Here is a 72,089-nt window from a genome sequence, read left to right as displayed (position 1 = left end):
GGGGGCTACGTACCGGGGACCCGCGAGATCGTCCGGCTTTGTAACTTGTCCGGCCTCTTTCTTATTTCAGGTATTGACACTAACAGAATAGGGAGTCTCGACCAGCGAGCTTCTCCCTGGAGGTAAGAAGAGAAGGGTTTCGACACAGTTTATATACAGTTCAGATAATCTCAAAGCGGTAAAATACAACATTTAGCACGTTATGCAAAAACATGTAATAAAGATCAGATAATAAAGCCAAATATAATAATTATTCTAAGCTCGAATTCTTGAACCTTGAACCAGTGGTTTTGGGAACTCAATCCCCAGCAAAGTCGCCAGAGCTGGCACGCCCAGCAGAGTCAGCATTAGGGTTTTAAACCCTAAACTGAACTTTTTTCCTTTAGTCAGCATTAGGGTTTTAAACCCTAAACTGAACTTTTTCCTTTAGTCAGCATTAGGGTTTTAAACCCTAGACTGAACTCTTTCCTTTAGTCAGCATTAGGGTTTTAAACCCTAAACTGAACTTTTCCTTTAGTCAGCATTAGGGTTTTAAACCCTAAACTGAACTTTTCCTTTAGACAGCATTAGGGTTTTAAACCCTAAACTGAACTTTTCCTTTAGTCAGCATTAGGTTTTTAAACCCTAAACTAAACTTTTCCTTTAGTCAGCATTAGGGTTTTAAACCCTAAACTGAACTCTTTCATTTAGTCAGCATTAGGGTTTTAAACCCTAAACTGAACTCTTTCCTTCAGTCAGCATTAGGGTTTTAAACCCTAAACCGAACTCTTTTTCCTTTAGTCAGCATTAGGGTTTTAAACCATAAACTGAACTCTTTTCCTTCAGTCAGCATTAGGGTTTTAAACCCTAAACTGAACTTTTTTTTCTTCCTTTAGTCAGCATTAGGGTTTTAAACCCTAAACTGAACTTTTTTCCCTTTAGTCAGCATTAGGGTTTTAAACCCTAAACTGAACTTTTTCCCTTTAGTCAGCATTAGGTTTTTAAACCCTAAACTGAACTCTTTCCTTTAATCAGCATTAGGGTTTTTAAACCCTAAACTGAACTTTTTCTTTAATCAGCATTAGGGTTTTAAACCCTAAACTGAACTTTTCCTTTAGTCAGCATTAGGGTTTTAAAACCCTAAACTGAACTTCTGTCCATTCAGTCAGAATTAGGGCCCCAACCCTAAACTGAACTTTTCCCCAGTTGGTCAGCATTAGAGTTTCTCCCCAGCTAGTCAGCATTAGGGCTCCAACCCTGAACTGAACTATTTCCATTCCGCCAGCCTTAGGGCTCTAACCCTAAACTGAGTATTCTTACCTTGTAGCAACATCGTTGATCCAATCCCGGAGTTGGCATTTCGGAAACTGAAATTTTCCAATTTCTTCATCAATTCTATGAACTTCCTGGCAAATAACTCACGAAATTTTCCTAGTGAAACTGGGGCAGAAAATTTCGTTCGTTTGTTTTTTCCCCGCAGGTCTGACCTCGAGACACACGGATCAAAACGACCCACGAGATGAGTCTCAACTCAGAATAAAAGAAGAAAAAGGCAAAAGAAGATGTGCCGAGACATTCGAAAGGCGAGGGGCGGATCGTTTAAAGGTTTGATCAAGGTCTCGAATTCTACCAACCCTGTCTTACCCAGTGCCGGAAATAAACAGGCACCTACAACTTGCAAACATCAAGATTCAGATCGGAGTCTACAAGCAGAATCAGCTAAGACCCAGGATCAAGTCGCAAAAGAATCATAAATAGGAATCTTGTAACTAGCGGTTGACATGCACACGTAGTAGGTTCAGTTTCAATTTTCCTTTGTTTGTAATAAGGGAGTCAGTAAGCAGGAACAGCAGCAGCAACAGCAGTAACAGCAAGCATTGCAGTCCCATGGTAGTCCCAGCTACCCAAAGTTTCCCAAACTACATTGACCTGATTCCTGTTTAGCCCAGGATATGTAGGAAATCTTTGAAGCGAAGATTCGGTCAAATCTTTCAAAAAAAAGTGCTTCACACGGAGTTTTCCGATAGGCAAAAATCGCTCATATCCGCTCACTTTATCTTTGCACGAAAACCCTTCGTGTTTCCGAACAAAGAGGGGCAGCTGTGAGCACGTGATTTTTGTTTTGCGCGACAATCACTCCAAAAGAAACAAAAATAATAGCAATTGGTCTTGCTGTACAATTTTTGGATTTTTACGTGGCATTTCGTTAGTTATTTGTGATTTTGTCCATTTTTATTTTTTATCAAACAAAATACAAAAAATGTGTGTGTCATGTGTAGTTGAACCATAGTCCGGTTATTAAAAGGAAAATCACGAAATATGCATGTTTTGTCCTATTTGTCGCCTTGTTGATTTTACCTATTTTTAATATTTTTGATACGTGTGTAAATAATTGTATTAAGTGTCTAATTAATGGGGTTTAATTTTGTTTAATTAGGTTTTTGTTTTAAAATGAAAAAATAAAAGAAAAAGAGTGCAAAATTGGCCTAAAATCAAGTTTGGGCATGTTCCCATTTAAAATCTGAGGCCCAAATCGAGCCCAAAATGCGTGATTGCCCCGGTCCAGACCAGCTGACCTCAGGAGCGTCCAAACGACGTAGTTCTGATCTGGTCTGATCTGGGCCGTTGATCTCAGAATGATCAACGGCCAAAATCACATCCCCCGTACCTACGTATAGATCCGACCCGTTCAACCTTGGTCCAACCCAGCCTCGTGCACTTGAAACGACACCGTTTCCCTTTAGTAGATAGATCACAGCCATTGATCATCAGCAATCCAACGGCTGAGATCAATCCACCCATCCCATATACAAACTTTCCTATCATACCCTGCCCCCTATCCAAGACCCCCTGCCTTCGTCCTCATCCCCTTCCCAGACCCCAAACCCCAGAACCCTAGCCGCCCCCTTTCCCTTCACCATTAATCCCGGTGGCATGGACGCCGGTCACCCCCACCTTAACACCATAGATGCACCTCACCATCCTGAACCCAAATCCACCAACCACTTAGCTTGAATCCCCTCCCACTTTCTCGAATATTCATTTGAAGATTCGAGTCGGACCTCGACTTACACCGATCTACCCCAGCTTCACACCAGACAGTCCACGGACCTCCCTCGTGACCAAACCATGCTTGGTTTGGTCCGAATCTAACCAAGGAAACCCAAAACCCAAATCTGCCCTCTAGGAACCCTAGGAATCCTCATGCCCGGTCTGTGTCCGTTTGAGCCGAGTGATTAGGGTCTAATGGACCTTAATCGAAGTGTTCTCAGTTGAGAACACTTCGATTAAAGTCCGTTCAACCCCAAGAAAGATCTATTCAAATCCAAGCTAAGGTTTTCCGATTTTTCGAAGTTTTAAGGTAATTTTTGTTTTCTTTACCAGTTCGTTTTGTCTGTTTTATTTGAATGTCTATTTATGTGTCCAAATGTTTTGTTTAAATTATGTTTTGAATGTTTATCAACTATTGTTGTCCACTTTGCCCGGACCTCTGTATTTGGTCAAGTTTTTCTTTCATTTACTGATAATGTGTGTATGTGTAAGCTGTACAACCAACCGAATTTGAAGTTGGTCGATTAATTAATTCCCAAGGTCATATTTGTTTTGACAGTACAATCTGAACCCCTGCTCAATACTGTTTAATTCCAATCCTTGGCTATTGATTGTATATGTTGTAATTAGTATAGTCGAGTCGACATACGTCGTCGATTAGTTTCAGCTGTTGAATGGTAACAATTTGTTTCATGCTGTTTGTTTTCTGCTAAAGCTTTGTTTGAATGCAACTAGGAACTAAGTATAGCTGTTGGTGTTTGTTCAAATTGAATCCGAAACATTATATGGTTTAGTTTATAGTTACAGTTCAGACTTTGGTTTAAAATTGATGGCATGTGCATTCTTGGGCATCATGTGCACTGTGCTTCTTTGATATTTAGAGAAAATAGGACAGCATGTGCTGTCAGAACACACCCCTACTGCCCATATCCTGCTTTAGTTTAGAAATAATAAACCTCACTTAAAAGGTAGATATGCTAGGGGAATATCATGGGAGTTTGTTTATATTTAAATAGTGAGTGGAAACTGGAAAGAGAGGAGGCCACATGGGAAGGTTTCTTATGTTTTTAACAGGCTGTGAATAGCCTGATATTAGGTTATAAAAGGGGAGCAGAACTTCCATTAGAAAGAGGGGAATTTGAAGAGAAGAGAGATATAGAGAGAGACCACAGAATAGGCATATACAGACTGATTTTAGAGAGCATAGATACATAAAAGGGGGAACAAGAAATAAAAACAGTCAGAACAATCAGAAACTGTTTCTTCCTATTGTGGTTTGGGCTTCATTTGTTTTCAACCTTTTCAAACAATTCTGATTCTTTGAAGTTCCAATTGAGTCTACTGGTTGAGTGTTTTCATTGGTTTATTACTGGTTCTGGTCTGCCTGGAGTTCTGATTCTACTCCATTGTGGGCTGCTTCATTTGGCTACCTTTTCTATCAGCTATAGTTGCATTCTTGCACTCAAGCCTGTTCTGCTGTGTTGTTTTGTTTGCCGCTGCTACTTTGTCTGCTGCTGTTACTTTGTTTCCTGCTGCTGCTGATTTTCCCTATCTCTTTCTTCCTCTCCTCTGCATTTTCAACATTCCAGGTACACATTTCGAGTCCGCTATTGGTGTAACTGAAACAGTTTGAAAGCATGAAATGAAAGATGTTGAAGAAGTTTAAGTATTTGTTGTAATACTCATGGTATATTGATGGGCTCGTATAATTGATTAGTTTGTAATTCAATAGCATGAAAGGATAGTTAATTGATACTTAACTGAGTTTTAGTCTCTTGTGTTTTAGTTTATAGTTGTTTGTTGGTACGAGGTATGTAATTGTACAGTACACAGAATGCACGGATAATTGACATAGTGACTGACCAGATTCCTTTTTAGCTATAATGATATGCATAGGATAGAATACTTCAACTTTACACAATGCTGTTCTGTTTTATTTTAGTTCTTTTATCGGGTCCCGTTAGGCAGTATATAAGATCACGTTTGAATCCCTATTAGTAACAATGGCTAGTAGTTAATTTCCTTAATCTAGCCTAAATAAGTTTAGCTAAATTCAATTCAAGAAATGTTTGGATGTAAGTGTAGCGTTTCATCAGCTTGTATGTAATTTTTATCAAATTAAAAGCAGGTTCCACGAGGTATGGCATTCTTCATCTTGTAAGCAACTAATCAGATGATTAACAGGAAATCTGGATTTGGCTAAAAGCATGCAATTAAATTAGCACGTACCTTTTCCTTTCTATTTTTAGAGACAAACATAATAGAAATGTAGCCACTTTAGGATATCCCTTTTAAAATAATGAGATGAGCCTCGTTCAAATAAAGATATACATTGCGGGGCCCTCAATAATTAACCATAATAAATATTTAGAATTTGGGATGGGCTGTCTAGTGAATTTCCCCGCCTTCTCCAAAGACAATAACACGTTAGAATCTTTAGGCGCGGTTTAATTAAATTACATTCTTAAATTCGGGTGCACATTGATGTGACCCAGATCCCAATCTCAACGGAGTCGAGATGTGTTGACAACTACGGGTGCATTGATTGTGACGTGGTTCGAGATGCATTTTCACGACGTTGCAATTCTATAAAAAATAAATGATAATTATAAAAGCGGTTTAAACTTAATAAAAGCACGTAAGTCATAACATGTATTTAAATCTGATATTTAGCCTTTATAACAATTTAAGCGACCGTGCTAGAACCACGAGATTCGAGGGTGCCTAACACCTTCCTCGGGTCAACAGAATTCCTTACTTAGAATTTCTGGTTCGCAGACTTCATTTAGAAAAGTCGAAAATTTCCTCGATTTGGGATTCAAGATAAACCGGTGACTTGGGACACCAAAAACCAAACCTTTCCCAAGTGGCGACTCTGAATTAAATAAATAATCCCATTTCAAATATTGTCACTTAAATTGGAAAAACTCCCTCGCGCATTTTACCCTTCGGGGCGGGGCATGCAAAAAGGAGGTGTGACAGCTGCTGGCCCATTATTACTCGATCTCTCTGGTGCCTGCTCGACTCGAGGAGCCATTTTCGGTGCTACTGTGCTTGGAGTTTTTTGTTGACTTTATAGCTGAGCAATAGCCACTTGTTGTGCTTGTAACATCTCAAAATTGACTTGAAGGCTAACTTCTCTTTCCTTATGAGCTGGAGTCCTCTGTGCTTCTTGTTGGTTTTTCCCGTGCACACTTCCTTTGGTATGAGAGCTCACATCGACATGCACAATGTTGCGTGAGCCCATGTCGACGGGGATTTGTGCTGGTGCCACCCCAGGGTTTTGTGGTGGTACACCGACATCTGCACCATTCTCTCCATGAAGCCTAATACCATTGTTTTCATGTGCATTTGCTGAGTTAGACATTTTTTGACCTAAAATCAAAGATTCTTGGACAAGAAAAAGTGTGAACAATAACTTGTGTTTTCAGAAAACTAGCACCAAAACACTATTATTTTTAGCCCCACAGTGGGCGCCAAACTGTTTACCTTGAAAATAGTATTAACAATTATATTTGATTTTGTGGTTCTAAAAATATGTAATTTATTTTAATACTAGTTCTTAGGCAATAGATGCTAAGTGTAAGTAAAGAGAATAAGATATGCAAACCAATGATGTCGCAAGACTGGGCCTCGAGCTGGCTGGAACAGGGGTCCTCGAGGTCTAGTTAGGGCAGTTAGCAATGAAAAATTGATGAAGAAACAATGATATCGAAGGCCTCGAAGTTAGCCTTTTGCGGTTAATAATGGACAATAAATTAAGAACAATAAGTGAACAATAAATGAACAAGCATTAGATCTGTAGAGTAATTGTTGAGCACATTTAGGCAAGAAACGCAGAGAATATTTTATTGTATTGATTCATGTCTCTTACAAAATGACAAGGGTCCTATTTATATAGGAGGGAGGAATCCCAACATAGTACATGTCTAATAATGATGAGGAAATGCTATTGGTACAACTGCATAATGGCTTAGTACGGATTTGTACTATTCTTGCAGACCTGGTCAGCTCTAACCACGTGTCCTTGGGAGCTTTCCTGCCTTTCCATGACGATCAACGATTTGTACTACTCCGAGATTGACCATAGTGAACCTTCAATATGCTCCCTTGAGGGCCGTATCTCGAGGTCACACTTCAAATTCTGCTTCGAGTTTCTCGAGGTCGGGCATGAAGTGCTACAATATCCCCAAAGTCGAACTCCCCGATTTTGGCCGTATACACACATGTGTTTTGATTCTAACTCTTTATGGTTTCTAATTTCACTCCTTGTACCTTTGAACATCAGTCTACCTAATTATTTCTAGGTAAGTGTTACTCATATAAGGAGTATTTCCATTCTACCGGGTCATGTTTTAACCAATGTACTTCATGTTCCAGATTTCAAGTACAATTTATTGTTAATTCATAAGTTCTGTATTCAATTCAAATATGATGTCCTATTTACATCTAGTGGGTATCTATTGCATGGCCTTTCAATGAAGAGTCCTCAAGCATTTTATGAAGTTAGAGAAGGATGCTACCTATTTGAACCACTAGTATTAAGTCTAGGAGTTTATTTACTAAATGATGTAATTTTATTTCCAAAAGGAAGAGATTCTAGTTCAAAGTCTGTTTTAGTTCCTAATCCAATACATGTTAATGTTGTTCCTGATGTTAAGCTTTAGCATGTAAGGTTGGGTCACCTACCATTTTCAGCAATGGAATATTTACATTTCCTTCATTGTGCTTCTAATTCTGATTTCATTTGTGATATGTTTCCTAAGGCTAAACAGACTAGAAAACATTTTCCTATCATTACTATAAAGTCCAAGCATGTTTTTGATCTTATACATGTTGACACTTGGGGACCTTACAAATCTAGTACTTATAGCGGTTTCAAGTATTTTCTCGCTATAGTTGATGACTACAATAGATGGACCTGGACATTTTTATTGAGTGCCAAAAATAATATTTTTTCTATGCTTATAACTTTTGTATCTATGGTCGAAAGACAATTCAATGTGAAGGTTACGAAGATAAGGTCTGACAATGCTTTGGAATTGTAACAACCCGACCAGTCGTTTTGAGAATTTGCATCTCGTTCAATGGATTAAGGTTTCGAGCAGCTTCGTGTTATGTTTTATGAGTTGCGTACGTGATCGAGTTCGATTTTCGGAAGATTCGGGATCAATTTAGAAGGAGGATTCTTGTTCTAGAAGCTTAAGCAATAAGAGATGACCAGAGTTTGATTTTTGTGTGGACCACTCCGAAATAGTAGTTTGATGATTACAGTATCTTATTATGGTAATTTTGGACTTAGGCGTGCATCCGTATTTGGATTTGGAGGTCCGTAGGATAATTTAATGCATTTTGGCGAAAATTAAAAAGTTAAATTTTTGGAAGGTTGAGAGGTTTGACTAGGAGTTGACTTTGTTGATATTCAGCTTAGATTGCAATTCCGAGAGTTGGATTAGCTCCATTATGTTATTTGAGACTTGCATGCAAAATTTGACGTCATTCCGGGTTGATTTGATGTGTTTCAGCACGAGTTTTGGAAGTTGGAAGATTTGAAAATTCATAAGTTCGATTCGAGGTGCGATTCGTAGTTTCGACATTGTTTGATGTGATGTAGGCCTCGAGTAGGTTCGCGTTATGTCATGGAACTTGTTGGTATATTTCAACGGGATCCCGGGGGCCTCTGGTGTGTTTCAGATGAACTACGGGCCATTTCTTCATGCTTTTGTGTTGTTGGTTTCTAGTATTGTTGTTGCTTTTCGCGATCGCGAAGATGAAGCTATGGTCGCGAAGTGATTCTGGGAAACTCAATATTTTTGCTCATCGCGGACGTGTCCGTAGGCATGCATTCGCGAAGGTTCAACTGGTTGTTGTTCCCGTTCGTTTAGGGTGTTCCGCGTTTGCATAAGGGAATATGAGACTGGTGGAATGTTACTCATCGCGTTCGCAAGATTTAGTATGTGTTCGTGAAGGTTGGCCAATTTGTTCATCGCGTTCGTGAGGTGTTTTCCGCGAACGCGTAGCTTATTTCCTTGAGCAGTAATTTTTGTGTTCCGTGATCGCGAGGTGTGTTCTATGATGGCGTAAGAGGAATGCCTGGGCAGAGTTATAAGAACTCTATTTCGAGGGTTTGGTCATTTTTATCTTATCTTGAGTTGTAGGCCTCGGATTTGAGCAATTTTGAGGGGTTCTTCACGTGTTGGTTTGGAGCAAGTGTTTTCTACATGAATTAGATTTTATTTCATGATATCTTTATTTTTATCATTAAAGTAGTGGTTTGAATTGGGGAAAATGGAAATTTTTGGAAAATCTTTCAAAATGTAAAATGAGGATTTGAAGGGCGATTTGATATCGGAACTTGGTAATTCTTGTATGGTTGGACTCATTATCGAATGAGTGTTTGGATTTTATGAATTTTGTCAGGTTTCGAGGTACGGGCCCAAGGTTGACTTTTTAGTTTTAATTAAATATCGAAGCTTTATCACCCGAAATTGTTTTCTATGAGTTTTATTTATTATTTGAAGTTATTTTGGCTAAATTTGAGTCGTGCGGAGGTTGTTTCACTCGAGAAGGTCATTTTAGAGTATCGTTCTAGCTTCTTTTAGTTAAGTATCTTGCCTAACCTTGTGTGGGGGAACTACCCATTAGAATTTGAGTCATTTGTACTAATTAGGTCATGTGAAGGTCGTGTACACAAGGTAACGAGTACGTACTCGGGCAAAACAGGTGACAACTGACTTGGGGATAACATTGGACGTGACCCCAACGGGCATAGGGAGTTTCTGAAGAGTGCAGCCGGGGCCGGCAGAATCTGTCAGGCTAGTCTGAAGCTAGTCTGAGCCTGCATCATGAAGTTAGCCAGCTGTCCCATCCCGATTTCTTTATCATTAATGTATTTTGTACTATGTTGGAGTCTTCCCTCCTATATAAGGGGGATTCTTGACACTTTGTAACTCTCTGTTACTCCAGCTGCTTCATAAGAAATCTAAAAAAACTCTCTCTTTGTTCTCTCACATACTCTCTTGATATTATTGCTTTTATTTCCTATCTTCTTATTTGTTCATCATTTATTGCTTATCATTGGCCATGAAGAGCCCTCTTTAATTACCTCATAACTATTAGCCCTACCCTGATTACCCTCAACAGCTCATGGCCGAGCCCCGGGATCGACCTCGAGGTCCCAAGTAACTGGCCTATCGGTTTGGTTATAGCTCCCTCCTTAACTTTATTTCGTCTCTAAATCTCATATACTTAGCATCAACTTCTTAACAAACTAGCATAAAAATAGATCACGTATTTTTATAGTCCCATCAACAAATTTAATTTTTATTACCATTTTCACGGTAAACAGTTTGGCGCCCACCGTGGGGTTAAAAATACAGGTGATTATTTTCTTGCTGGTTTCGTCACTCAACGCAAGTTATCTTTCACGCTTTTATTGTCCAAGATCTTCGATTTTAGGTCAATATGTCTAACTCGATGAATGGAGGCAAAAACAACAATCTCGAGGACCACGGGGAGAACGTTGTGGATGTTGCGGGTGTTGGTGTGCTACCACAAAACCCTAGGAATTTGCCTGAACCAATCCCCGTGGAAGCTGTCTCGTGCGACTCCCAATGCATCAACATAAGCTTGCATACCGACAGGAGCGTGCGTCAGGGAGATCCACAAGAAGCTCAAAAAACCCCGACCAAAGAAGAACGTGAGGTTAGCCTTCACGTTATTTTTGAAATGTTTCAGGCACAACAACTAGCTATTGCTCAGCTGCAAATTCACCAGAAAACTCCCAGCACGGTAGCACCGGGGACAGCTCCCCCAGCTGAACAGGTACCGGAGAGATCAAGCAATAACGGGTCGATGAACGATCCCGTCATCATAAAAATGCTCGAGGACCTCACTATGAGGATCAGGTCGGGAGAAAAGATGATAGAAGCCAATGACAAAAAGGTCGAAACTTACAACTCCAGGGTCCACCAAATTTCGGTTGCACCCCCGATCCTGAAAGGCATGGATTCGAAGAAGTTCATACAAAGGTCGTTCCCCGAGGAAGCGGCCCCGAAACCCATCCCAAAGAAGTTCAGAATGCCAGAACTACCGAAGTACAATGAGACCTCAGACCCCAACGAACACGTTATTGCCTACACTTGTGCGGTGAAAGGCAACGACATAAAGGATGACAGAATCGAGTCCGTCTTGTTAAAGAAGTTTGGGGAAACACTCTCGAAGGGGGACATGATGTGGTATCACAACTTAGATCCTAACTCCATAGACGCATTCGCCATGCTAGCAGACTCCTTTATAAACGAACATGTCGGTGCCATCAAAGTAGCAACGAGGAAATCCGACGTTTTCAAGATTAAGCAAAGAGAGAACGAAATGCTGCGAGAGTTCGTATCTCGCTTCCAAATGGAATGGATGGACCTATCGCCAGTCTCCGACGATGGGGCAGTGTAGGCTTTCACTCAAGGTCTGAACAAACGAAGCTCGGCGGCTTCAAAATAGTTGAAACAGAATTTGATCGAATATCCCGCTGTGACCTGGTCGGACGTCCACAACCGATACCAGTTGAAGATCACGGCCGAAGAAGACTAGATGGGAGCCCCCTCGGGCTCAATATATCCAAGCAGGTTTCCGATGAAGGAACCAAAGCCGAACAAAGAAAGGTACCAGCCATACACCGAAGACAGGAGGAAAGCCCCGAGGCGCAGTCCACCTCGCAATGATCGAAGGATAGACCGAGGATAGGATCCTCGGGGACTCACCAACAGAGCTAGATTCTATAGGAACGCGGGGCCAATGGGGGCACCTCACTTGTCAGAATACAACTTCAACATCGATGTATCAGACATCATGTTCGCCATCAGTAAGATCAGAGATGTCAGATGGCCCAGGCCTGTACAATCGGATCCTTCATAAAGGAATCATAACTTAGTGTGCGAGTTTCACAACACGCATGGCCACAGGACCGAGGATTGCCACCAACTCTGAGAAGAGGTAGCTCAACTACTTAACAAAGGTCATCTCTGGGAATTCCTTAGCGACCAAGCCAAAAATCAGTTTCGGGAAACAGAGATAGCCAAGAAGAACGAAGAAAACGAGCCACAACATGTCATCCACATGGTCTTGGCAGGCGTTGATGCCCCGCATGAACCCATAATGAGAAGGACAAAAATATCCATCACCAGAGAAAAGAGGACCCGGGGATATATTCCTGAGGACTCCCTCAATTTCAGCGAAGAGGACACCGAGACCTTGTCTCAGCCTCAGAATGACGCACTGGTAATATATTTCCTTGTAAATTCTTTTCAAATAAAATGTGTACTCGTGGATCCAGGTAGCTCGGCCAACATTATCAGGTTGAGGGTGATAGAGCAGCTCGGACTGCTTGACCAAATCGTGCCCGCCACTCGAGTCCTTAATGGATTCAACATGGCAAGTAAAACAACAAAAGGAGAAATCACACTCCTAGTCACCGTGGCTGGCACGACCCAAAACGCCAAATTCCATGTCATCGAAGGAGACACGAGGTATAACGCCTTGTTCGGACGGCCGTGGATACACTGCATGAGAGCAGTACTATCCACTCTCCACCAAATGATAAAATTCCCAACAAAGGACGAAATTAAAACTGTCTACAGGGAACAACATGCAGCAAGGGAAATGTTTACGGTGCAGGACGTGGCACCGACGCTCACACCTCCTCTCGCAAAAGAGCCAAAGGGTAATCAAGACACACCCCCGATCAAGCCCGATTAAATGAAATAAAGGATCATACTGCGTCCTCATCTCGAATAATTGGAACATCTCGATCCTCAAAACATCATCGACGCGTCTCACACTATGGTACAACCATCTCCCTTTTCATTTCATATTTCAGACTAAACCTTATGTAGGCACCCGATCGAAGCAGTCAGAACGTTAACCCAACTTGAAGACCTTGAGGTTTTAAAGCATCTATTGCACTCTTTTCCTTCAACCGAGTTTTTGTCCCAAAAAGGATTTTACCGACAAGGTTTTTAACGAGACAATATCTGCATGCTGCCTAAGGAAGATTCAACAAGTGTCCGAGGCTTCTTTTGCAATCAACCTCGAACACAGAGGGGCATCCCCCCCAAAGGTCATCCACTTGGAAAAGCCAAGAGACACCGAACGGGCCTCTATAGGAAAATGATGTACCGGGCCAAACGGTCGAACGAACCGTGTCCGTATAAACGGGACCCCGACGGCTAAAACGTGTACACTTGTACAAAATAGTTGAAGAATATTTTTTATCAAAGCATCTTACGCTCCAAAAGAGGCTCAGCACCTTCGCAAAAATAACTTCTCCGCCAAAAACGTCCTAAACACTCGGGGACTGGCGTCAACAATTCAACACCTAAACGACCTCCGGGTTGGGACTCCAAAATCGTAAGCCCTCAGATAAGGCAATGCGGAAATCGCTAAACATCTCCAACGCCAAAAGTACCTCGAATACTCGGGGACTGGCATCAAAATCTCAAAAGAAAAACACACGACCTCCGGGTCGGGATCTCCAAAATCGTAAGCCCTCGACGAGGCAATGCAAAGTTTGCAAAAAATGGCTCCCGAGTCAAGAAACTCTCGACGACTTGGGGACTACCATAAAGCGCCACCTCCATCAACTTATTAAAACCCGAGGCCATAAGACCTCGAGCGGGCAGACTCGGTATCGTAAGACCAACATAAGGCAACAATCATATCTGTAAGACCTCAAGCAAGGAATGAACAATATTTGTACCAACTATCCAAACCTGTAAGACCTCAACAACATGTAAAACTGTAAGACCTCAACGGCATGTAAAAATTGTAAGACCTCACTAAAGGCATAGACCCGATCCCAAGGTTTCAGATATATATCGAACTTGTAAGACTCCTAAAAGGGCATACCCTTGATATAGATGCCGAAACTACTTCACTCGGAACTCAAAGGCTCCGGCCAAACATAAGTGACTCTGGTCACACGGTTGTACCAGCCGAACTAACGCGACTCGGGGATGCCCGACCGTCGCTACATGGCATAAGAGCCATTGTCGCCAGCCCATACAGGCCTTCAAATTACTCTAAATCTACTTCAGAAAGAACCGGTTAAACAGGCTACCCACGACATAGGAAAAAGAGCTTCGACCATGTCAGCTCCAAATCATAGGCTTCGAGCTACTCTACCTCCAAGACAAACCTCCCGTGGTGCTCGAATATCGCCGCAAGTTACTCAAAATCGAGGTTCTTCCCGAACCGACGACGAGTCAGGCAAAAATTACTTCAAAAGTCCTTAACGAGAGGAAAATAAAGCCTACATAAATGGTGACATCGACCAAGCACGTAAGAGCCATTTTTGCCAGCCTAATGAGCCTTAGGGCCATACACACAAATGGCCGCATTGGCCCAAGGCGTAAGAGCCACTATCGCTAGCCCACTTATATTGAAGCCGCATCGGCCCGAGGTGTAAGAGCCATCGTCGCCAACCTGCATACACTAAAAGGCCGCATCTACCAAAAGCGTAAGAGCCATTGTCGCCAGCCTAAAATTCGGCTATTCGAAGGTCAAAAAAGCTCGAGTCGATGCCCGACTCGGGGACTGAGCCCAAAATATGTGGCCTAAGTATGCCTAAGAGAGAAAGTATGTAAGAGCCTACGGGCCAGTCCAATGAGCCCCGGGGCGACATCACTACTCTGAGGATTCCTACCAACGCAAAAACCAGCTCACCTGGTCAAAATCGAGACAGAAAAGGATACAAAAGGAGTAAAGCTGCAGGGTTTTCTTTCATACACATGTGCGAAAAAGCGCAATCTCTGTCTACAAACGTGCTTCGAAAATGCTACATACAGTTGGAAAAATCTATGCCCCCCGGGGGTATGGCTTGCTGGCCTCATCTTTGCTTTCTTCGGCATCAGACAAAAGCAACCGAGCATCATGCTCGTCTGCCCTTACTAGCATCAATTCCTCCGAGAGGGCGAAAACCCTAGCAAATATCTCTTCAAGGGTCTTTCTTCAAGATTTGAAGTGAGCATATTCTTCAACCCTCCCTTCGCGTTCACGGATCCTTCTTATCTCATCTTGAGCATCGGCAGCGTCCTTTGAATGGATTGCCATCTCCTGATCAGCCTTAGTCGGCTCATCGCAGCTTCTGCCCGAGCATCGACGATCTCAGCCCTAATTTTTGAAAGCTCAGACTCGAGCTTTGCAATCATTTCTATCTGAACTAAAGCATTGTCACGAGCTATGCGAAGTTGAGCTTCAAAAGTAGGAACTTTAGCCAGAGCATCCTTCCCCTCTAAAGCCTGAGCCTCCGCCCGAGCTTTCAATTCATCATGCTCACACATGGACCAGCCAACTTCATCTCAAAGGCTCCCCAAGGCCTCTATCTTTTTTTGCAACTAAAATAAACTAAGTATTAGCCCCGGGAACTAGGAAGGGGAATGCACACTCACCCGGGACAGAAAACTACCTGCTTCTTCAGGTGGTTCTCGTAATTCAGGCTCCGGCCCACCTCATACTACAAGTGTACCAGCTCGACTTTCTTTTCATTACAAAGGAGCCTCGGGAATCTCTCCTCATCTAGAGCTTTCCATAGCCTGGCTTCACAACGAAGCAGCCCGTACTTAAGCTTGTCGAATGCCTGCAAAAGAAAGCTCGATAAGGAAGGGAATGTGCAAAGCTCGAAAAACCTGTGCCAAAACTCACCACAAAGTGAAGCCGTTGGGCTTCCTCGAAGGCCAAATGCACACCTACCAATCCAATCCCTTCGGCCCTGAAAGAACCTACTCCGGTCGAAGCACGGTGGCTCGGTGTATGCGATCCTAGGTTTATAGTATCTCCCGAAATGCTATCGACGAAAAAAGGAGGTAACATCAACGAAGAAACCCTCTTTCCAGAACCAGGATCCGCGGACACGACGGTCTCGGATGATGCTTCCGCTCCAAAGCCCTGCTCTGCCTAACTTTGAGCGCCATCGCCCTATGAAATCACCTCTCGTTCATTGTTACCATTCTTTAGCCTAGAAGTTGGCAACCCTTCACCCTCTCCGAGGGAGCACGGTCTCACCTCAAAAGGCTCTCCAATGCCTATAACAGTAAGATTAATACGCGTAAAAGGGATATGCTTCTCCACACAAAAGAAGGGAAAGGAAAGAATAGCATAGCACTTACCATGATGTTTCGCTTCCTATATACCCCGGGACGCAGCTCGCCACTTGCGCTCATCGCAAGTCGAGTGGGTCGCCAACTTTCGGACCCAATCAGGCAAATCAGGAATGTTGCTCGATGCCCATGAAACCGCTACGGGAAAAGAAAATAAGGCATGGTTACAAAACCAGCCTTTCGTCATAAACAGAACTGAGAAAGCGCGAGGTGCACCACTTACGAGTATAGTTCCATTCCTCAGGGAATGGCATGAGCTCCACGGGTATAATGTCAGCGGTTCGCACCCGGACGAAGCGACTCATCCACCCCCGATCTCCGTCTTCCTCATTGTCAACAACAAAGGGCATGGTCGATCGGCATCACAAGGTCAGCAGGCCTCGATGGTGGAAGGGTCGGTATAGCCTGATAAGGTGACTAAGAGTAAAGTCAAGCCCCACCTTCTCCACAAAACATGTCATCATCAGCATTATTCGCCAAAATGACAGATGGATCTGTGCCAAGGTAACCCGATATTCTAGGCAGAAGTCGAGCACAACCCTGTCAAGGGGACCCAAGTGTTAAAGGATATGTGTACACATTCAAGAATCCATCGGCACGATCGGTGATGCCCTCACCCGGGGAAAGTATCAGTAACACTACCTTTTCCCCCATCCGTAGTCTTTTCTCACTAACCCAAGATGTTCTTCTCCTATCGAAGAAGCAACCTTCAAGGCATACTCTCGTTGGTCCTGAATGTTAGAGGTGGGGATCTACCCTCCCTATCGAACGGACCCCGACATAGCATCCATGGCTATGACAAAGTTAGAAAATGAAAGCGGGAATATGTGTAAGTGCGTTAGTGTTGGATTAGCGAAAGGCTAGCCCAGAAAAAGAAGGGCAACTGCTTCAAGTGGTAGGATCCCCTAAAAAGCAAAAACGTCCATGTATATATATGAAAAAAATGGCGACGATCCACTTGCCCCAAAACTGGCTAAAACCACCATCGCTAGTCCCGAGGTGGTACCCGACCCCGAAGACTTCCATCAGAACAAGGTTAGGCTCCAAGAAGCCAATAATACCTTCTTCGGTCCCGAGGTGGTACTCGACCTCGAGGACCTCTATCAGAACAAGGTTAGGCTCCAAGAAGCCAATAACACCTTCTCCAGTCCCGAGGTGGTACCCGACTTGAGGACCTTCATCAAAACAAGGTTAGGCTCCAAGAAGCCAATAACACCTTCTCCAGTCCCGAGGTGGTACCCGACCTCGAGGACCTCCATCAAAACAAGGTTAGGCTCCAAGAAGCCAATAATACCTTCTCCAGTCCTGAGGTGGTACCCGACCTCGAGGACCTCCATCAGAACAAGATTAGGCTCCAAGAAGCCAATAACACCTTTTCCAGTCCCAAGGTGGTGCCCGATCTTGAGGACCTCCATCAGAACAAGGTTAGTGGCTCTAGGAAGATAATAACGCCTTCTCTAATCTCGAGGTAGTATTTGACCTTGAGGACCTCCATCAAAAGGGAGCTAGGCTTTAAAAGGCCAACGACGTCGTCTCCAAACCCCGAGGCAATATCCAACCTCGAGGATCTCCATTTGAAAATGTCAGGCTCCAAGAAGCCTTAAACAACATTATAGATATCATCCTGAACCGGGCAGTCCCTCATTAGGGACCTATCTATAATGTCTTAAGATTGCGTGTATTAAGTTCAAGACAAGTCTCCGAATGCCCCGGATCAACCCTCACTCGGGGACTATTCTTGAAGGTCTAAAGGCTGAGTTTCAGTTTAGGGATTCAAAGCCCTGCTTCTTCTCGACTCAAAGTAAGGGTCCCGACGTCCCGAGTTTATCGAATCAACCCAGGTTTAGCCCGAGGAATGACAAAAGATCCCGCGGGAAGCCGTTTTTATCAACCAAAGGCCCGAGGGAATACTCGCACCCGGGTTCGGTATTATCAACAACAGACAGGGTCGTGTATGCAGAATCTCCTCAAATGCAATAGAATATAGCAAACATCTAAGATAATAATTGAGGAAATATCTCTGTATTCATGAATATTCAGTTACAAAAGCCCGCGAGGGGTCCTTGTGAGCACATGATTTTTGCCCTACAAGAACTACTCCCACAAAAATTCAAAATAAAATAGTTGTGTGTTGCTTGTGATTTATTTGTATTTGTATGTGCATGTTTATTCTATTTTTACTACTGAAAAATACAAAAATACATGTGTTGCATTTGCATTTACAATTTAGGATTAATTACCCACTGATTTGTTTTACAAAAATGAAAATCATAAAAAATAATGTACTTTGCATTTTTTAGCATTTAATGTTGAATTGTGTTATTTTATTGTTAATTGGAATTTAATTATATGTGATAAATGTTATTAGAAGATAATTAGTATTTTTAATAAGTTAACTTGGTTTATAATTTTAGAAAATAATTTAGAAAGCAAAATGAATGAAAAGAACAAAAACTAGGATGGAAAATCGGATTGGGCTCAAATCCCTGGCCCAATGGCATGTCCAAACCCGGTCCAGGCAGCTCATCTCACAGGATGGTGAAACGACGTAGTATAGGGACCAAACTATGTCGTTTCAATGGAAAAAATCTCAGCCATTCAACCAAGCCACATCCAACGGTCACAGATCAATACCTGTATCCAAGAACCGAACCCGACCCATTTACCCCGAACCAAACCCGCCTCAGTACTTAACCAAAACGACCCCGTTTGACCCCCTAACCTAATCTGGACCGTCGATCTTCACTGATCCAACGGATCATATTAATCCCCTCAATCTAATATACCAAAATACCCCAGACCCATTACCCCCTCTCATTTCCAAACACCCCCTTGTTCAGTCGTCTCTTTCAGAGAGACCAAACGACCGAAAACCCTAATAGTCGCCACCATACTCCATCGCCTGAAACCTGGCGGACAGTGCTCCGTTCACCCCCAATTTCACACCATAGCTTCCCCTCAGCCTCCCCACCCCAACCCCTTAAAACACTACCTTCGAATCATCCCCGATCTTCTCGAATCTTCAATCAAAGAATCAGCCAAAAACCTCACCTTCTTCGATGACCGCCAAAATCACACCCCACAACCACCTTGACCTCCTCATACGCCATCCATCATTGTTTTCCCTCGAATATTACTATGTTCTTTCGAATCTCAAATCTGAGTCTGAGCCTTAAAGTTTCAAAATCGGTTCTCGATGAGTTGTTGGCATACGTCGACTCAGGACTGTGTTCCCGTAACAAGAAGATTCGACTCACTGCAGGAACTGATGCTGGTCATTTGTTCTTAACAAGAACAAATGATTAGCCTCAGTTCCCTGCGAGTCAAGATGCCAAGTGAGTTCAAAGTTGAATCGGTGAGCCCCTGTGGCACTTTCTTCCTGTTTTACTCGATTCACCTATGCTTCTCCCTCTTTTCTTCTGCATGTATTTGATTGGTTCATTTTTCTGGTTAAAGTTGTAATTTACTTCGAACCACATTTCTTTGCTTTAGATTAGCTTAGCCGTTCGTATTTTTGTTAATTTTAGTTTTCCTGTCCAATTTAGTTGTTTCTGCTAGTTCTTATTTTCTGATTTTGGATTTTTTAATCAACCCCTATATTTAATTACTAATGTTTGCACCTGCCATATGAATCATTAGATTTCTAGTTTTTCATTTTCACGGTTTATACAAATCAGTTAACTTGTGTTTTAATCAGCATGTTCGTGTCTCGTGGTGTTCTGATTCCTCGTTTGAAATAATTATATTAATTGTTTCGGAAGTCGAATATCAAATAGGTTTGTTTATTTAATGTTTCTTGCTAATGTCATGACAAGTATGTTTTAAAGAATCGTTTGTCCTGGTTATAATAATTCAAAGCTTTATGGGGCTTTAGGGGGTTTTAATGAAGAATTGAAAAGGCAGTAGAGCTGACACCCTGTCTAGCACCTTTAAAGAGTGTAAATCAGAGAATAACATGGGATTTTGATTAAAAAACTGAAAAGGAAATACAACTGAACCATGCCTAGTGCCTTTAAGGGTGGAAAATCAGAATAGCAAGAGGATAATGATAAAAATTGAGGGATACATGTGCAAGAGTAGGTGCAACTTGGAAAGGTGAAGGATAGATCTAAAAGGGACTAAAATATACTTCAAAAGAGGATCCGCAACATGATAAATAGGACCTTAAGGAGAGAATTTAAAAAGAAAAAAAAGAACAACATTTGGGAGCTTTGAAAGTGATCAGTTTCTTTTAAAGAGTGCTGGAGAGTTTAAGAACAGAAATCAAAAGAAAGATACTGTTTCATTGCATCCGTAGATGTAATCCAAATTCTGGACAGTGATTCTCATTCTTTTTGATTGCTTAAGTGGTTCAATGGTCTATTGGTTCAGTTTTGGGTTTAATACAAGCTTGGTTGAGTCTGTTTGTCTTGGTATTTGCTGTTGCTGTTAGTTTACAACCTTTCTGGTTTTTTTTGGAGTATTGATTGAGTTGCTACTGCTGGTGTATTGCTGTTGTATTGACTGCTGCTAGCCTGCTGCTGACTATTCTTTCTCCTCTTCCTATGTTGCATTTCTCCAGGTACACATTTGAACCTGTTTTGATGTAGTTTCTTCAGTGGAATGGAAAGACAATTGATGTTTGACATCCATTAAAGCTTTACTGTTTTTTTAGTTTATTATGATACAGTTAACTTTAAGATTTGTATGATAAATTTGTGCATTAATGCGCCTGTAAGGGACTAGTTGGATTATTAACATGCTATGTACTGTTTTATAACTTGTGGACAATTGGCACTTGTATAATTAAGATTGTTGTTTAACCGATTTGAGTTGTTTTGAATTGTGATGGACTATTAACTCTAATATGTAGTTCATTTCTGTTGAAATCAAGTCCATAGTGTCAAATAGTTTCATTGTTCGGGTTAATTGCTCGCCACACTAAAAATCAAAGGCAAATCACAGCAAATAGGTGCATATTCACGTTAGTCCAGGTCACGTATGTTTAGTTTCGAATTTGAAATTATCCATGACTCCATGTGTGATTTAAATCATTATTGGATAAGTGATTCGTTAGAGTAAGTTATAGGTAATACCATTTCTACTCTAATAGGGATGAGCAACAATTGTGAGTTATGTGCTAAACAAAAATGAGAATTGAGCTGTATGTTAAAATCAGTGCTACAATAGCTTAAAAATGATGTCAAGCTCGAGTGCAAAAATTAGAAATTATGAGTTTGATGCAAGTATGATTAATTCTGCAAATTAGCTTCACCCTACAACCATTGATCAAGTTGGATTGTCATGATCCCTGAGGCCTAAATAATTCCTGCCCTGACTATGGAAGTTCCATTGATAGGATACTAGGTGTATGAGTCGTTGTGGGCTCAGGTGGCCCATTTTCTGTGAAATGAAGCTTTAGTCATGTACTGGAAATGTCCCGCTCTCTTCGTTCAACTTTGGGGCTTAACTGTTTGAAATCGAGTTATGTAATTTCGGATCTTTCACGCACATTAATTAACTAGGACTGCTTTAATTTTAGAGACGAATTAAATAGAAAATTATAGATTGTTTTAGGATGGACCTTTAAAATAATAAAATAAGGCGAGCCTCGCCTAAATGCATAAATTGTGGGGCCCTAGATAGATGTATATATTTAAATCCTTAGATTTCAGGAACGGGTCATTTAGTGAATTTTATGGTCTTCCCCAAAATAATAACGCGTTAGTCTCTTTATGCGCGTATTTTAATAACGTTACCTCCCTAAAATCGGGTGCACATTTATGTGACCCAAATCCAAATCTTAACAAAGTCGGAATGTGTCAAAAACGACGGGTGCATTTATGTGGCGCAGTTCGAGACGCATTTTCATGACGTTGCAATTCTCCTTTAAAATAAAAATGAATAAAAGCGGTTAAGGTTAAAATTTGCACATAGATTCATAATTGTTAAAATCAGATAATTTAAGCCAAATATAACAGTTGAGCGACCGTGCTAGAGCCAGGGAACTCGGGAATGCCTAACACCTTCTCCCGGGTTAACAGAATTCCTTACTCAGATTTCGGGTTCATGGACTGTAATACAGAGTCAATCTTTTCCTCGATTCGGGATTCAACCGGTGACTTGGGACACCATAAATCTCTCAAGTGGCGACTCTGAATTAAATAAATAAATCCCGTTTCGATTGTCCTTTAATTGGAAAAGCTCCCCTACGCCCATGCAGACGCAGGTGAAAAGGGAGGTGTGACAGCTTTGGCGACTCTGCTGGGGACCAGAACCCAGAATCTCTGGTTTAGGGTTCAGAATTCGAGCTTTAAATAATTGTTATAATTGGCTTGTTTTATCCTATTTTTTTACATGTTTGGGCCTAATGTGCTAAGCGATGCTTTTTACCGTTTTGATATTATCTGAACTGCATATAAACTGCTACGAAGCCCTTCTCTTCTCATCTTCGGGGATGTGCTCGTTGGTCGAGACTCTCTATTCTGTTAGTGTCATACCTTGAAATAAGAAAGAGGCTCGGACAAGTCACTAAGCCGGATGGCCTTTTGGTTCCCGGTACGTAGCCCCCTCCTCGGCTCGATTTGTCCGCTCGGGTACACAGTCTAGAACAAATACCCAGGTTATAAACCTAGAATAACTTAGCTTCCTGCCGGATCCCTAGTAGGAACGTTTGTTTGCATCACGTGCATTTAACTTTGGAGGCTCAACACAGGGGTTGGGTCTGTCTAGGACAGGTGTGCCAAAAATGAAACAGACCATCCTAATGCATCTTACTTGCTACTTGTGCATTTATTTGCTTCGGACTTGCATGCTGACCGACTTTTGAATATTTTGAGGAAAGAGAAATAGTAGTAAGAGGGTTAAAGAGAGTTAATCGCCTGTTCTGAAAAAATATCGAAACTCTGCCGAATTTTTGAGAAAATGAAAAAAAAAAGAAAAAAAAGAAAAAAAATAGTTTTATTTGCCAATGAAAAGAGTCTTGTTTTCAAAAGAAGTTTGTTTCATCGGACCGAACTACGCCAGTTTGATTCTCACAGGGTGTGAGATACGTAGGCAACCCACATCGGGTCCAACTTCACTTTTGCGAAATTAGCCAAGAGAACAAAATTTTATTTGAAAATAATTAGAGTGATGCCATTCTTGCTAGAAGTAGCCGAATGTCCCTAAAAGGGCGCCGGAAGGCTATTTTTGCAAGAACAGCCGCCTGTGGTCATTTTTTTAGGCTTGCACCGATTAGCCGACACAGCCTTAAAATCTTCAACCCCGAGATGCTGAAAGGTCGTATTGGCAAAACCGGGTTTTATTTTAAATGAAAAAAAAAGTGTCCATGTTATCTTTGAGTCAATTGAATCGTGATTTTTGCTTAACCACCCTAATAAATGTGCAGAATGAGCACAAGTCAGAATTTATACGTGACAATTGTGAACAAGATACCTTTGGAGTTGCACATGTGGTGGGATGACTTGGGCGAATCAGGGCGCGACATAGTCAATCTATACCTGGGAGGCCTCACTGGGTTGCTGAAGATCAAACCTAGGGGGGATGTCATAAAGGCCTTGGTCGCATTCTGGGACCCGGCTCACAACGTATTTCACTTCTCGGATTTTAAACTTACCCCAACATTGGAAGAAATAGCTGGATACATCGGGAGTTCCAAAGTTCCTCTGAGACACCAGTACCTGATTGCTCCGAGGGCCGTAGCCGTACACAGGTTCCTAGACTCTTTGAAAATAAGCAGAGGGGTCCACAATCCAGACTTGGCAGCTAGTTTTTGTACTTTGCGGTTTATATACAACAGATATGGCCACATAGGGGGGTTCAACAAACCGGAAAACAAAATCTGTAGCAAGGGAAACCGCCTTAAGTGGGAAGAACACATGCGTTTTGCATTCATGGTAGCCTTTTTGGGACTCCTGGTGTTTCCTAGAAAAGACAGGAACGTTGACATACGAGTATTTGGGGTTGTCAGCGCTTTACTTACTCAGGCCAACAACACCCTCGCACCCATGATAATAGCTGAAATCTTCCTCGCTCTCACAGCCTGCAAAGCCGGGGGAAACTTTTTTGAAGGGTGCAACACGTTGCTGCAGATGTGGATGATCGAGCACCTATATCGTTGTCCTCAATTTATGAGTTATGGGTCGACGAAGAAAACATGCATAGAAGAATTTCCTACGAGGGTTGATGGAATCAGCTTACCAGAAGGGGCCACAGAGTGGACATCGCACTTCCGTTCTGTCACTGCAAGTCAAATAGAATGGACATTTGGATGGTTGCCTGTGGATGAAATCATATATATGCCAGCCACTGGACCCCATTTCCTTTTGATGGGACTCAGGAGTATTCAGCCCTATGCCCCGTATCGAGTATTGAGACAGTTGGGGAGATGCCAAATAGTTCCGAAAGATAAAGATCTTAGTGGCCAAGTAGTCGAGATCGGGCCCAACAGACAGTTTTCTGAAGCAGCAGTCCGACAAATTTTGAGCGAGTGTCAATACTTAACATCAAATACATGTGTGCGTGATCGGTCCAAGGGTGAAGTTTCGCCGAGATACCTTGCTTGGTTTAGGAAAGAAATCGAGTTTGGGAGATCGGCCAAAAGACCCCATCTCCAGGAGTTCGTCAAGGCGTCGCAAGAATAGTGGGATTGGTTGGCTAAAGAACAGAGTTACAGGGCAGAAATAGGCAAGCTGAAGCAACAGATTAAAACCTGGGATTTGAAAATAGTCTGCAAGTTGACACCGATCAAGGACAAAGAACAAATTGGCCCAAGAAAATGAGGCGCTGAAAGCCCAAATCCGACAAATGAGGATAGATGCTGACAACCAACAAAGGAGTCGATCGGATGAGCGATTAATAAAAGGGTTGAAAAAAGAAATCAGTGAGTGCCGGAATGATTTGAAGCAATCTGAGGGTACCATAGCATCACTCCAGGCACAATGGGCAAAAAGAACAAAAAAGCGCATACAGTACTTACAGCAGGCAAGGAAATATTATGAAAAACCATTGTCAGTCTAAAAAGGAAGGTGACCACCTTAGAGAGAAAGGCGGCTAAACAAGCCAAGGCTTTTGAATCCGAAAGTAAACACTGCTATAATCTAATGGCCTCGATGGAAGATGAAATACAACAGTTACGGAAACAACATCTACATGATTCTCGGGTTTTGAAGGCTAGAGGGGATCAGATAGAACACATACTCCTAGAGAAAGACCGAACTAGGAACAAGATTCTGACTATTGCTCATGCTATTACCGGGAAATGTCAGGTGTGTGAAAATATGACCCGCACTACTTTCTTCTCGGCGGTGATGATATTTGTGAAGCAAATCATGTATGAATTGGAACAGCTGGAAAAGGACCTTACCCCTAAACCCGCGGCGAGGCCGAATGATGCCCCGCGGGCACCCAAATTTAAAACTTTAATGTGTTCATAGTTCGAATCTACATTTTTCTTGTTCCTTAAAGTCTGTTGTCTATTAGAGTCTGTTTTTCTTTCGCATCAGAGTCTGTCAGAAGTTATTGAGTTCGTACTTGGTTTGGTTTCGAGTCTATTATTTTCCTTTACGAAAGCGTCTGGTTTGTAATAGAATGTTTATTAATGAAAAATCGAAAAATTCCAAAAATTGTCTCTTCGCACTTATAAGGCAGAACTACACACGGTCTGATTCATGCGGGGACATGATATGTAGGCAATCTCTATAGGATTCGATCACCACTAAAAAAGAAAAAAAAGGAAAATGAAAAATAAATAAAGAAGGATAGAATAAAGGAAGCTTAAAAAAGGGGCACAATTATGAGAGGTCGGAATGACGCACGCAACCGAAGCAATGCATGATAGAAATGGTTATTTGCCTAGGTGCATTGCATCCCAACGTGTAATTGCATATGTGTTAAACTCTAAAAACTAACAAGTTTGTTGATTTCCAGAGAATTCAAGTAGTTAGTTTATTTAGAGGATACTGGCACATTACCATTACCAAACCGGATCAAAGGGACCAATACCGGAAATCATGTCTAGCCCAGATGTCGACACTAGTGTTGAGGTAGAGGAGTTGGACGTCTATAAAATGAAAGAGGAGATGCTCAAGCTTAAGCAACAGATGGTCGAAATGTACCAGGCCTTGTCCAAAGGGCAATCACCGCCAGCTTACCCAGCCAACCCGGCTTTTACCCCACCATTAGCTCAGTCTCAGGATCATCCCGCCACCGATCCAGGTTTTCCCATTTATCAACACTACCATGGCACTACTTCTCATATGCCACAAGCTCCACCACCAAAATCAATTCCATATCCTCCTCCGCCAATTACCCCTGTCTTTGTGGCATCTCCACCAACTGCATTCCATAAATCCCCGAGTGAACCTGTGTTCCAAGCTTAGGACAACCAGTATTATCCCCCGGATCTTACCTTCAAAGCGCCTAAAGCCTATCCACATGATCCCCATTCTGACCTACCAGGGAAAGCAGAAAAACCGGACAGAAATCCTGCACAGGAAGAGATGTTCAGAAAAATGAAAAGCATAGAACAATCCTTCAGGGATATAAGAGGGCTAGGAGGTCAGGTAAGCATGGCTTACAAAGATCTGTGTTTATTCCCAAATGTACAACTACCGGCAGGGTTCAAAATGCCCAAATTCGACTTGTACAATGGACACGGTGATCCGGTGGCTCATTTGAGAGGTTTTTGCAGTAAGATGAGGGGAGCCGGAGGAAATGATGAATTGCTAATGGCTTACTTCAGTCAGAGTTTGAGTAGAGCAGCATTGGAGTGGTACACCCGCCAAGATCACGGAAGATGGTATACATGGGATGATCTGGCACAAGCATTCGCTTGTCACTTTCAGTATAATCTTAAGATCATTCCAGACCGACTATCTTTGACCAAACTAGAGAAAAAGCACAGTGAAAGCTTTAGAGAATATGGTTTCCGGTGGAGGGAGCAAGCAGCAAGGGTAGATCCCCCAATGAAAGAAAGCGAGATGGTTGATTACTTTTTGCAGGCTTTGGAGCCGACCTACTTTGGTCATCTTGTGTCCGCAATTGACAAATTTTTTAATGAGGTTGTAAAAATGGGAAGCATGGTCGAGGAGGGGCTTAAGTCCAACAAGATCATGAGTTATTCAGCGATCAAGGAAACCACCCAGGCCATTCAAAGCGGCACTGGGGGTGTGCTCGGGAAAAAGAAGAAAGAAGATGTCACGATTGTTGAGTCCGGAGCCTGGTTCGGATCCAGAGGCCCATCACCCTACTTTAGCCAACCACGACCCTACCACCAAAATTACCCCATACTCCATATAGCCTTCCACAACATTACTACCCACCGCCAGATTCCCATTTTTCCATCCATCATGCAGAAACCTATACCCAAACTCCGGCACACGCGCCATGGCGTGCGCCGGCTCCACAAAATCCATACCCAGCTCCAAAAAAACACATATCCACCCCCAAGGGCCTACAGAAATCCCCCCGGACAGGTTTCCGACCAAACCCAGCCCTCAAGAATGAGAGGTCACAGAAGCAAAAGACTTTCACTCCACTGGGGGAATCATATACCAGTCTTTTCCACAGATTGAGGCAGTTGGGCATGTTGAATCCAATTGAGCCTAAAATGCCAAATCCTCCCCCTAGAAATATTGACCACTCGGTGAGTTGTGAGTACTGTTCAGGGGTCCCTGGGCATGATACAAAGAAGTGTTGGAAACTAAAAATAGTTGTACAAGAGCTTATCGATACTCATCGGATCGAGGTTCAATCCCCAGAAGCACCAAATATTAATCAGAATCCACTACCAGCTCACTATGAGACACACATGATTGAATTGATACACAAAGAGGGGAAGCCCAGGAAGCCCTCACAGACGGTAATGATGATCCGTTCCAGCGAAACCAGCTCAAAGGGAAAAGTAACCAGTGGGAAATCAGTGGTCCAGTTGAGAGGGGTAGATGATGAGCTAGTTGTGGTAGCCGAGAGAGGGTCGTCGAGCCATGTTGCAGTGAAACCCGAGAAAGCTAAAGTGGTAGTGCCAGGGGTTGCAAGTAAACCTGTTGTGGTCGTGAAGGGCGCTCGCATAGAGCCTATTATTATAAAACCGGTAACTCAACTTCCAGTGATCAACAACAAGGCTATTCCTTGGAATTATGAATGGGTGACGATGATTTACAAAGGGAAAGAAGTCAAAAGGGGAAGTGTGTGAAGCCCAAGGTCTAACTCATTCGGGAAGGTGTTTTGCTCCCGCAGAGTTAAGAAGGTCCAATCCAGTAGCAACAAAGAATCAAGTTACCGAGGAAGAGGCGGAAGAATTTTTAAAGAAAATGAAGGCGCAAGATTACTCCATTGTGGAGCAGTTAAGGAAGACCTCGGCACAGATCTCATTGTTATCCTTGTTGATCCATTCAGATGAGCACCGCCGGGTATTGATGAAAATTCTGTACGAAGCCCATGTTCCGGATAAGATCTCTGTGAACCATCTGGAGAAAATAGCAAACGAGATTTTCGAGGTCAATAGGGTCACTTTTTCAAACGATGAGTTACCCGTGGAGGGTACAAAACATAATAGAGCTCTTTATTTGACCGTGAAATGTGAAGACTCGGTAGTCACTCGAGTACTAATTGATAATGGGTCCAGTGCCAATATCTATCCTTTGACCACGTTGAACAAACTGAAGGTCGATGGTGACAGAATTCACAAGAACAACATCTATGTTCGAGGGTTTGATGGAGGTGGTACAAACACAGTGGGTGACATCGTACTTGAATTAACAATTGGTCCGGTCGAGTTCACCATAGAGTTTCAAGTGTTGGATGTGGCAGTGTCATATAGTCTTCTGTTGGGGCTACCCTAGATCCATGCTGCCAAAGCAGTGCCTTTTACATTTCATCAGATGGTCAAATTCGAGTGGGATAGGCAAGAGATCGTAGTACATGGGGAAGACAATGCAATCGCCGTAAGTGATACCATCGTACCCTTCATAGAGGCTGACGATGACAAGGGGCCCTGGGTTTACCAGGTCTTCGATACGGTTTCAGTAGACAAAGTTCCTAAGGGCGAAAGTATCCCACTTCCCAAAATAGCAACTGCAACTGTCATGGTAGCCACAGAAATGTTGAAAAACGGGTTTGTGCCAGGCAAAGGTTTAGGGGCTGATCTTCAGGGTATTGTTCAACCGGTTTCTTTGCCCAAAAATCTGGATACCTTTGGGCTGGGGTTCAAGCCTACAGTGGCGGATGTGAGACGGGCCCACAAGTTGAAGAAAAGAGTTTGGGTCCTTCCCAAGCCAATCCCGCGCATGTCCAGATCTTTTGTCAGGCCGAGCATCAAAAAGCAATTGTTGTCCAAGGTTACAGGGCCATTGATTGGTGCAGATGAAGACTTAAATGAAGGCTTTGAAAGATTATTCACCGAAATCAACATGGTAGAAATTGGGGAGGGATCCAGCAAGGCAGATGTGCAGTTTGTGGGGCCAAAGGCAAAAATCAACAATTGGATGGCTACTCCTTTTCCTATTCGGAGGGAGTCTTGGTAGTTGGCTCTGATTTTCCTTCCTGTTTTTTGGATTATTCCAGGGTTGTAGTCCAGATTTCTTTTATTTTTGTTGTGTTCATCAAAGTGTGAAACCTTGTTATCCCGTAATTCAATAAAATAAAAAAGTTTCTTCTTCATTCCTTATTTTGTTTTAATTTTGTTTTCTTCTTTTCTTTTTCTGTACAGTTCTCTTTATACTGGTCTTAATGACATGGCGTGCATAAGGAATCCTAAGCCCAGTCTTAAAAATCAATCTGATTCCGAAATGATAGTTCAAGAAGTAGAATGTGATTACGAATCAGAATATGATGATGAGGATGAAGCCTTCGAAGAAATTAGTAAGGAGTTAATTCACTTCGAAGAAAAACCCAAACCTAATTTGAATGACACAGAAGCTGTCAATTTAGGGGACACAGACAATGTCCGAGAGACTAAAATAAGTGTCCATCTCGAGCCAAAAATCCGGGAGAAGTTAATTAAAGCACTCATTGAGTACAAAGATGCTTTTGCGTGGTCATATGACGACATGCCAGGTTTGAGCACTGATTTAGTGGTCCACAAATTGCCCACTGATCCAGCGTTCCCACTCGTCAAGCAAAAGTTGAGGAAATTCAAAACTGATATGAGTGTGAAGATTAAAGAAGAAGTTACCAAGTAGTTGGATGCAAAGGTTATTCGGGTCACTCGATATCCTGTCTGGTTGGCTAATGTCGTTCCTGTACCGAAGAAGGACGGCAAGATCAGAGTATGCGTCGATTACCGCAATCTCAACAAAGCAAGTCCGAAGGATAACTTCCCACTACCCAATATCCACATTTTGATCGATAATTGTGCCAAGCATGAGATCAGATTTTTTGTGGATTGCTATGCCGGGCATCATCAGATTCTAATGGATGAAGAAGATGCAGAAAAGACGGCATTCATCACACCCTGGGGAACTTATTGCTACCGGGTAATGCCATTTGGTTTGAAGAATGCTGGGGCAACTTATATGAGGGCAATGACTATTGTGTTTCATGATATGATACACAAGGAGATTGAGGTATATGTAGATGATGTGATCATAAAATCAAAGCATCAGGCCGACCACGTCAGGGATTTGAGGAAATTCTTCCAAAGGCTTCGCAGGTACAACCTCAAGCTTAACCCCGCCAAGTGTGCATTTGGTGTTCCATCCGGAAAATTGTTGGGATTCATAGTCAGCCGGCGAGGCATCGAGTTGGACCCATCAAAGATCAAAGCCATACAAGAATTGCCACCTCCGAGGAACAAGACTGAAGTGATGAGTCTGTTAGGAAGGTTGAACTATATCAGCAGGTTTATCGCTCAGCTCACGACGACTTGCGAGCCTATTTTCAAGTTGCTGAAGAAGGACGTTGCGGTCAAGTGGACTGATAAGTGTCAGGAAGCATTCGACGAGATAAAGGGATACTTGTCTAACCCGCCTGTGCTGGTACCACCAGAACTAGGGAGACCTTTGATTCTTTACTTGACTGTCCTGGAAAATTCATTTGGCTGTGTACTGGGGCAGCATGACGCCACCGGCAGAAAAGAAAAGGCCATCTACTATCTTATCAAGAAGTTCACAGCTTATGAGGTTAAGTACACTCACTTGGAAAAGACATGTTGCGCCCTAACTTGGGTGGCACAGAAGTTGAAACATTATTTGTCATCCTACACTACTTACCTCATTTCACACTTGGATCCATTGAAGTATATCTTTCAAAAGCCTATGCCGACAGGAAGACTTGCAAAATGGCAGATTTTGCTCACAGAGTTTGACATAATCTATGTGACTTGGACTACGATGAAGGCCCAAACATTGGCCGATCATTTGGCCGAGAATCCGGTCGATGAAAAGTATGAGCCACTGAGGACTTATTTTCCTGATGAAGAGGTGATGCATATTGATGAACTAGAACAGACCGAAAAACCAAGTTGGAAACTTTTCTTTGATAGGGCTGCTAACATGAAAAGGAGTCAGAATAGGAGCTGTGCTTATTTCTGAAACAGGGCATCACTATCCTGTTACGGCTCAGCTTCGTTTTTATTGTACCAACAATATGGCTGAGTACGAAGCATGCATTTTGGGTTTAAGGTTAGCTGCAGACATGGATGTCCAGGAAGTCTTGGGAGACTCGGATCTTCTGGTGCACCAAATTCAAGGAGAATGGAAACTCGAGATCTGAAGCTCATACCGTACCGACAATGCTTGCATGATCTTTGTCAACAGTTTAGATTAGTGGAGTTCAGGCATATTCCAAGGGTCCATAATGAGGTCGCCGATGCTTTGGCTACCCTAGCATCAATGCTTCACCATCCAGACAAAGCTTATGTCGATCCTTTGCATATTCAAGTCCGAGATTAGCATGCTTATTGTAACATGATTGAAGAAGAACTGGATGGCGAACCATGGTTCCACGATATTAAGGAATACATCAGAATGGGGATATACCCAGTGCAAGCCACGGGAGATCAAAAGAGAACAATTCGACGGTTGGCAAGTGGATTTTTCTTGAGTGGAGGAGTTCTGTATAAAAGAACACCAGACCTGGGATTGTTAAGATGCATAGATGCTAGACAGGCTATGGTTGTCATGTCCGAAGTACATTCAGAAGTCTGTGGACCACATATGAGCGGATATGTGCTGGCGAAGAAAATTCTCCAAGCAGGTTATTATTAGCTCACCATGGACCGAGATTGTATTAGTTTTGTGCGCAAATGTCATCAGTGCCAGATACACGGAGATTTGATTCATTCTCTGCCATCGGAATTACACACAATGTCAGCGCCATGGCCCTTCGTCGCTTGGGGCATGGATATCATTGGACCAATTGATCCAGCAGCATCCAACGGGCATAGGTTCATTCTGGTAGCCATTGATTATTTCACCAAATGGGTTGAGGCCAAAATTTTCAAATCTGTGACCAAGAAAGTAGTGGTCGATTTTGTTCACTCAAATATCATCTGTCGATTTGGAATCCCGAAGGTGATCATCACAGATAACGGTGCTAATCTTAACAGTAAATTGATGGAAGAGGTATGCTAACAGTTTAAGATTACACACCGCAATTCTACCCCATATCGTCCCAAGGCGAATGGAGCAGTTGAGGCAGCCAACAAAAACATAAAGAAGATACTTCGGAAAATGGTAGAAGGTTCGAGGCAATGGCATGAAAAATTACCATTTGCATTGTTGGGTTATCGCACCACTGTCTGTACTTCAGTAGGTGCAACTCCTTATTTATTGGTATATGGAACTGAAGCCGTAATACCTGCGGAAGTTGAAATCCCGTCACTTCGGATTGTCGCTGAAGCTGAGATTGATGATGATGAGTGGGTCAAAACTCGTCTGGAGCAGTTGAACTTGATTGATGAAAAAAGATTGGCAGCTGTGTGTCATGGTCAGTTATATCAAAAGAGAATGGCAAGAGCATACAACAAAAAGGTGCGTCCCCGGAAGTTTGAAGTAGGCCAGCAAGTGCTGAAACGCATCCTTCCACATCAGGCTGAGGCAAAAGGCAAGTTCGCCTCGAATTGGCAAGGGTCATTCATTGTGACCAGAGTGTTGTCCAATGGTGCTTTATGTTTAACCAATATTGAAGGAAAATGCATCGACATGGCCATCAATTTTGATGCAGTTAAGAGATATTATGTATGATTTCTTTTAATTGTAATTGTTGTTTGTTTGCATTTGGCATGATATCGGAGAATGAAATGACAGAGGCAATTTGTTCTTCCATCCAAACACTTCAACCTTTACTTACCCTTTTGAGCCTTATTTATTCTTTCATACCCCTCTTTTGGAATCAGTAATGAAAATGAAAAAAGGGAGAAAAGGAAAATAATGATAATAAAGACAAAAGAAAAGTCACAAGAAAAACAAAGGAATTGGGAACTACGTTTGACCTGATTCCTCAAAAAGGATACGTAGGCGCCTCACGGCTCGGTCATAGTGTAATAAGAATCGAAAATCCCCAAGCAAGAAAAACTGGGGCAGAAGTTGTGTTTATAATTTTGGGGAAAGAAAGTTGATTCCAAGAGTTGTAATGTTTTACCCATCAAAATTATTTTAAATTTTTCTTTAGCCACACACCAGAAACCCATATTGATATCCAAAAGACCTCCCGATCAGTATCCGAGAAGTGCCAAGTCGGGCAAACGGAAGTCTGGAGTAACACTCTGGCCCTCAGCAGAAAGGAAATGAAATGAGAGAATCCTATCAGTAACACCCCAATCCCTAGCTGAAAAGAAATAAAATGAGAGAGTCTTATTGGTGAAAACCTTTACAGGCACCATAGGGCGACGGAAGTTGAGAGAAATAAATGAGAGAGTCTTATTGGTCAAAACCTTCACAGACACCATAGGGCGACGGGAGTTGATAGAAACGAGAGAGTCTTATTAGTGAAAACCTCTCGAAGGGCACTATAAGGCGACAAGGAATTAAAAGGGGGCAAACGAGATAAGCTTGATAGAAAGGATCCGTCTAGACATCAAGCAGAATAAAGATGTTGTTTCGGCAAAAGAAGATGGGTTGCGGGACCTTTGAAATGCAAAGTAGGGACAGAAAGATTGATTGATGTAAACAGACTGGGTTGATTAATCCAAAATGCGCGACATGGCCATTGGGAGTGGTTATACCATTCAGATGAGTTATTTTCTCTTCAAACAATTGTGCAGAAATAATTTTCTTTTTTTTGGAAGTCATCATCTTTTATTTCTTCTGGTTAAAGATTTTTCAATAGTAGTTTGTTTTTAAGAAGGATTTTTCAAAGCCGACTACCAGTTGCCAACATGGGGCAAGGTAAATGGGGATAAGACAGGCCGAAGATAATGTGACGGGACAAGAAAGACGTCATTATAAGACCAAATGATAGATTGCTCTAAGATTTCGTGGAAAGTATGGAGTAAAAGTGGAAAACAACGGTTGAGAAGTTGGCAACTAACAGAAGCATCAAGAAGGTTGAAAGTTATCGGCCAAGTTTCAAGATGGTCGAACAACGCAGAGCATGGGAAAAAGAAAAGGGGAAAACCATCCCCAACAGGAACGTCCCCCACATTTTAAACTAACAAATTTTCTTTGATTTGAAGCAGGGACAGGAAATGTTATTGATGACGGGAAGACATGCCACAAGAAAGATTGTAAAACTGGGGCAGAAAATTTTCTCTCATTTCGAAAATTTTCTGGAAGTCTAAACACAAGTTTTGAGGGAAGCGGTATCCCCAGCAGTTTTCGGGAGAAGGCAAAACAAGTTTAAAGAAAGCAATTTCAGGAGGAAGATAACACAAGTCGTAAGGGAAGTAGTTTCAGAGGAAGGAAAACACCAGCTTTAAGGGAAGTAATCTTTGAAGGAGGAGAATAACATATTCTTGAAACACCGGTGTTATCCCCAGCAGTTTTTAGAGGAATGAAACACCAGTTTTGAGGGACGCACTTTTGAAAGAAGATGATTCAAGTTAGAAGGAAAATGGTTCAAGAGGCAGGAAGGAACCACGGCGATAGAACACATTTTAAGAAGTTGTTGAAATCTGGAGCCCGCCTGGAGAATGGAGGTGTTATATCTTTAAGTTGTAGTTGAATTCAGGAGCCCGCTTGGAGAATGGAGGTGTTATATCTTTAAGTTGTAGTTGAAATCAGGAGCCCGCCTGGAGAATGGAAGTATTATATCTTTACGTCGTAGTTGAAGTCAGGAGCCCGCCTGGAGAATGGAGGTGTTATATTTTATTGAAGTCAGGAGCCCGCCTAGAGAATGGAGGTATTATATCTTTAAATGGTAGTTGAAGTCAGGAGCCTGCCTGGAGAATGAAGGTATTATATTTTAAGAAATAGTCAAAGTTAGGAGCCCGCCTGGAGAATTGAGGTGTTATATTTTAAGGTTTATTGAAGTCAGGAGCCCGCCTGGAGAATGGAGGTATTATCTTGTTAAGTCATAGAAGAAGTCAGGAGCCCGCCCAGAGAGCGGAAGGTTGCAACAAAGATCCCCAGCATAAATTAAAGTTCAGAAGTCGGAAGGAAGGCAACACTAGTCAGAAGAAGGCAGTTCAAGCTTCGAAGGAAAAATAATTCGAAGCTCACAAGAAGGAAATAAGCATTTCAAATTCGGCAATCAAGAGAGAATACGAGTCAAGTCAGAAGCAAAGAAACATCAGAGGAAACCCAAGACAGCAAGACAGCAAGGCAACAAGGCAACAACAGTCACATGACCAAGTTTGAGAATAAATCTTTGTAATTCATAGACCATAGCTTAGTATAACTTCTTTATTTTTATCAAGGTGTAACAAGGAGGTAAATAAGTAGCGGTAGCAGCAGCAACAACAGTAACAGTAAATCCACAGCTCCAGGGTAGTCCCAGCTACCAAAACATCCCGAACTACATTGACCTAATTCCCTTTTAGCCAGGGATATGTAGGAAACCTTCGAAGCAGAGGTTCGGTCAAATCTTTAAAAAAATGCTTCACACGGAGTAGCCGAACGGGCAAAAATCGCTCGTATCCGCTCACTTTATCTTTGCACGAAAACTCTTCGTGTTTCCGGACAAAGAGGGGCAGATGTGAGCACGTGATTTTTTCCCTACAAGAACTACTCCCACAAAAATTCAAAATAAAATAGTTGTGTGTTGCTTGTGATTTATTTGTATTTGTCTGTGCATGTTTATTCTATTTTTACTACTGAAAAATACAAAAATACATGTGTTGCATTTGCATTTACAATTTAGGATTAATTAACCACTGATTTGTTTTACGAAAATGAAAATCATAAAAAATAATGTACTTTGCATTTTTTAGCATTTACTGTTGAATTGTGTGATTTTATTGTTAATTGGCATTTAATTATATGTGATAAATGTTATTAGAAGATAATTAGTATTTTTAATAAGTTAACTTGGTTTATAATTTTAGAAAATAATTTAGAAAGCAAAATGAATGAAAAGAACAAAAACTAGGAAGGAAAATCGGATTGGGCTCAAATCCCTGGCCCAATGGCATGTCCCAAACCCGGTCCAGGCAGCTCCTCTCACAGGATGGTGAAACGACGTAGTATAGGGACCAAACTACGTCGTTTCAATGGCAAAAATCTCATCCATTCAACCAAGCCACATCCAACGGTCACAGATCAATACCCGTATCCAAGAACTGAACCCGACCCGTTTACCCCGAACCAAACCCGCCTCAGTATATAACCAAAACGACCCCGTTTGACCCCCTAACCTAATCTGGACCGTCGATCTTCACTGATCCAACAGACCACATTAATCACCCCATTTTAATATACCAAACCCCAAATCAGAGACCCGCCCATTACCCCCTCTCATTTCCAAACACCCTCCCTGCTCAGTCGCCTCCTTCAGAGAGACCAAACGACCAAAAACCCTAATAGCCGCCACCATACTCCATCGCCTGAAACCCGGCGGACAGTGCTCCAATGACCCCCAATTTCACACCATAGCTTCCCTTCAGCCTCCCCACCCCAACCCATCAAAACACTACCTTCGAATCATCCCCTATCTTCTCGAATCTTCAATCAAAGAATCAGCCAAAAACCTCACCTTCTTCGATGACCGCCAAAATCACACCCCACAACCACCTTGACCTCCTCATATGCCATCCATCATTGTTTTCCCTTGAATATTACTATGTTCTTTCGAATCTCAAATTTGATTTTGAGCCTTAAAGTTTCAAAATCGGTTATCGATGAGTTGTTGGCATACGTCGACTCAGGACTGTGTTCCCATAACAAGAAGACTCGACTCACTGCAGGAACTGATGCTGGTCATTTGTTCTTAACAAGAACAAATGATTAGCCTCAGTTCCCTGTGAGTCAAGACGCCAAGTGAGTTCAAAGTTGAATCGGTGAGCCCCTGTGGCACTTTCTTCCTGTTTTACTCGATTCACCTCTGCTTCTCCCTCTTTTCTTCTGCATGTATTTGATTGGTTCATTTTTCTGGTTAAAATTTCAATTTACTTCGAGCCACATTTCTTTGCTTTAGATTAGCTTTGCCGTTCGTATTTTTGTTAATTTTAGTTTTCCTGTCCAATTTAGTTGTTTCTGCTAGTTCTTATTTTCTGATTTTGGATATTTTAATCAACCCCTGTATTTAATTGTTGATGTTTGCACCTGCCATATGAATCATTAGATTTCTAGTTTTTCATTTTCACGGTTTATACAAATCAGTTAACTTGTGTTTTAATCAGCATGTTCTTGTCTCGTGGTGATCTGATTCGTCATTTGAAATAATTATATTAATTGTTTCGGAAGTCGAATATCAAATAGGTTTGTTTATTGAATGTTTCTTGCTAATGTCATGACAAGTATGTTTTAAAGAATCATTTGTCCTGGTTATAATAATTCAAAGCTTTATGGGGCTTTAGGGGTTTTTAATTAAGAATTAAAAAGGCAGTAGAGCTAACACCCTGTCTAGCACCTTTAGAGAGTGGAAATCAGTGAATAACATGGGATTTTGATTAAAACTGAAAAGGAAATACAACTGAACCACGCCTAGTGCCTTTAAGGGTGGAAAATCAGAATAGCATGAGGATAATGATAAAAATTGAGGGATACATATGCAAGAGTAGGTACAACTTGGAAAGGTGAAGGATAGATCTAAAAGGGACTAAAATATACTTCAAAAGAGGATCCGCAACAAGATAAATAGGACCTTAAGGAGAGAATTTAAAAAGAAAAAAAAGAACAACATTTGGGAGCTTTGAAAGTGATCAGTTTCTTTTAAAGAGTGCTGGAGAGTTTAAGAACAGAAATCAAAAGAAAGATACTGTTTCATTGCATCCGTAGATGTAATTCAAATTCTGGACAGTGATTCTCATTCCTTTTGATTGCTTAAGTGGTTCAGTGGTCTATTGGTTCAGTTTTGGGTTTAATACAAGCTTGGTTGAGTCTGTTTGTCTTGGTATTTGCTGTTGCTATTAGTTTACAACCTTTCTGGTTTTTTTTTGTGTATTGATTGAGTTGTTGTTGCTGGTGTATTCATGTTGTATTGACTGCTGCTAGCCTGCTGCTGACTATTCTTTCTCCTCTTCATGTGTTGCATTTCTCCAGGTACACATTTGAACCTGTTTTGATGTAGTTTCTTCAGTGGAATGGAAAGGCAATTGATGTTTGACATCCATTAAAGCTTTACTGTTTTTTTAGTTTATTATGATACAGTTAGCTTTAAGATTTGTAAGATAAATTTGTGCATTAATACGCCTGTAAGGGACTAGTTGGATTATTAACATGCTATGTACTATTTTATAACTTGTGGACAATAGGCACCTGTATAATTAAGATTGTTGTTTAACCGATTTGAGTTGTTTTGAATTGTGATGGACTTTTAACTCTAATATGTAGCTCATTTCTGTTGAAATCAAGTCCATAGTGTCAAATAGTTTCATTGTTCGGGTTAATTGCTCGCCACACTAAAAATCAAAGGCAAATCATAGCAAATAGGTGCATATTCACGTTAGTCCAGGTCACGTATGTTTAGTTTCAAATTTGAAATTATCCATGACTCCATGTGTGATTTAAATCATTATTGGATAAGTGATTCGTTAGAGTAAGTTATAGGTAATACCATTTCTACTCTAATAGGGATGAGCAAACAATTGTGAGTTATGTGCTAAACAAAAATTAGAATTGAGCTGTGTGTTAAAATCAGTGCTACAATAGCTTAAAAATGATGTCAAGCTCGAGTGCAAAAATTAGAAATTATGAGTTTGATGCAAGTATGATTAATTCTGCAAATTAGCTCCCCCTACAACCATTGATCAAGTTGGATTGTCATGATCCCTGAGGCCTAAATAATTCCTACCCTGGCTATGGAAGTTCCATTGATAGGATACTAGGTGTATGAGCCGTTGTGGGCTCAGGTGGCCCATTTTCTGTGAAATGAAGCTTTAGTCGTGTACTGGAAATGTCCCGCTCTCTTCGTTCAACTTTGGGGCATAACTGTTTGAAATCGAGTTATGTAATTTCGGATCTTTCACGCACATTAATTAACTAGGACTGCTTTCATTTTAAAGACGAATTAAATAGAAAATTATAGATTGTTTTAGGATGGACCTTTAAAATAATAAAATAAGGCGAGCCTCGCCTAAATGCATAAATTGTGGGGCCCTCGATAGATGTATATATTTAAATCCTTAGATTTTAGGAACGGGTCGTTTAGTGAATTTCACAGTCTTCCCCAAAATAATAACGCGTTAGTCTCTTTAGGCGCATATTTTAATAACGTTACCTCCCTAAACTCGGGTGCACATTTATGTGACCCAAATCCAAATCTCAACAAAGTCGGAATGTGTCAAAAACGACGGGTGCATTTATGTGGCGCAGTTCGAGACGCATTTTCATGACGTTGCAATTCTCTTTTAAAATAAAAATGAATAAAAGCGATTAAGGTTAAAATTTGCACGTAGATTCATAATTGTTAAAATCAGATAATTTAAGCCAAATATAACAGTTGAGCGACCGTGCTAGAGCCACAGAACTCGGGAATGCCTAACACCTTCTCCCGGGTTAACAGAATTCCTTACTCAGATTTCGGGTTCATGGACTGTAATACAGAGTCAATCTTTTCCTCGATTCGAGATTCAACCGGTGACTTGGGACACCATAAATCTCCCAAGTGATGACTCTGAATTAAATAAATAAATCCCGTTTCGATTGTCCTTTAATTGGAAAAACTCCCCTACGCCCCTGCGGGCGCAGGTGAAAAAGGAGGTGTGACAGTCCTTACATATGATTACAAAAGCCCATGAGCGGTTACACAGAAATAAAGAAGCAGGAAGGTGTACATATAATAAAAGCCTAAGGGCCTAGCCTATTCTCAAAGGTGCGTCCTCAATAGCAATATTTTCGGGTACCGTCTCCTCAGGCACGCATCCTCAACAATATCTTCCAAGCACAATCCCCTCAGGAGTCTTATATCGATTCCTCAGAATGGCATCTTTAAAAGGGGAGACGACGAAGAGGAAGGCGATAGAGAAGAGCAAAGTGACGTGAAAGAGGCGGGAAGGAACAAAGAAGTGGCTGAGTGGAAAATCTGGCTAGTATGTATTTCGCCAGGTTATTATTGTAAAGCCACTTCTTAAGATGTTGCCCCGGTGCAGGATGAAACAGTTAGTAGATAGTACCACCTCACTCCATGGAAAGCAAAGGGAGCGAGGTGCCACACCGGATAATCAGGGGAGGTGAGCAGCAGTGTATAGTTCAAACCCCCTATTGAGCAGCGGTGTATAATCCGAATATTTCATCGGGTCGGAGGAAATCAGCCCTCTGCTTCGTCAACCTGAGCCAACGATGATAGCAACAACAACAACAAAAAAATAGCGTAGTCTCCCTCGACCAGAGAAGGGCCGGGAGATAGGCTGTGACATGCCTGATAGAAGTACCACCATTCAATCCTGAGGCCATAGGCCTCAAGCATGGTGAACGACACAGAACAAAGATAGCTAGAAAGGAAGAATGGATAGGTAAGGAAAGATACTTGGATAAAAGGATTACCCCAGGAGGCCCCCATTTATAGAGAGGGGGAAACGTAACCGACAACGCCATTATCGCCCTCGAAAAATGTAATGACAGGCACATTATAATGCATCCTTGGGAGCTTAATCGACAGTGACATTATGACTTTGGAAAATGAGAAACCGCAATACATTGAATTATCTTAGAGAAGCGAAATGACGGAATGTTTCGGTAGTCATGGGGGCTTGCATCATCAGTATGATGTCATCACGGAAAGTCCGAAGAGTTGGATGTCAAGATCGTTTCTTGTCACTCCTCTCTAAGAAACACGGGGACTATCTATATACGGCAAAATTGGAGGAACCAATTTCTCGTTAATAAGGCGTCTTGGAAGATCACCTCGAAGTCTCGAGACCACAGACCTAGTACCATTAACTTTATTTCGTCTCTAAATCTCATATACTTAGCATCAACTAGTAACAAACTAGCATAAAAATAGATCACGTATTTTTAGAGTCCCATCAAAAAATTTAATTGTCATTACCATTTTCACAGTAAACAAATTGCTTAACCTTAATTGAAGTATGTTATCTTTTTGTAATTGCTTAACCTTAATTGAAGTTTTTTTATCCCTTTCATCGATGACGTATCCTTATTCAGAATCATTGAATCATGCAATATTTCTTATCGTCGAGTTGTACCTATGTGGAATCATTGTTGCATAGTATCTCTCTCCCTTGTTTAACTATTCTTGTTTAGACCATTATTCCCTATTGCCTTTCTTTGTGAGCTCGTTCTTCTGTTTCTTTATATTCTAAAGTTCTTGTATTGAGTTACTTGGCCTACTCTTATGTTATTATTGTTGTTGCCATTATACTCAGTATTATTGAGCTGAGGGCTATGTGTGGTTGTGGTATTGAAATTTGTTTTGAGGAAAAGTTACTGTATATGGGCACACGTGGTGAAAGACCTTATATTGTGTTGTTATATTTGTCACACGTGATATTATTGAGATAATTGTTGGGATGTTTGCACGAGAGTTATCTGTGATATTTTTATTATTGATATTTGCACATAAGGAGTGACAAGGCGGGCTATATATATGTGGATTTGCGCATATGGCGAGAAAAGATGGGAATATTATTATGCGCATGCGACGAGAAAAAGTGGGCATTACTGTATTGTTACGTACGTGGCGAGACAAGGTGGGCTATGTCGGGGAATGATTTGTGATGACTTATAATGGCATGGGGCATTGTTATTGTTGATATTTATGTAGTGGTGTTCCTACCTTGTGTGAGTTATATCTTGTACATTTTGTGGTGATCGTTTCTTATGTGTCATTCATTATCTCTACTCTTACTTATTGACTTAAATTGCGATAGAACACTTGCACAAGCATACACATAATTAATCACCCATATCGGTTTAAGAAGATGAATCCTGATGTTATTGACCATTTAAATGTATTCTCGTTTACTTGCTCTTCTGTGTAAGAGTTGTTCTATTGGCATGTGAGTTATCCGTGTGGTCATGAGTCAATAAAACTATTGGAACGTGAGTTGTCCATGCGGATAATTGATATTCTCACTCCCTAGGCACGTGAGCCGTCCGTGCTGTTATAAATGGTAATATGGGCACGAGATGCCAAGTGATTAGGGTTCACGAATTAGGACCCATGAAATGTGACCATAAGGTAACGTACCTCGAGGAAATCCTTGAGCAAATCTTATGTGAAAGTGGTGGCTCTTATTGAATTGTTAGTTGTTCCTTCTACTCAGTTTCAGCGAACTTAAATTGTGTTCAACTTACTCTATGGCATTATTACTTGTTTGTCCCTTGTTCCTAATTGTTGTTTCTAGTGCTTTACTGCGAGTATTGTTTTGTTATTTTTGCCATGCTTAGCTTATATTGACATTGTTTTCCTGTTAGTTTGACGTTCATACTTTTACAAGTTATTTATTCTAGTAGGTGTCTTGACTGTCCCTCGTTACTACTTCACCAAAGTTAGTCTTAATACTTACTGAGTACCGCTGTGGTTGATGTCGCTCAAACTCACACCACAAATATAGGAGTGAGGCGGTCAATGAAATAATAAAACCCAATGGAAGTCGGGTCTAATTCACATGGAGTTAGAATTGGTATTAGGTATATATTTAGTGTAATTGTATGATGGGCCTCAAATTACACTTTCACATTCTTGTTTGTTGTTTCTACTTCTACTTTAAACTATTGATTGCAATTATAAAACTAGAAGATAATATTTTTGGTTTTGATTGTTTTTCAAATGATAAAAGATCTAGGGTCATGACTTCCACCTAGGTGGGTACTTAACGGGTTGTAAATTCTAGGGCAAGTTTGATTGGTCGGGGTTGTGATATAGCAATCATATGCAATTACCCACTCTATACCTCTTGGTAGTTTGAATGATTTTGTCCAATTTAGCTTTCTCAAGTCCAAATGGGTATTGCACAAAACAAGTGATATATGCTCAAGTTAGGTCTTACTATCTCTAGATTCAACCCTTTAATTGGGGTTATCAATTTCTTGAGTTCACCCCAATTTCTTGTTAGCCAAGTTTTCATAGACTTAGTCTCTCTTTCTCAAGTAGAGACTAAGTCAATTAGGCATGAATTAATATTTGCAACCATTAGTTCTTGAATTCAATCAAAAACTAGGCTAAAAATCATTAACCCAATCACAAACAAGCCCTAAATCAAACACCTATTAAGTACTCACACTAGGGTTGGGCTACAACCCTAGCTAGAAATTTAGCTACTCACGAAAATGAAGAAATTTCAAAAGAAATTAAGATAGAATGCATAATAATTGATTAGGGAAAGAAAATCTAATGATTAGAATCTAATCTAGTACAATATTACTCAAAACAGTAAAGAAAAATGGCTCAGGTGCTCTACACTGATACAACTTAACCTAAAAATGACAAAAAGTTCTATTTATACTAAGCTGGAAATATCTTATCAAAAAGGCCCCTGCGGAGGTTGTGCGGCCGCATAATTCTGTGTGTGGTCCGCACTCTGAGCTTGACTGGTCAACCGGGCCGCACAATTCTGAGTGCGGCTGCATACTTGAACTGGAACATGGCTCTCTGATTCTTCTCTTCTGCGGACCGTACAATTATGAGTGCGGCTGCACTTGACATCTTGCGGCCGCACAATAATGGTGCGGTCTGCACTTCTTCATGGCCCAAAATACAATTCTCTGAACTTCATCTTCTGCGGCAGCACTAGAATTGTGCGGTTCGCATTTTGCCTTGAAATTCTATCAGAGGTTGCCCTTAGGTTCTGCGGCCGCACTCACTTTTGTGCGATCCGCATTGTGCCCCTTTTAGCCTTGTTTTGGTCCTTGTCAAAATTTACTCCTTCTTGAGTTGATTTTCATTTCTTTGGCTCATATTTCAACACTCCTACAAGCAAGCACATTTCATTAGTTTTCGGGAATACCTTTAAGCAATTTTGGTCTAAAACGAAAGTAAAAGAGCGCAAATAAGTAGTCAAAATCCCTACTTATCAACTCCCCCAAACTTAAGCTTTTGCTTGTCCTCAAGCAAATAAGGTAATTCCCACCTCCACAAAGCAAGAACTATTTAGAACTATTTTGCCTAGAAAAACGTTCGAGGCGGATTCTAGACTATTAGCATGGGTACCTAAACTTGCAATTCAACACCTCACCTCTCACGCTACTGGATTACTAAAGAGAATAGAGTCAAGGGACCACAACAACCCTAGTTAAGATTGAGAATTACAAATGGCTCAACTGAACTACTCGATGACTGTTTAAGCCAACACAAGAGTCCAAAGGTCACAACTAGAGCTATTTTATGCCAACAACTTTGTTTTTAACCATAAGGTCGTAGGTAAATGTGTTGATACCAAGTGAAGCATGCTTGAGACCCTTTTATTCATTACTAATATATTTGCCTAAACATAAAAGAAAATGGACTCAATCCCTTAAGAAGGTTGTCACTCCATCCATCATTGGGGAGAGCCACCCGGTTCACACAAAATCCACCTTTGGAAAGAACCGCGGTATTAAGAAAACCAAAGGCTTATTGATCACTCAAATGTAAAAAGAAGCTAACAAATCCAAAAGAAACTACTAAAATAAATAAGAAGTTATACTACTAATAAAGACAAACTAAAGAAGGTATGAAATAAGCTACGGATTTGTTTTATACAAACCAAAGGAAAATGAATATATACATCAAATCAAAGGGAAGAATATATACATACCCAAAGAGAAAATAAAGATAAAAGAAAAAGAGTATAAGAGTTATTACAAACCAAATGTCAATGTCAATAAATCAAAATAGACCACCCCCAATGAAAATAAGCATTGTCCCCAATGCTTAACAAAAATAAGAACAGGGAAGGGTAGAGAGTTAAAAGAACTCCCTACGTGGTCTTAGTTTGCATGGCATCCACAACACCCTCAGTCCCCTCTAACTGTATCTCATCATCACATGGCTGAGGGACAACATGGTTGTTGAGCATCTAGATTATCTCCTCAGCGGTGTGGGCAGTCATAACCAGCTCCTTAGACTGGTCGGTTGCTGCCTATGGTACTGTTGGTGCTGCATGTGTTGTTGGGGCTGCTGGCTCTATAAGCAGGTCCAATGGTAGATCTCCGGTAGATGTAATATTGGCAATCTCTTTTATCAACCTCTCCACTGACTTCTTCGACGCCTGAGACTTCCCCATCTTCTTTGTTTGCTTTCCCAACTCTTCAATGACCTCCCCATGCGCCACTAGAGACTTCATAATAGTCTTCTGGTTGTCCAAACTCCTTTTCAATGTTTCCTCCACCGACAGAGGTACCTGTGGTGCTGCTGGGGCAGAAGACTGTGTTGCAACAACATTGGATATGTCAGACAACTTTGAAGCAGCTGCTTGCATCCAGTTGTTGAGACTCGTCAATGTTTGGGAAACTCGTAGTGCAGTCTTTGGATAAGTGGATGAAGCTGGCACTGATAATAGAGTTGATGGTCTAGTAGAAGAAGATGGTGGCATGGCTATTGTTCCAGTGGAAGGACCGACTATTGTAGAAGGCATAACATCTATGGAAGGCTCAGCAATTGAATCAGTAACTACTACCGTTGGCTCCTCAGACTGGCCAACAGAGGTAGTTGCCTTACCCTTGAACTTTGGATTGTCAGCACCCTATAGGTGGTACCATGAGAAAGGCTTCTTGGTCTTTACTTATGTATCATATTGCCTCGGCTCCACCTCTTGATCTTTGAAGTATTCTGTGAGGAAGTTCGAGTACAGGTAGGGTCTTTCACCTTTTTGGACAGCAAGAGTGATGTTGGTGGACATGATAGCACCCACATTGATCGGGTACCCATACATAATTGAGGCCACCAAGACTGCTCGGGGAAATGGGAGGTTGTTCTCATTTAGGCACGGATCAATACGGTTGCATACGAAGGTCTGCCACCTTTTTTCTTCAATGTTTAGGGTGGCCCGGACTATGGGAACCCATGTTGTGAGCCACAGAGGTAGTGGTCCTCGAGCAGCCAAAATCTTAGCTAACCACGAGTGAGCTGCATCACCCATAGCCAGCTTTTCCAAGTATTGGACTGCCTCCACTTCTTCAAATCCCACATATGCGTTCAAAGCACAAGAGTCGAATTTGACTTTCAGGTTTTTCACTTTTGTAACCTTGGTACCCTTCTTAATGTGAGCTACATTGGCATAAAATTCTTTAACCAGGTGCTCATTTGCATCGATGACACTGTGGGTGAACCATTTCCAGCCCTTTCGCTCCCAGAATTGTCTGAGGACATTAGGGTTGTGAATGTCCAAATCCTTTATCAAGAATTGTCGCTCAAGTGAGAGCGATCTCTACGGCCACCACTCTCTGAATCTATTGAAGGCAATCAAGCTGACGAATCTGTCTTCCCACAGCTCTCTTCTCTTTGACCTTTCTAAACCTCCCAGTGCAGTATCACCCCCTCTACTATCGTCTGGGACATCATCATCATCATAATCATCTACATTGATTGGTGTAGCCGGGGCATGTGATGAAGAGGGCTCATAATCTTGACTACCTACCTCGGAACTCTCAGAAGAACTAGTTGAGGTTGAGGATTCGTCGCGGAGTTGGTATCTCCCTTGAACTTGTTGTGATTGGGCTTCCGGCTATGCTTGCATAGAGTTACCCTCAGAAGCTTCCCCAGATGGAAGATACTCACTGGTCTCGAAGGGTTCATGAACTCTGTTGGTGGTAGCTTTCTTGCTCATGGCTCTTTGGATTGCTAGTGGTAGGTTACTTTTGCCTCGACCGCAGCCTCAGGAGAGTTCGACCCTCCCTTTTGATGTATCTCCTCTACCATGTGATCTAACAATTGTCTGCAATGCATAATGATAGGAATCAGTTAGAGTTGGAAGTCACATATGCATACATAACAATTGTAAGAAATCAAACTCAGAAGAATCAGTGCGGCCATAGACAGCCAAGTGCAGACTGCACAATTTCACAGTGCAGCCGCGCAACCAAAAGTACAAACCGCACAATTTTGAGTGTGGCCGCATAGCCCAGATTTAGACTATTGGGTCCTCTGATCATTCAAAAGTGCGAATCGCATAATTTTGCTGCGGACCGCATAATTTCAATACGGACCACATAATTTTGAGTGTGGTCTGCACAATCCATGCACACATATGCCTTAACATAGATAACTATGGCCGCACAAAAATGTGTGCGACCGCACAATTTGAATTTACGCAACACTGCCTTATGTTACATACAATTTTCTCACATATTAGACAAGTTTTGAGCAATTAAACATGATTAGATACTTACTCATACCCCAATTAACATTTAAGATACTACCCACATGATTCTAAGCAAAAATGACTAACTATTGACATTCTTAGGCATGAAAATAACCCTAGACAAAAGAACAAAACTAAGAAAAGATGAAAAATCTAAAGATGTAGAACATACGAGTAATGAAGGATGCAGGTGAGAAGCTATACAGATGAAATGCTTGAAGTTTGAGAACTAATGGGTTATGCACTGTGTTTTCGTAGGGCTTGAGAGTTAAAAGAGTGTAAAGTGTGAATAGTGGTGAAAAGCCCTATTTATAGGTTGACCCGTCGGGCTCAGAACTTACCTGAGTGCGGCCGCACAAATTTGAGTGCGGTCCGCACTCCTTACTTGTACCTTTGAAGAAGTTTTGCGAGTCCGCACAAAAGTGAACACGACCGCAGAATTTGTGTGGACCACACAATTTTGTGTATGACCGCAATTTGTTAATAAAATTTGACAGGCCAAACTTCAAAGAGCATGAATTTTTGATATTCTAGTTATGCGACCGCACAGTTAGAGTGATTGTACGATCCGCATAATTTTGGTGCGGTCCGCACTTTTGTAACACTTAGCCAATTTCTCTGGCACAGTCCTGAAATGCACACCCATTCCTAAATACACTTCAAAACTAGTTAGCACAAAACAAAGCATATCTAATCTAAAGAAGAAAACCAAGAAAAAGAAAAAGAACACATGGGTTGCCTCCCAAGAAGTGCCTGTTTTAACGTCGTGACATGGAGCAAATTACCAATCATTTGAAATGAAGAACTGCCACAATGTGGCCATCATCAAACTTGCCAAGATAATATTTAACCCAGTGCCCATTGACTCTAAACACCTCATCATTCTTATTTTTCAAATCTAGAGCACCAAAGAGGGTTACATTCACCACTTCAAAGGGGCCACTCCATTTTGACTTCAACTTGCCCAGAAACATCCGTAACCAGGAATTGAACAATAGTACTAGATCACCTTCTTTAAACTCCTTGTTGTGAATGTACTTGTCATGAAGGTACTTCATCTTCTCCTTGTAAAGGGATGAACTTGTGTAGGCATGATACCGGAATTCATCAAGCTCATTCAAATGTGCCACTCTTAGGTTTGCAGCGACATCCCACTCAAGGTTCAACTTCTTCAAAGCCCACATGGCCTTTTGCTCAAGTTCTAACGGAAGATAACACACTTTCCCAATCACAATCGATATGGAGACATCCCAATCAGCGTCTTGTAGGCTGTCTTATAAGCCCAAAGAGCATCATCAAGTTTTCTTCACCAATCCATCCGGTTGGCATTCACAGTCTTTGAAAAAATGCTCTTTATCTCCCGGTTGGAGACTTCAACTTATCCGCTTGCTTGAGGATGGTAGGGGTCGAGACTTTGTGAGTAATGCCATACTTTGTGAGTAAGGTATCAAAAGCCTTGTTGCAAAAATGTGAACCCCCATCACTAATAATGGTCTTTGGGGTTCCAAACCTCGTGAAGATGTTCTTTTTCAAGAATGTCACCATACTTCGAGCTTCATTGTTGCGTAAAGCCACGGCTTCAACCCATTTTGACACATATAGTCCACAGCTACCAAAATGTATGTGTTCCCACAAGAGCTCACGAATAGTCCCATAAAATCAATACCCCAAACATCAAAGATATCAATTTCCACGATGGTGGTGAGGGGAACCACATTCTTCTTAGAAATCCCACCGGCCCTTTGACATTCATCACAATGCTTGACTAGATCACTAGCGTCCTTGTAAAGAGTAGGCCAATAGAATCCACAACTCAACAGTTTTGTAGCCGTTCTCGCTCCACCATGGTGACCACCATGCGGTAAAGAGTGGCAAGCCTCAAGAATTCCCATTTGTTCTTCCTCCGGCACACATCGTCGGATCACCCTATCGGTACATATCTGAAAAAGATACGTGTCATCCTAATAATAGTCAAGGCAACCCCGTTTGAGCCTCTTCCTTTGGTTTGAAGAGAACTCATTCGGTACAATGCCGCTCATAACATAATTGGCTAAATCAGCAAACCACGGCATTCCGGTCATTGAAATAGCTAGAAATTGCTCGTCGGGGAAGGAATCATTGATCTCAAGGCCTTCATGTGGCTTCCCCTCCTACTCCAATCGGGACAAGTGGACTACCACTTGATTTTCACTACCCTTGCGATCTTGAATCTCTAGATCAAACTATTGCAATAAAAGCACCCACCACATCAACCTTGCATTAGAATCTTTCTTGCTTATCAAATATCGAAGCACCGCATGGTCGGTGTGAACAATCACCTTTGTACCCATCAAATACGGGCAGAACTTCTACATAGCAAAAATAATAGTAAGTAGCTCCTTTTCAGTCACTGTGTAGCTGACTTGGGCATCATTCATGGTCTTGCTAGTATAGTAGACCAGATGGAAGATCTTGTTGATGCGTTGCCCCAAAACCGCTCCAACTTCCATATCACTAGCATCACATATGAGCTCAAAAGGTAATCTCCAATTCGGTGCGGTAATAATAGTAGTACTAGTAGCCAACTTGAACTTGAGCAATTTGAATGCCTTCATACAATCTTCATTGAAATAGAACTTGGCATCATTCTCCAAAGGTTTACATAGATGGTTTACCACCTTGGAAAAGTCCTTGATGAATCGGTGATAGAAACTCACATGACCCAAAAAGCTCCTCACTCCCTTCACGGATTCAGGGGCGGGAGTTTGGAGATCACCTCAATTTTGTCCTTGTTAACCTCAATACCATGCTTTGAAATTTTGTGGTCGAGTATAATGCCTTCCTCGACCATGAAGTGACACTTTTCCCAATTCAACACCAAATTTGTCTCCTCACATCTAGCCAATACCCTATCCAAATTGTTCGATCAATCCTCAAAAGAATTCCCAAACACGAAAAAATCATCCATGAAGACCTCAAGAATATCCTCCATCATATCGGTGAAAATATCGATCATACATCGTTGATAAGTCGTCGGTGCATTACACAAACCAAATGGCATCCGCGAGAATATGAAAGTACCGTAGGGACAAGTGAAAGTGGTCTTCTCTTAGTCCTCAGGAGCAATAAGAATCTGATTGTAGCCGGAGTATCCATCCAAGAAAGTAATAAAAAACACGTCCAGCCAACCTATCAAGCATTTGATCAAGAAATAGAAGGTAGAAATGATCTTTCCGAGTGACTTTATTGAGCTTCCTATAGTCTATGCACACTCTCCACCGGTAATGGTTCTTGTAGGGATCAATCCATTCTTGTCATTTGTTACCACAGTCATGCCCCCTTTCTTTGGGACACATTGCACCGGAGAGGTCCACGAGCTATTGGAAATGGGGTAAACAAACCCCGGCATCCAACCACTTGATTATCTCCTTCTTCGCCACCTCTTGCATTACTTCATTTATGCTCCTTTGATGTTCAACGGAGGGTTTTTCACCCTCCTCCAAAATAATCTTGTGCATGCAAAAGGCGGGACTTATGCCCCAATATCCGCCAATGTCCATCTGATTGCTCTTTTCCTCCTTTGTAGCACCTCCAATGTGGACTCTACTTGAGAAGAAGGGCCAAGGAATTCATACCTGAGATGTGGCGGAAATGGCTTTAACTCCAAAGTGGGAGGCTCCTCGATTGAGGGCTTTGTTGGACGAGTCTTCTGATTTTCAAGATCCAAAGATAGCTTGCAGGGCTCATAAGTGTATGACCCTATTCCTTGCAATGTATTAACATACTCCACATAGCTTTCTTTCTCCTCAACATCATCAAGATTGAGCAAAACGGCTTCCAAATTATCCTCAACATTCATTGTGGCACTAGCATCATCAATAATCACATCAGTGACCAAATCCACGAACGAACAAGCTTCATTACTATTAAGTTGCCTCATAGATTTGCACACATGGAAGACCACATTTTCATCACCCACTTGGAAAGTGAGCTCACCGGCTTCCACATCATAAGAGTCTTCCCCGTAGCAAGGAAAGGTCTACCCAAAATGATAGGAATCTCATAGTCCATTTCACAATCAAGATCACAAAGTCCACCGGGAGGATGAACTTGTCAACTCTAACCAACACATCATGAATAATACCCAAAGGTCTCTTCATTATACGATCCGCCATTTTCAACCTCATTGATGTGGGTCTTGGTTTCCCAATCCCCAAAGTTTTGAACACTGAGTAGGGCATCAAGTTGATACTCGCCCCTAGATCACATAAAGCTTTGGCAAAGTTGGCACTCCCAATGGTGCAATGGATTGTGAAAGCGCTAGGATCTTCCAATTTCGGAGCCATTGAGTGTACAATAGCACTCACTTGATGTGTCATCTTGATAGTCTCATAATTCATCGATCTTTTCTTTGTCACCAAGACCTTCATGAACTTTGCATAACCCGGCATTTGCTCTAAAGCCTCAACTAATGGTACATTGATAGACAAACTCTTCATCATGTCAATAAACTTTTTGAATTGGTTCTCACTATTTTGCTTTGCAAGCCTTTGAGGGTATGGAGTAGGAGGCCTTGGCATTGGTGCCTTAGCCTTTGGCACGACCGGTTCTGGCATGTCAATCGCGTATTCCCTAGACAGGTTCACTTCTTCTTGCGTCTCCTCCACATTTTCATCAATATCAATTCTCACTTCTTCATTAGCTTGAACTATATTGCTTGAGATTTCATCTTCTTGAGCCACAACATCTTCATCCATAATTCTTCTTTGATTTGAGGTGTTTGCATCTCCACCTTTTCCACTTTTAGTAGTCATGGCCATAGCATGTCCCATATTATTTCCACCTTTCGGTTTCACCATTGTATCACTAGGTAGTGCCCCCTTAGGAAGAGTGTTCAAAGCTTGTGAGATTTGGCCTAACTGAACCTCCAAATTGCGAATAAAAGTGTTATGAGAGGCTAGTTGAGTATCAGAGTCGGCATTCTTCTCCATCATCTGTTTAACATATTCTCAATTCTACCCATCTCATTGTTAGAAGAGCATGGACCTTGAGGAGGATATGGGGTGGGTTGCTCGGTTGTTGGAACATCGGGGGCCTTTGAAAACCCGGCCCCCGGTTGTTGTTGTTGTTCCACCCTCCTTGGTTATTGCCTCCCCAATTGCTTTGGTTGTTGCTGCCCCAATTCCTTGATGATTACCTCCCCAATTGCCTTGGTTACCTTGATTATTCCAATTTCCTTGATTCTTGTTACCACCACTCCATTTGCCTTGGTGGCCTTGGTTGTTCCAATTTCCTTATAACTGCCATTGTTGTTGATTTTGTCCTTGAGCATTGTTTCTTTGGCCTTGATAATTGTTGACATATTGAATATCTTCTTCTTGCTCATTGAAAGAATCACCTTGATCATAACCACTATCATCTTGCATGAATTTTCCGGATGGCTTTGCATTTGTTGACCTTCTTGTCGTCTCTTGTTCATCATCATATTTACACCTTCTATTGCATTCACTTGTTTCGGCCCTTAAACTTGTTGAAGCTGAGCTTTGGGTAATTGGTTCTTTGTGGTTGTGAACTCGGCAATATCTTACCCATGATCATGTAGTTCCTTGTGTAGGTGAATGACACTTGGGTCATCTTGAGGAACATTGGCTCTACTTTGCCATGCCAATAAGGTATCCGCCATCTTATCAAGAATTTCACAAGCTTCGGCATAAGGTGTGTTCATGAAGTTCCCACCGGCGAGTTGATTTAGCACGCATTGATTTGTTGTGTTGATCCCCCTATAAAAGGTTTCTTGGATCATGGCCTCGGTCATATCATTATGCGGTTACTCTTTAACCATGGTACGATATCTTTCCTAAATCTCATGTAATGGCTCATTGGGTTCTTGCTTGAATGCAATAATATCATCCCGAAGTGTCACCATATGTCCCGGAGAGAAGAATTTGGAAATGAATTTATCCACCAACTCATCCCATGTATGGATGGAATGATTGGGCAATCTCTCTAACTAGTTCATGCCTTTCCCTATAGAGAAAAGGGAAATAGCCTCAACCACAATACGTCCTCGAAGACATTTGTTTGCTTTCTTCCCCAACAAGTATTGACGAACCCTTTGAGATGCTAGTAAGCATTTTGACTCGGAGCCCCGGTAAAGAATTCCCGTTGCTTAAGTAATGTAAGTATCACATTGGTGATTTGGAAGTTGCCCGCCTTAATGCGGAGTAGGACTATAGCACTTGCATAACCCTCGTTCGGTAACTGTCAGTGTGCTGCCGCTCTTGGTGGAGGTGGGGGAGGGATGTGAACGTTGTCTTGAGGCGGGCGGCCTCGTCTAATTTGCTGGAGGTTCAAGAGGAACCTCATCAACTTGGTCATCATCCACGTCCTCCCCTATTAGCAAATTCCCAATGGGCTCGTTGCTGAGAGCCATTTTCGTACCTAAAATCAATTTAAAAATAAAGTTACTGACTAGGAAGGAAAAGAAGACAAATCACACAAAAACCTAGATATATAGCTAAATTTGTTTAACTCCACGACAACGACGCCAAAAATTGATGTCGCCCAAACTCACACCACAAATATAGGTAGTGAGGCGGTCGATGCAATAATAAAACCCAACACAAGTCGGGGTCGAATACACATGGAGTTAGAATTGGGATTAGGTATATATTTAGTGTAATTGTATGATGTGCCTCAAATTACACTTTCACATTCTTGTTTGTTGTTTCTACTTCTACTTTAAACTATTGATTGCAATTATAAAACTAGAAGACAATATTTTTGGTTTTGGTTGTTTTTTAAATGATAAAATATCTAGGGTTGTGACTTCCACCTAGGTGGTTACCTAACGGGTTGTAAATTCTAGGGCAAGTTTGATTGGTTGGGGTTGTGATATAGCAATCACATGCAATTACCCACTCTATACCTCTTGGTAATTTGAGTGATTTTGTCCAATTTAGCTTTCTCAAGTCCAAATGGGTATTGCACAAAACAAGTGATATATGCTCAAGTCGGATCTTACTATCTCTAGATTCAACCTATTAATTGGAGCTATCAATTTCTTGAGTTCACCCCAATTTCTTGTTAGCCAAGTTTTCCTAGTCTTAGTCTCTCTTTCTCAAGTAGAGACCAAATCAATTAGGCATGAATTAATGTTTGTAATCATTAATTCTTGAATTTAAGCAAGAACTAGGCTAAAAATCACTAACTCAATCACAAACAAGCCCTAAATCAAACATCCATTAAATACCCACACTAGGGTTGAGCCACAACCCTAGCTAGAAATTTAGCTACTCATGAAAATGAAGAAATTACATAAGCAATTAAGATAGAATGCATAATAATTGATTAGGGAAAGAAAATCTGATGTTTAGAAGCTAATCTAATACGATATTACTCAAAAGAGTAAAGAAAAATGGCTCAGGTGCTCTACACTAATACAATTTAACCTAAAAATGACAAAAAGTTCTATTTATACTAAGCTGGAAATACTTGACAAAAATGCCCATGTGGAGGTTGTGCAACCGCACAATTTTGTATGCAATTCGTACTCTGAGCTTGACTGACTGGGCCTTCTGCGGTCACATAAAAGTGGGATGCGGCCGCACTTCATTTGATTGTGTGGACCGCACAATTCTGAGTGCGGTCGCACACTTGAACATGGACTGGAACATGGCTCTCTGATTCTTCTCTTCTGCGAGTCACACAATTATGAGTGTGGACGTACTTGACATCCTATGGAAGCACAATAACGGTGTGGTCCGCACTTCTCCATGGCCCAAAAATATAATTCTCTGAACTTCATCTTCTGCGGCCGCACTAGAATTGTGCGGTCTACATTTTGCCTTAAAATTCTGTCAGAGGTCGCCCTTAGGTTCTGCGGCCGCACTCACTTTTGTATGGTCCGCATTGTGCCCCTTTTAGCCTTGTTTTGGTCCTTTTCCAAATTTACTCCTTCTTGAGTTGAATTTCATTTCTTTGGCTCATATGGCAACACTCCTGCAAGAAAGCACATTTCATTAGTTTTCGGGAATACCCTTAAGAAATTTTGGTCTAAAACGAAAGTAAAAGAGCGCAAATAAGTAGTCAAAATCCCTACTTATTAGTGGTTACTCATGCTATACTTTCTACTCATTTTGTGCAGATTCATGTACTTCGGAGTTGGTTGATCACTAGCTAGTTATTCGGGTTTTGCTGTGGAGACTCAAGGTAAACCTATCGTAGCATCCGCGGGCCTCAGAGTCACCTTCTAATATTGTACTTGTACTGTCTATTTCTTTTCCAGGACAAATTGTACTTATATAATATTATTCTAGTAAACTCAGTAGAGCTTATGACTTGTACTACCAGTTTTGGGTATTGTGTTGCACTCGGAATCATTGGTTTTACTATAGAAATTGTGATTTCATGCTTCGTAGTTGTTCTGGTTAAATTCTATCTTTACTTCAGTAAGTGTTAGGCTTACCTAGTCTTAGAGACTAGGTATCGTCACGATATCCTAAAGAGGAAATTGGGGTCGTGACCGAATTGAGAAAAGGAACACAATAAGCAGCTTTTCTTGCTTCAGAAGGGATCATACATCAGATATCTTGTGTGGGAACTCCTCAACAAAATGGGATTTTTGAGAGAAAGCATATACATCTTTTAGATGTTGCAAGAGGATTGACGTTTCAATCCAATCTCCCTATATCATATTGGGGAGAGTTTAATTTAATTGCGAAACACATCATAAATAGATTGCCCTCTAGTGTGATGAAAGGTCAGACACCATATGAAGTACTTTTTCAACAGAAGCCTCAATATGAACATTTGAGGAATTTTGGATGTCTATGTTATGCTTCCGCTTTGACACAAGGAAGAAGTAAATTTGATGAGAGAGCAACTGCCTATGTCCTAATTGGGTATCCTTTTACATAAAAAAAAAGGATACAAATTATTGGAGTTGGACACAAAGAAGGCATTTATTTCCAGAGATGTGAAGTTCTTTGAAACATATTTTCCATTAGCTAAGTACAGTCCTTCAAACAATCCTATTTTTTTCACACTCACCTCTAGCCTCAAACTCTACCTATGCTACACCCACGCAGCCAGATATACCAAATATACCAGATATGTCTTCTTCACCCTCACTCTCATCTCCACATACTCCTCATCAATATTATTGCCCACATATTCCCTATTCTCCTTCCTAGAACAATCACCATAGCAGCTCACCTATTTCTGCACATAGACAAAATGTTCCACTAAGAAAATCAGATAGAGTATCACACCGGCCATCCTACCTGAAGGACTATGTAATAATATCGTGTTTACTAATTTGGACAGGGCATAGTTTGCTCAACCAAGTAAGCCAAGTGCTTACTTCTTTTTATCTCTATCTATCAACAACCAACACATTATTCAATCTCTATCTACACTGAGTGAGCTTACTAGTTTTAACCAAGCTTCTCAACATCCATGATGGAGAGAAGCCATGGAATCAGAAGTTCAAGTCATGCAAGACAACCACACCTGAGATGTGGTTGAGTTACCTAAAGGAAAGAAGGCACTACCTTATAAATAGGCGTACAAAGTAAAATACTTATCAGATTGTACTATTGAAATACTAAAGGCAAGGCTTGTAGCAAGGAAGATATCCAAAGAGAAAAAACATATTATAGTGAAACATTTTCACCAGCGGTGAAAATGACAACTATAAGATATCTTCTTACTATTACAGCTAAAAGAGATTGGAGTGTGTATCAATTGGACGTTAATAATGCATTTTTGCATGGTGACTTGCAAAAGGAAGTGTTCATGAAATTTTCAGTAGGTCTAACACCACCTAGTCCTAAACACATTTGTCTTTTGAAGAAATCTTTATATTGTTTAACGCAAGTTTCCCGACGATGGTATACTCGGCTTGCAGTGGCTTTGAGTATTAAAGGTACTCTCCATCAATAAATGATTACTCTTTGTTTTTCAAGAAAACAAGGGGTCTTATTTCAATCCTAGCCGTTTATGTCAATAACATCTTATTAACAGGGGATGATTTACAGGAAATTCAAAGCATCAAAGACTTTCTTAATACTGAGTTTAAGGTAAAGAACCTAGAAGACATACACTACTTTCTTGGAATGGAAATTTTATGGGAAAACAGTGGTTTTATTATGAGTCAACAAAATTTTACCTTAGATATGCTTTAGGAATTTGATTTGTCTCACTTGCCTCGAGCAAATTCTCCTTTAGACCCCTGCTCCAAGCTCCAAACCGATGATGGATCTCTCTTATACAACCTCACATTCTATCGACATTTAGTTGGGAAGCTTAACTATCTCACAAATACTCGGTTGGATCTTTCCTTTGTTGTTCTTACTCCGAGCCAGTAAATGTACAGGCCTTGTTTGTCCCCCTTTTTTACTGCATTGAGGGTTTTGCAATATCTAAGTTCTGATCTGAGATAAGGAATTTTGTTGTCCTACGTTCATGATTTTTCTTTGCTTGCATTTTGTGACACTGTTTAGGCTTCTTGCAAAGATACTTGCATATCTGTGAGTGGGTTCTTATTATTTTAGAAGGGGCTCCAATCTCGTGGAAATCGAAGAAACAAGTTTCAATTGCCCTATTCTCTGCCGAAGCACCGTTCCATGTGGCGTGTCACTGCCGAGCTCACATGGCTGGTACGACTCGTTGAGTACCTCTCCATTCCGATTACCCTTCCAATTCCTCTTCATTCCGACAGTAAAGCTACTATTCATATCGCCCGTTTTTCACGAACACACAAAGCATGTCGAGCTTGACTGTCACTTTGTGTATCAACACTTTTTATCTGGGCTCATTACTTTCTCATTCGTCCCGTCCAAAGATCAACCAGCGGATATTTTCACCAAATCACTCTCTGTGGTTTCTCACAGAGGAATCCTCAGCAAATTGGGGGTCACAACACTCCCCTCCAACTTGAGGGGGGATGTTAAAAAGAAGAAACCCCTTCTCAATTTGGTCATCAATGGAGCTCAAGATTATCAGAGAAGGGAAGAAAAGAAGATAACCAACCAAACTAATGATGTGTTCGATATAACCTAGTATGTTTATGCCCGGTTCCTTTATTTGGTTGTTGTCACGACCCAATTTAGGATCGTGATCACGCTTAGGAGCAAGTGCTCCCAAGTAAGCCTCATCGGTATTTTACAGAAAATCGGGTAGAGTTTCCCCAATTTTTGGACTATCCAAAAATTTTCCATGTCTCAAAATCAACAACCAACCATCCTAACATCAAACCAAATAATTGACAACTTATCAATTAACCAAGATAAGTCTCCACCATTACTAATTAACCCACTAACAACCAGAAATACTAATTTATCTCCACTTTCGATAATAAAGAACGATATTCAACATAAGACTATAATAACAAAATACTCATGACACTAAAATAATGACTATGGAGTAACTCTAAGAGTTCAAATACAAGACCATAACAATAAATAAAATCTCCACCCATGCGAACAAGTGCGAGACTCACCAAGAACTATCAACCTGTGCGCTCTAATTAACGAAATTCTCGCCTACCTCAACTGTTGTCCCTGTAAAAAAAATTAGCGGGGAATGAGTCGCTAGCTCAGTGAGTAATAACACTTAACCATAACCATTTTTATTGGAGACAAGTCAGAAAACATGCTAGTAGTCAATCAGAAAATAACACAAAAATGCCCTTTCAGAAACAATAAATAATTTTCAGTCTCATCGTACTTTTCTTGTAGTATAATACAATTAATAATTTAGTAATAAGCTCAGTAACCACTGTATAATATCAATATTCACATTTGGGAGATTTCAATGAATGGATCATGTAATTGATATAACTTTGGACTTCTGCAAGAAGTCAAATATTACGGTAGTCCTTATTCGAGGAAAATCGGTAACGGTATGATAGTTCTACCTTCCCACTAGTAAGGGTTGTAATGGTAATCGGTAATTACAAGGTTCTCCAGGTCTAACGAACCCACAGTTAGCTACAGGATCCTTCAATCTACTCCCGTTAATACTCTTTCTTGTAAACAGTAAATACTCGTGCAAAGCATTTTCAAAATAATAAAGGGCATATAATTTCTTATCAAATCTTGTAGTTTCATTTCGGTAACGGTAATCATGTCTCAAGTAACAGTAAAACATGTATACTAACAGTGAGAACATTTTAAATAACTGTCACATCTCAAGTAACGGTAAAACATATCTAGTAACGATGAAAATATTTATGTTAACCGGTAAACATCTCAAGTGAACTGTTCGGTACCATATGAAGTAAAAGACTTGTCCCACATGAAAATTCAAAGCATAGGTAACACATTTATTTTCAAAATCATATATAAACCATGCAGGCTATGAAAACACAAATTATGGTAAGATTACTACTAACAGTACTCATGCAAAATGCCAAACTCGTCACCTCGAACGATCCGTACGACTTTCTTCAATAAATCTATAACCACATCAACACCGGTCTCGTGTTAATTACTTCATTTAGGCTAATTCATAGCTAATTTAGAATACCCAATCATCGGGCTTCATGTTTGAATCTTAGTTTGTGGATTTATATTTCATAGAACTAGTCCATAATTCTATCAATTTCAAATTATTTAGTATAGTTTATTCCTCTAAAATTAGATCTATCAGTGCTTAAACCAAACCTTTATAGCCTTGTTATCTCCATAGTAATTGTATATATATATATATATAAGAGCAAGTTGATATTAAATTCTTTTGTACTATATGAAATTGCATAGATGCAGTGAAATAATTCAACAGATGAGGAGAAGAAGGTTAACCTCTTGAGTCGAAGGAGAACTTTAATACTTTCAATTTTAACTCCCAGTTCTTCTTAAGGCCTTTTGCCCAAAGTTTTCTTCTTCTTCTTCTTCTCTTTTCCTTTTTCTTTTTCTGCTTGTTTTTCTTTGTTTTTTCCCCATTTCGAAGCTTTCTGCTTCGTTTCCTTCAGAAGGCTTTATGAAGATTTCCATCGTGAAGCTTTTCTAACCTATTTCAATTGTATTAATGGGCTTCAGCCCTTTGTTTTAAATTCCTAACTTTTTCCATTTTTTTGTTTTGTTTATTTAGTTAGTTCGTCTTTTTTTTTCTTTAAACTTAAATTATTTACTAAATACCCCATATGTCCTCATTTAATATATTGGGGGTATTACATCATCCCCACCTTATGAAATTCGGTCCCCGAATTTAACTCAAACACGTACCTGTACTGAAATAAATAGGGTTACTTGACTCGCATAGCATCTTCTATTTCCCAAGTAGCTTCTTCAACTGTATGATTTCTCCATAAGACTTTTACGAACTCAATTTCCTTTGACCGTAGATTTCTTACTTGCCTATCAACAATTGTCATCTGCTCCTCCTCGTAAGACAACCTCTCATCAAGCGATATAGTTGGTGCTTCAAGCACCTGAGATGAGTCTGATATACATTTTCTTAGCATTGAGACATGAAAAACGGGATGAATAAAGGACAACTCAGGAGGAAGTGCCAAATGATAGGCCACAGCTCCCACTCGATCTAGTGTCTCATACGGTCCTATAAACCTGGGGATCAACTTGCCTCTTTTCCCAAACCGCATCACACCTTTTATAGGAGTGACTCGTAGGAAGACTTTGTCCCTAATTGTGAACACTAAATCTCTTCTTCTCTTATCTGCATAAGACTTTTATCTGCTTTGAGTTGTAAGCAATCTCTGTCTGATCAAGTGGACCTTGTCCATAGCTTCTTGTACTAAGTCGGGTCCCAATAAGTTAGTTTCACCAGCTTCAAACTATCTTATAGGAGAACGACATCTTCTACCATACAATGCTTCATACGGTGCCATTTGAATACTGGACTGGAAGTTATTGTTGTAAGCAAATTCAGCTAAAGGTAGATAAGCATCCCAACTACCTCTAAACTCAAGAATGCAAGCTCTCAACATATCTTCCAAGATCTATGTAGTACATTCAGACTGGCCATCTGTCTGTAGATGAAATGCAGCACTAAGATCTACTCGTGTAACCAATGCTTCTTGAAAAGATTTCCAAAAACATGAAGTGAACTGTGATCCTCTATCAGAGATGATGGATACCGGAATACCGTGAAGTCGGAAAATTTCCTTCATAAATATATGTGTGCATACCTCACTCCTCCATATGTAGTCTTCACTGGTAAAAAATGTGCTGATTTCGTCAGTCGATCTACAATCACCCATACAGAGTCATAACCTCTAAGGGTTCTTGGTAGCCCGATGACAAAATACATAGTAATTCTTTCCCATTTCCACTATGGAATCTCAATTTGTTGTAACAGTCCAGCAGGTCGTTGATGCTCGGTCTTGACCTGCTGACAAGTTAAACAACTAGAAACAAAGTTAGCAACATCTTTCTTCATACCTTGCCACCAATAAAATTGCTTTAGGTCATGATACATTTTTGTGGATCTAGGATGTATAATGTATTTAGAGTTGTGGTCTTCTTCAAGAATAGCATGTCTCAACCCATCTACGTCTGTTGCACATAGCTTGTCACCCATTCAAAGCACACCATCACTTCCAACAATCATATCCTTGCTTTTACCAGCTAAGGCCTCATCTTTATATTTGCATAATCGCTCGTCCTCATATTGGGTGGCCTTAATGCACTCAACTAATGAAGACTTAGCTTGAGCACAAGCCAATAACGCCTCTGAATTTACGACACTAAATCAGATACCTATATCTTCTAGTCTCTGAATATCTTTGGCCAAAAGTCTCTTTTGCATGAGCTATATGTACCAAACTTCCCATAGATTTTCTGTTCAATGCATCAACCACCACATTGGTTTTTCCAGGATGATACAAAATAGAACAATCATAGTCTTTGAGTAGTTCCATCCAACAACGCTGCCGAAAATTTAGATCTCTCTGCTGAAAGATATACTTCAGACTTTTATGGTCAATATAAATCTAACAAGTTTTGCCGTATAGATTATGTCTCCAAATATTTAGAGCAAATACCACTGCAAGCATCTCCAAATCATGTGTATGATAGTTTTGCTTGTGCTTTTTCTATTTTCTCAAAGCATAAGCAATAACGCGGCCATTTTGCATGAGAACACATCTAATCCTACCCTCGAGGTATCACAAAACAACGTAAATCCTCCGAAACCTGATGGTAAGGCTAATATTGGTGTAGTTGTCAAACATGTTTTGAGTTTCGAAAGCTCTGCTCACATTCCTCTTTCCACTGAAACTTTGCATTTTTCTGTGTTAGCTTGGTCAACGGCGCTGCTATTCTGGATAAATCCTGCACAAAATGCCTGTAATAGCCTGCTAAGCCTAAAACGTTGTGAATCTCTGTAGGAGAAGTAGGTCTGGGCCATTTCTGCATAGGTTCGGTCTTCTTAGGATCTACCATAATTCCATCTTTGGATACAACATGCCCCAGAAATGCTACCGAGTCTAGCCAGAATTCACACTTTGAGAACTTAGCATAAAGCCGATATTCTCACAATGTCTGCAACACAGTCCTAAGGTGATCCTTATATTCTCCTTGGCTATGAGAATATATCAGGATATCATCAATAAATACTATTACAAATTATCCAGAAACGGCTTGAACACCCTATTTGTCACATCTCCTATTCTACCCGAAAAAGGTATAAGGGAGATTTTCCAATTTAAGTGACAATCAAAACGGGATTATTTATATTAAATTCAGAGTCGCCACTTGGGATAATTTATGTTGTACCAAGTCATCGATTTAATATCCCGAATTGAGGAAGGTTTTGACTCTTATTTATGGTCTGCGAATACAAAAATCTGAGTAAGAACTTCTGTTAATCCGGGAGAAGGTGTTAAGCATTCTCGGGTTCCGTGGTTTTAGCACGGTCACAATGAACATACTTGGCTTAATAAAATTGTCTAATTACTTATTTTAGAACCTATGTGTATTTGCCTCTTTCAATTAAGAAATTATCTTGAAAACAGGTCACGTGCACGTGTACCCATTTGTTTAGCGCGTCAAAAATCATGTCACGCGAACGTGTCCACAATTAATAACGCTTTGTTATTATTAAGAAAGTTTAGCCAAAGTTGCACGAACGCATACCCCGATTTTGTTTTAGGATCGCATGTATGTCACGCGATCGTGTACACAATCACGATGATTCAATTAATTTAAATTAATACAAGAACGCGAATTTAATCCCAATTCTATTTTACTTCATCTAAAATCCGAGTCCAATTTTTCAAGTGAATCACATTAAGAAAAATTCAAATAGGCAATTGATTTTCTTTTCAACATAACGATCCAGCACTAGAAGAGATTAGTAGAGCTTGATTGTTCCATATCACTAGAATGTTAATTCTAAAGCTTTAAAAACCTTAATCTCCTAATGAGTCATTGCAACAGAATTCGAAACCCAAATCAGCCATAAAATTCATCCAAATGAAGATAGATCTAAACAACATACAAATAATAATCAAGAGCACAAAATATCATCCGAATAAAGACAAATGTAATTCGCATTCCAGGCATAAGGGAATTTCAGGTTTTTCGTAATAGAAAATTTCATAGGAGATTCAACTGATTTCAGCCATTTAGCCTCAAACTTTCATAATACATAGATCATCACCATAACAATAGGAAGAAGAGAACATCATTCGACGGAATAGGGCATCACACGACAAGCAGACACCAAATTTCTTACACCTAAAAACTAAATTCCACGGATTCAACCTCTATTACTCTTATTATACTTTCAATCACACCAAAACAGAGTAAGGAATTAGAAATGAACCAAAAAATGACCGCAAACGGAACAGGGACTCGACGACCTCTAAGCTCGCCGAAACCGCGACAAAATTCAAAAACGGTCCTTGAATCGGCACCTCTAATTTGTTTTGTTTCTATGTATTGTTCGTGTATGTGGAGGTCATCATTTATGGCATTTTCCGACAGGCTGTTATGAATGAGAAGAAGCAGAATCAGCGATGGGTGAAGGGAGGTGGGCTCGTCGGCGTCAAGGGTGTTTTGTTGTCAATTTTCGCCGCTTAGGTTTCAAGTTTGGAGATATTTTCGTTAAAGAAGAAAGGGAAATGGTTGTTTGTGTGTTTGAAGAGAGCAGGGGTCATTGGTTTGGTTGCTGATGGGTGTGCTGCTATTTCCATTTGGGGGGTGAGGAAGACGAAGTTTTAGGGGGGGTCTGTTATAAACGGAGGATGTCTAGCTGATGTAGCCTAGGTCTAGGAAATTAGGTACTTTCTTTTTATCTTTAAATGAAGAGTATATAGGGCTATGTTAGTGGGTACTGGGTATTGGGCTTGGGTTATTATGGGCTAAATCCGAAAATTAGGCCTAAAATGGGTTGTTTGAGCCCAAATTTTATTCTTTCTCTCCGAACGAGACTAAAAATACGACATTATTTACTAATTAATCCTACTTAAGTAAAATAACTAATAAAATAAGACTAACCGTTAAAACAAACCTATTTTTTTGGTATTTTCAAATATCATATTAAAATAAAATAAGGTACTATTTTTTTATTTTTTATTTTTACGAAAGGTATATAAACTAAAAGCAACTAAAAAGGAGAAATATTTTTGTAATTTTCATTTTGTGACAAAATAAAGTAAAAGAGTCAAAATTAGTTGAAATAACTATATTAGACCTAAACTAAGTATTTAAATGCTAAAATATGTAAAATCTTGGGGAGGGTCAAAAATTACATGTCTACACTATTCATTAAATCCATGAATGCAACTAGAGCATTAGTCAGTCGGAAAGGCATCACAAGAAACTCATAGTGCCCGTATCGAGTTCTGAAAGTAGTCTTAGAAATATCTTCATCTTTGATTCTAAGCTGATGATAACCAGAAGTGAGGTCAATTTTGAAAAGTGGGCAGCTCCTTGTAACTGATCGAACATATTGTCTATATGAGGCAAAGGATATTTATTGCATATTGTTATCTTGTTCAACTGCCTGTAGTCAATGCACATTCTCAAGGATCCGTCTTTTTTCTTTGTGAATAGTATTGGTGCACCCCATGGTGATACACTAGGTCTAATAAAACCCTTATCTAACAAATCTTGTAACTGTTGCTTTAGCTCCCTCAACTCTGCTGGTGCCATTCGATATGGGTTGTGTGTCAGGTAGCAAATCAATACCAAAGTCTATTTCTCGTATTGGAGGCAATCCTGGTAAATCCTCAGGAAATACATCAGAAAATTCTCTCACTACTGGTACATTTTCTATACTAACTGTTTCCTTTCTTGCGTCACTTACAATAGCTAAGAGACGCAAGAAACCTTTCTTCAAAAGTTATTGAGCTTTCATAAAAGTTATAACTTTGCAAATCTCTGGAACCTGACCCCCTTTTAGAACAAAACTGGGTTCGTTTTGTCACACCTCCTTTTTACACTACCCGAAGGTAGCACAAGGGAGTTTTTCCACTTTAAGTGACATTATTCGAAATGGAATTATTTATTCATTAAATTCAGAGTCGCCACTTGGGATGATTTGTTTTCTGGTGTCCCAAGCCACCGATTTATTTTTAAATCCCAAATTGAGGAAGATTTTGACTTTCCTTTTGAAGTCTGCGAACCAGAAATTCTGAGTAAGGAATTCTGTTAACCCGAGGGAAAGTGTTTGGTACCCCCGGATTTCGTGGTTCTAGCACAGTCGCTTAAACTATTATAATTGGCCTATTGTCTAATTTTAATACATGTTTCAGCCTATGGTACATTTTAACTTATTAAACCATTTTCAATTATTTTTAAAGAAGATTTAATGTCGTATAAAACATGTCTTCGGATCGCGCCACATGAAATGCATCCGCAATCCGAAACACATCTTATTCAACGTTGTGAGATTTAGAGTTGGGTCACATGAAATGCACACCCGAGTTTAAGGAAGGTAATATTATTAAAATACGCGCCTAAAGCAACTACGAGTTGTTAATTTCGTGAGGGCCATGGAAATTCAACTAAATGGCACGCCTCGATTTCTAAAGATTCAAGATTAATTAAATGAGGGCCATGCATTTCAGATTTTATTTGGTGCGGTGCACCTCGATTCCATTTTGAAAGCATATTCAAACTAAAGTTCGGAGGGCCATAAACTATTTACTATCTACTATGGCTCACCTCAAATCCATTTTAGAAAAACTAGTTATTAAAGAAAAACTTAAAGGGATTCTAATTAAATGTTCAAACCTATAAAACAACTAACTGGTATGGTATTAAAGCAAACAATTGTCTAAAAGGAAATTACTTCCACATTAAAGCAACTAAATGAAAGAGCTGATATGATGAAACAAACAAAACCAGATAACAAAAGGGTAAACAACCCATTCACGATGCCTTCACGCTTGGGCCCAAAATAATCCCAATCGAAGCAGCGTATGCTTCATCGATATGGGGCGTGCAATTGAGCTCGTAATGGACTGTTCTTCAGTTGAGCCAGCATTGGATCCCGTTTTTAAAGCCAAACATTTGTGCAAAAATCATTTACGTGCAAGGTAACCAAGACTATGTCAAAACATGTACTTGAACTAACTTTACTTTTGAGCTAGCTAAACATTCTGAAACTTAAACACTAATGTCAATTTAACCAGCTTATTCACAACCCATACTAGATCAGTACACCTTTAATCTAAAAAAGAATAACTTTGACCAGCGTTCCCTTTTTTCATATCAGACCATTTTCAAAACCAAATATGTATCTACTACATAGATTTCCTACCACCAAATCCAACATGGTACTAAACTTTTAAGAGCATAGTTTCAACTTTCACAGCATATAATCAGAAAGAAATAAGAAAACTTAAGTAGCAAATGTAACAATAGATTCATCACTAATGTTGGAAGAGTAACATAAGCAGGAGAAATAACTTCAAGGATTCAGGGATTTAGGAACTAAGCTATGAACAAATAGATTTATGATCTACATCCACATGCTTCTAAGTTATGACCATTGAATCAAAAGAAACAGGACAGTTTCGACCATTTGAACACCTCAATCTTAGTCCATAGTTATGTGCAAATGTAACGCACTACTACAGGTTACTTTCACATACACCATTTCAGAGAAAAGAGAACCTTATTGACACTTATAGTTCAAAGACTAATTACAGAACATGGAAAATAGTAAATGAACAAGGGGAAATCAGCTTTGAATGCAATCTTCATTTGATAGAAATTCCACTCTATTACATGTTCTAAATCACTCCTCAGTCATGAGCTAAGAAGGTACCTGGGAAAGCAAATAAGAGGGAAGGAAGGGAATCAGCAACAGAACAACAGCCAACAAACAACAGCAACACCAGCTCAACCAAATTGAGTTTGAAAACAATAAAAAGCAACCTCACTCGAGCAAATGACAAAGCAAATTTCAAACCGATACCCAAACACCAAATTTCAATCCATTTGAGCTATATTAACCAGAAGACCTTTTTAGGGAGTAGGAACTCAAGAAATCACAAAAGACTTGCTATGGAACAGTGATTTTTCTTCAGTTTTCAGCCATTCTCTTTTTCTGAGTTTTCTTAGCTTTTTTCCAATCCCTCCAATCTCTAAAATCTGAATTGAACCCCAAGTAACTATGCATTTATAGGCAAAATACTAGGGCAGCCTTAAGAGTTCAGTTTTTTCATTTTAGTCCTTTTCAAATTTTTCTTTTTGCTGCTTAGTCCTTCATTTACTGACTTGTTGGTCAAGTAAGTATATTATGCAGCTTCTGGGAAGCTTCTCAGTTAGTTACTTGAGAGATTCTCTCGGTACATACCCAAAAATAACCCTTAGTTACCCTATTTTTTTTACCAGATAGACCAAACGGGTATGGGTCAAGTTGACCCTGGGTTGAATTAACTCAAACCATGAGCCTGAATCTAAAGGCATGAACCCCATGCCTAAATACAATCAGAACCAAATTAACTGAAGCAAAACAAAAATAAGCAATTCGAGCAACTTTTGGAAATTCAACTAATGAACAAACATTTAATGAAATTGAAACTAAATAATAACGAATTGTTTAGACTAATTAAGTAAAGACAAGAAAACTAACATGCATGCCAAGGACGACTCTAAAACTGGGAAAACAAAGAGTTTAAAAGAAGAGGGAGAAGCAGATGGCAATGAAAGGTAAAAAATGAAAGAAGAAGTAAAGAAAACTAACAAAAGAAAACTGAAAAAGAAATACCTACAGTAGCTCATGATGGACTTGAACCAACTTGAAGAACTTCTTCGATTTCTTGATAAGAACGGCCTTTAATCGCATGTTTTCGTGTGAAAACACACGAGTAAAGGCCATTACAACCTAGAATCTTTAAAAGGCTTGTTGGATTCGAGTTTAAGGAATTAGGGCTTTCTTGTGACCCAATATTCGAGCGGTTTGAGAGGGATTCGAGGGAAGGAAAATGGGGATTTAGAATGAGGGAGCCTTGGAGGTTCTCCAGTGTTGATTTGGGTTTGAACAGAGGTGGCACCTCCATCGGAGAACATCGTGGCGGCGCTAGGGTTTCGAGTTTTGATCTGAAATTCGACGAATTCTATGTGGATTTGAGGAGAAGCGTTCGAGGATTTGAGATGTGGAGGTGGAGGAGAGTACTTGGTATTAATTTCAAGGCATTTGGACGTCGACCGGTGGTTTTAGGGCGGAGCTCAACGGAGTTTCTGAGGAGAGGGGGTGAGATGAGAGATGAGTTTGATAGGGGGTAAGATTAGGACAGTTATATGTAAAATGAGGCTTAGTTCTGGACCACCCGATGGAAAGAAATCAACGGTCCTGATCAAGACCATTGGAACGGCGTCATTTTGGTTACTGGTGGGGTTTGGACCGGGTTGGGACGCGGATCTGGGCTGGTTTGGTCGGGTAGAGGGGTTGAATTCATTGGGCTTTGAGGAATTTCATGGATTTGGCCCAAAAATCTGATTCTTTTCACTTCTTTTCCTTTTTCCCATTTTCCTTTTATTTTAAAAACATCTTTTCTTTTCAAAAATTAGAAATAAAACCTAAATTAATCCCTAAACCAAATTATCCTGCCAAATTAAATTAATTAACTCTAAATAATAATTACCACAACTAATTAAATACCAAATTAAAAGAAAACTACCAAAATTCGAAGCTAAAAATTAAAATACAAAAACGAGCTATTTTTGTGATTTTCCATTTTCGTAAAACAAACTAATTTACTAATTAATCTAAAAATGTAAAATTAAATCCTAAATGCAATGTGTGATATTTTTTGCTATTTTTTCATGATTTAAATAAAATTAAATATGCGCACAAAATGTAAATAAACACAAAAAATGGGCAATTAATTCCTAAAACCAAATAAATAAAAAGAAAAATCCTAATTTTGGAGATTCTGTAGGAGTAATTCATGCGAGGCAAAAATCACGTGCTCACAGCTTCCCCTCTTTGCTCGGAGGCACGAAGGGTTTTCGGGCAAAGACAAAATGAGCAATTATGAGGGATTTTTGCCCGTTTGACACTCCATGGGAAGCATTTTGAAAAGAGTCTGACCGAACTTTGCTTCAAAGGTTGCCTACATATCCTTGGCTATAAAGGAATCAGGTCGGTGTAGTTCTGGAAATTTTGGTAGCTGGGACTACCGGGAAGCTGTGATTTCACTGCTGCTGTTGCTGCTTGCTGACCTCCTTATTACACCAAAAAGGAAAATCAAAAGCCAAGCTAGCTAGGCATATCAACTACGAGTTACAAGATTCCTATCTATAAATCTCTTGAAACTTGATCTTGAGTCTTAGCTGATTTTCTATGGACCCCGATCCGAATCTTGATGCTCGCAAGCCGTAGGTGCTGGTTCTTTCTTTAGCACTAGATCAAGACAGGACAGGTGAAGCTTGTGATTTCAATCATATCTTGAGCAGTCCACATCTTTCTCTGCTTCAACCTTTTGAATTCACTTCTTTTGTTCTTTTCTTTCTTTTCTTTATTCTGGATTGAGACTCGTTCTTTCGGTCATCTTGAACCCTGTGTCTCGAGGTAAAACCTGCTCAGACACCAAAAACAAACAAACGAAAGAAGTTTTTCTGCCTCAGTTTTCTCTAGAAAAATTTCGTGAGTTATTTGCAACAAAATCTAAGCTATTCAGGGGATGGAGCCCTATATCTAAAATGTCAACTCAGGGATTAGAGCCCTAATGTTGGCAAAAAGGCGACTAGAGAATGGAGGCCCTATGTCTAAAAAGCTCAACTCAGGGATTGAGCCCTAATGTTGGCAAAAGGCGACTAGGGAATGGAGGCCCTATGTCTAAAAAGGCTCAACTTAGGGATTGGAGCCCTAATGTTGGCAAAAGACAACTAGGGAATGGAGGCCTTATGTCTGAAAAGCTCAACTAAGTGAATGGAGCCCTAATGTTGGCAAAAGGCGACTAGGGAATGGAGGCCCTATGTCTAAAAAGCTCAACTTAGGGATTGGAGCCCTAATGTTGGCAAAAGGCGACTAGGGAATGGAGGCGATATGTCTGAAAAGCTCAACTCAGGGATTGAAGCCCTAATGTTGGCGGATAAAGCAACTAGGGAATGGAGGCCCTATGTCTAAAAGACTCAAGTCAGGGATTGGAGCCCTAATGTTGGCAGAAAAAGCGACTAGGGAATGGAGGCCCTATGTCTAAAAAGGCTCAACTCAGGGATTGGAGCCCTAATGTTGGAAAAAGGCAACTAGGGAATGGAGGCCCTATGTCTAAAAAGCTCAACTCAGGTATTGGAGCCCTAATGTTGGAAAAAAAGGACTAGGGAATGGAGGCCCTATGTCTAAAAAGGCTCAACTCAGGGGTTGGAGCCCTAATAGTGGCGGAAAAAGCGACTAGGGAATGGAGGCCCTATGTTTAAAAGGCTCAACTCTGGGATTGGAACCCTAATGTGGGCAGAAAAAGCGACTAAGGAATGGAGACTCTATGTCTTAAAAGGCTCAACTCAGGGATTGGAGCCCTAATATTGGCAAAAGGTGACTAGGGAATGGAGGCCCTATGTCTAAAAAGGCTCAACTCAGCGATTGGTGCCCTAATGTTGGCAGAAAAAGCGACTAGGGAATGGAGGCCCTATGTCTAAAAAGGCTCAACTCAGGGATTGGAGCCCTAATGCTGGCAAAAGGTGACTAGGGAATGGAAGCCCTATGTTTAAAAGGCTCAACTCAGGGATTGGAGCCCTAATGTTGGC

At 40.6% G+C, this 72,089-nt stretch overlaps 1 protein-coding gene across 1 annotated transcript; it reads right to left on the bottom strand.

Moving 5' to 3' along the window:
• Positions 1–61,168: 61,168 nt before the first annotated feature.
• Positions 61,169–63,291, bottom strand: LOC142172625 (uncharacterized). Its single transcript, XM_075236289.1, has 3 exons — positions 63,143–63,291; positions 61,894–62,129; positions 61,169–61,599 (listed from the first exon to the last, which is right to left on the bottom strand). The coding sequence occupies exons 1-3, from the start codon at positions 63,289–63,291 to the stop codon at positions 61,169–61,171; spliced, it is 816 nt and encodes a 271-aa protein (XP_075092390.1).
• Between the last annotated feature and the right edge of the window lie 8,798 nt (positions 63,292–72,089).

Source organism: Nicotiana tabacum, chromosome 18 (genome assembly GCF_000715075.1).
Source record: "Nicotiana tabacum cultivar K326 chromosome 18, ASM71507v2, whole genome shotgun sequence".
NCBI classification, from domain to species: Eukaryota; Viridiplantae; Streptophyta; class Magnoliopsida; order Solanales; family Solanaceae; genus Nicotiana; species Nicotiana tabacum.
This window is presented reverse-complemented; position numbering and strand designations above follow the sequence as displayed.

Excerpts from the sequence above, each read along its gene's own strand:
- LOC142172625 (XM_075236289.1), bottom strand. The coding sequence starts at position 63,291 with ATGGCCCAGACCTACTTCTCCTACAGAGATTCACAACGTTTTAGGCTT. Across the intron at positions 62,130-63,142 it reads GTTTCAGTGGAAAGAGGAAT|ATCGACTGACGAAATCAGCA; the intron begins GTGAGCAGAGCT and ends GGGTGATTGTAG. Across the intron at positions 61,600-61,893 it reads GACAGATGGCCAGTCTGAAT|ATAAGAGAAGAAGAGATTTA; the intron begins GTACTACATAGA and ends AGTCTTATGCAG.